A 72,089-nucleotide genomic window follows, 5' to 3' on the forward strand; every position below is an offset into this window, starting at 1 on the left:
CCTAACTGGGTTTTATACAATTCATGTTAAGGAAACACATATTATGTAGTATCCAGTTGGAGATGCTTACTTGCTCAATCTTCCACTGTTTATTTTGACCTTTGTTGCAGGTTGGCTTCTTTTATCCTCTCTCCTGGATATTCCGACACAGATTCACTCCTTTCATACATGGTCAATAATTGGCTCCTGAGACCAATGAGACTGATGTCTTCACACATTATTGTATCTTTTGCTTGATTAGCTCATCTACTCTCTAGCACATCCAGATGTTCTGGGAAACCTGAGAGGCAACATATAGCAGCTGGCTAATGCTGGGAATTGAAGAACATGAACATATTCACAGCTGTAAGTGTCACTTCCTTTGGTGATATTTCCCAAATCTGATGTTGAATGTCGAGAATGTGCTATTCCTGCAGCTCAGGGACATATCTCTCAATGATCACTTGCATAATCACATCTGCTGGATTCAAGTTGCTGGGCTGTTGGTCAACAGGTCCTTTGCAGTGGAGATTGTCTTGCTGGTCCCGTGGCAATGCCCTGTAAACGTGTTGTGTTAGTTTCTAACAGCACTGTAAAAATGTTGATACCTTTCATAATCCATTCTCTCTCTTTTCTCAAACAATGATAACCCACTGAAACGTTAACAAACTTTGCAAATTTTCATGGCTTCTGCCAAGCTAGGCTCAGCACATGGCAGCAGTAAACAAATAAGCCCCAGGCCAATTGCTGCTGTATGTTTAGAATCAACGTCCTAGGAATAGACTCCCATCAGGCAATAAACTATATCAACATCCCTTTCTTTTCTGTAATCTTTCCATGATGCACACTGTTCTTCCTAATTATATATGGTGCGGAAGCCCTTAAGAGGCAGGTTCTGAAGCTATGTTTATTGTACGAGACAAGAGTGGTCACACTTGAAAAACATATCTTGCCTTTCTGGGTTACAAAGTGTCTTCTCCTCGTTCTGGTTGGACTCATTAGGAACCAAATGCTCTTAATGAAAATGATCCTAGGAATCTTTTAATTAACTAGAAATTATCAGCTTCTTTATCTGAGCTAATTTGAATAAGATGCAGGTGGGCTTTCATTGTGGCCTCCTCTATAATGGTGATACCAAGCATAGACGAAGAGACCGCTTTGCCAAACACTAGTGCTTTTTCCACTAGGGACTGATGGAACTCTTGGTTGCTAGCCATTTTAATTTCTCTCTCCATTGTGAGCTATCTGCCCTAGTCTCCTCCACTGTCAATGTGCAGCCACACACAAACTGGAAGAACAGCAATCTATATTCCTTTTGGGTAGCCTACACCCCAATGGCTTGATCAATCAATTCCCCAATTTCACATAACTCCCTCCTTGTCATTCACCCAGTCCATCCCGTCCCCGCCCCATCACCTAGTTCCTTTCCCCTCCAGCATCTGTTAATCTCCCACACTTTCATTTTCCCTTCCCCAAACCTGCCCCTTCCTCCATCTGCACCCTTTTGACTTCTTGATATCACCTCCAGCCTTGGTTACCATCTCCACCCATCTCTCCCCCACCTGGCTCATTTGCCAATCAACCCTTCCTAACCTGAATCCACCTATCACTTTTTAGTTTGTACCCCACTTTTTCCCCTCTCCTCTCTGCTAGCCATCTCCCTTCTACTCCATCCTTCTGAACAAAGATCCCAACCTCAAATGACACTTGTCCATTTCCCTCCACAAATGCTGCCTAACTCGCTGAGCTCCTCTAGCAGTGTCTTTTGCTCACGATTCCAGCACCAGCAGTCTCTATTGTATGCCTTCATTGTTTGCAATAGAAGTCTGCAACAGCATTGTTGGCTTGGTCTTGGTCTAGATGCTGCAGCTGAGTCAGATTGCTGAAATTCAAGGTTAATGACTGAAATGCATATCGTTATCAGGCCAAGATTTTTCCCTTGTCGCTTCTGCAAGATGGCGAGTTGATCAATTTGAAATGCCGCAGATTCCTCTCTTCAGGATAAAGGAAGTTGAGGTGAAGCCCTGAGGGCCACAGATCCATGGCAAAGAACCAATGTGCCTTTAGCACTGTCTATTTCCCATTCATTCTTTGGAAGATGAAGAGAATTTTTTGAATTTACTACCAATTTTTCAGGCCAATTAAGGCAGCTTCCAAGTTAGTGATGAAATTGAAAGAATTCCAATAAGCGCACCCTCTCTTATTACTTTCCCAGCACTGGACTCAATGTGCAATAGCTAAACCTCTTTCTTATAGCTAGATTATGTGAGTGATGTAACAACATCCCCAGAAACTGATGTAGAAAGCCCCTTTAATGGGATAACTGCAGAAGATTGTGATTTGCTGGTTTATTTTATTGCTCAAGTGGCATAGAAACATAGAAAATAGGTGCAGGAGACCATTTGGCCCTTCAAGCCAGCACCACCATTCATTGTGATCATGGCTGATCATCCACAATCAGTAACCGGTGGCCTGCCTTCTCCCCATACTCCTTGATTCCGTTAGCCCCTAGAGCTCTATCTAACTCTTTTAAATTCATCCAGTGAATTGGCCTCCACTGCCTTCTGTGGCAGAGAATTCCACAAATTCACAACTCTCTGGGTGAAAAAGTTTTTTCTCACCTGAGTTTTAAATGGCCTCTCCTTTATTCTTAGACCGTGGCCCCTGGTACTGGACTCCCCCAATATTAAGAACATTTTTCCTACATCTAGCTTGTCCAGTCCTTTTATAATTTTATATGTTTCCATAAGATCCCCTCTCATCCTTCTAAATTCCAGTGAATACAAGCCCAATCTTTCCTCATATGACAGTCCCACCATCCCGGGGATTAACCTCGTGATCCTACGTTGCACTGCCTCAATAGCATGGATGTGCTCCTCAAATTAGGAGACCAAAATTGCACACAATACTCCAGATTTGGTCTCACCAAGGACCTGTACAACTGCAGAAGGACCTCTTTAGTCCTATACTTAAATCCTCTCGTTATGAAGGCCAACATGCCATTAGCTTTCTTCACTGCCTGCTTTACCTGCATGTTTACTTTCAGTGACTGGTGTACAAGGACACCCAGGTCTCGTTGTACTTCCCTTTTTCCTAATCTGGCACCATTGAGATAATAATCTGCCTCCTTGTTCTTGCCGCCAAAGTGGATACTCACATTTATCTACATTAATCTGCCATGCATCTGCTCACTCAACCTGTCCAAGTCACCCTGCAACCTCCTAGCATCCTGTTCGCAGTTCACACTGCCACCCAGCTTTGTGTCATCAGCAAATTTGCCAGTGTTACTTTTAATTCCATCATCTAAATCATTAATATATATTGTAAATAGTTGCGGCCCCAGCACCGAGACTTGCGGCACCACTCGCCATTGCCTGCCATTCTGACAGGCACCCGTTTATTCCTACTCTCTGTTTCCTGCCTACCAACCAATTCTCTATCCATGTCAATACCCTACCCCTATACCATGTGCTTTAATTTTGCCCACTAATCTCCTATGTGGGTCCTAATCAAAGGCTTTCTGAAAGTCCAGATACACTACATCCACTGGCTCTCCTTCATCTATTTTACTTGTCACATCCTCAATAAATTCTAGAAGATTCGTCAAGCAGAATTTCCCCTTCATAAATCCATGCTGACTTGGACCAATCCTTTTCCTGCTATCCAAATGCGTCGTTATTACTTCTTTAATAATTGACTCCAGTATCCTCCGCACCACCGATGTCGGGCTACCTGGTCTATAATTCCCCGTTTTCTCTCTCGCTCCTTTCTTGAAAAGTGGGATAACATTAGCTACCCTCCAATCTAAGTGACTACAGGCCTAAGGTTGTTGATGCTTAATTTCCCTGGATTGGCTGATAAATGCTGGCCCTGCCATCAATGTCCGTAGCCTGCAATTGAATAAAGATAAAATAAATCCCTTTTTTTATACCTGGAGACTGACAGTAATCGGAGTTGATCTTCTGACCATAATCTTTTTTTGGTAAGGCAATTTTTTTTCAGAACTAGTGTTGTGCCAGTGGTTGATGTAAAACAGCATTAATATTTGTAATGATTAAACAGCATTAATTATAGCAAATATTAAACAGCAACAAAGTTCTCAGTTAGGCACTTCTCTGAAGTCAGAGGCTGTAGGTTCGTGTTCTGGTTCAAAGACTAAAGTTGTTGCTGCTACCTAATATTAAGGAAGTGCTGCATTGTCAGAGGTTCTACCTTGTGAGAGACATACAAAGCTGAGCCTGGTTATTTCTTGCATGGTTCCTACACAAACCACAGTGTTATTTTTAGTGCAATAACACTGCATCCTTTTAGCTGAGCTTTCTATTGTGCCTTTTGGTTATAATGCTTAGCTCAGTCCATTACTCAAGAGCACAAATTATTAAATGATTAACAAAATTGATTTGAATAATTAGGATCAAGACCTTATCCCTGGGCCACAATTTATGTGCAGCTATTTACATTTTTTCTGAGATCTCAATATCTAATTTCTCTCTGGCCACAAGATGGCAGTATTTCCCAGCTTACCAGCACCTTAACTTTGGATTGTTAAGGCACTATGTGATTAATAATAAATGTTTTATTGAGATAATTGTGAAAACATGATTAATCTCTGGGAATTAGTAGGTTCAAGAAATTCAATGGCACTTTAGATCACTTTGTGCCTAAGTATGTTGAGTACAATTTACTGTGATGCTATTTATTGTATCTTATTCAGCATCACCAGGTGAAATTGGATAACATTTTTCTGCTCTGGAAATATTGTTGATCAATCACAAGGAAAATATTTTTCATAGCACTCCATTCACTGTAGCTGTGTGACCTAAAGGAACACTCTCACATCTGACAGTTCTGCAGAATACTGCAGACATTCTGGAGGTTGGCTGGTGATTCAGGAAGCCATCACAATTTACCAGAGACAATGATCTTGTGCTTTCACAGCTCTGCCCAGAATGGACATGGTCACTATCTCTTTGAAGCTCCTAGATACCCTGGTCATTCCTGGAGATGGCTGACATATGCCACATTTTAGTTTGAGGAGTGCACTGATGGTCCCTAACTCAAGAAAGAGAGACTGTGTTTCCATTGTTTCAGCACAGATAATCAGATTGGGTGGGTATATAAATCTTTTAAGGACGATGGAATTCCCCAAGGCTCGGAGAGTGGTAGGCTTGTTGTGCTTCTGGCTCCCATTCAGAACTCAACACTCCTCCTGAATCACCAGGAGTTCCATGAGAAAAAACTCATCCTCAGCTAAGTGTTTCCAGAGAGTTCACAAGGCTTTGTCCTCAGGCAGTTCGTGTTCCTGCCATAACCTAGGTATGCTCAGCATGGAGAGCTGGATCTTGGAGAATAGAGGCTGTCCTCTCATTCCCGCCATTTAATTCTTCCCAGTATCATGCATGCAGTTGAACAATTGCTACCAGTAAGCGTGTCGTGAAAAATCCTCCAGATGTGATTCCAGTGTCTGCAGGGCTCAGGGACCACACCACAGTACTCTCCTGGAGGAGTCTGACATTGTTGTTCACTACCTGCTGATGCACCCCACGCAGATGTGGGCTGCCCTGACACCACTGCCTTTGCTATCCAATTGCCAAGTTTCACAGGGGAAGATTGCTGGAGGAATCCCATTCTGCATTTCATTTGCAGTGGACTTTACCTAAAATTGTTTATTAGTGCATTCTAAAGGGAAAGCTGAAAGAAACCTACAAATAATTGACCGGAACATCTCATCAGCTTCTACTGAGGGGCAGAGCATCCTGCGCACTGTGAACAAATCAATGGATATTTAATGACATTCTCTCACCTTCAAAAGGATCTGTACAGATAGCTTCACCATCAGCCGCTTAGCTCACGAGGGTTCCTCGGCAGACATAGAGAAATCGCTCCTTCCAATCAAATGCATTCATTTAGAAGCCATACATCAGTGTTGTGATTAAAGTCTGCACACTAGTGACTGCAATCATCCACATAATGGCCAGTCTTTATGTGATGGCTAAAAGGGGCTTTAAGTCTGTGACTTTTTTATTTATGAGTTCAAAGGGACTGGATATCACTGGCAATGCTCACATTTACTGCCCCATCCACCTCTGGCTCACGAACTCCCAAGATGGTTAAATCAACTATATTCTTGGGGCTGGAGTTACATGCAGGCCAGACTGGATGAGTAGGGTGGATTTTATTCTCTAGAGGGCATCCGTAAAAAACATGGGTGTTTAATAATAATAAAAAAATACTGAGACTATATTTAGCTTTAATTTCATACAGAGACAGTCCTCTGGATTATGTAGGAGTTCTGTTCATGAGAACTGTCCTAAGATTATGAGGTAATTAAAATAAAAATAAAAGTGAACTCTGAGAACAAATAAAACTCACTTGAGAAGCAGATATGCAAAAGATGGTAGCATAAATATATCACATTAAGGGTGAATAAGCCTCTTATTTCTCACCACCATCCTTAAGGAAAGGAGGTAAGAGAGAGTGAAGGTAAGATTACATTTAGAATGAGTAAAAATTGAACCATGGAAAGGAAGAGGTGAATGGGAAGCAAAATTAATAGTAATAGGAAAGAGTGGTGGTAAGGAATGTGTATGGAAGGAAAGAATATACTGTAATGAGAGCAAGGGAAGCATGTGACTTGAAGGTAATGAGAAAAAAGCTTGAACATCATAATTTTCCAGCTCCAGCAACATTGGCTCATTTCCCTGCTGCAGAAGAAAAAGGATAACCAGGTGTGGATATAAAAAGATGCAAACAGCAAGAAAAGGAGAAAAGCAACATTAAAAAGGATGCAAAAATGGTGGAATACAGAAATTTCAATTGAAAATAAAGTGATTATATTCTCCGATGTTCTTTGTGCACTGTCACAGTATGTAACTAGCATTCATTAAAATTATAGACAAAATGCTATTTCATTGTTTATTTGAAATTCAACAAATTTTAAAGCTGTAAAATAAAAATGATAAACTACAATACCCCTAACTAGAATGAAAATGGCATTTCTTAACTTTGCCTGAAGTTGACCTGAGAACTCTAATATGATCACAGGAAAACATTGATAAATTATTAAATGCATGGATTTAAAATAAAGGTATGGTTCAATCCAAAAGATTTAAAAATGTGATTGTCTTGCAAATAAAAGAATTTTCAGTCAAATTCATTCAATATTGCAGATACCTCTGGACTCCTTTATAAAACATGTCCACTAACACATCCATGCCATTCTTCTGCCCACTATTTTAAAGATAACACGACAAAATAACATGCTTCGACTTTTGTTAAAATGACTGACAGAGGAGCATTTGTCTTTATCACATTGTGAAAGTCCAGTCCAAATGAAGTTTGCAATATCAACATCTTTAAGCAGCATTTATCTCCTGCACGTTTAACTTTAAAACAGTAAGATTTCTAAATCTTTTATGTTACAAGTTTTCCTCTGTTATTCCGAGACAGCTTCTCAGGTGTGCTGCATTTTTTTCCATCTGTTGAATGTCCCAAGTCAACTGACGTTTGTTGGACTGAATTTTATTCAATTGACAATACAAACGCTTAAGTATGGCTTCACATCTTTTGTTTTGTACCTGCAGAAATAAAATGAATATTCATTCTCTTAATATATTCTAAAATTAACTTGATGCTCATCTACGTCATTGATAATCAGAAAAATGTGTCAGAAAACAATAACTAAAATTAAATTGATCACTAGGTGGAGAGCATTCCTATAAGTAGGGAATTTGTTGGCAGAGCATCAGGCTCAAGAGAAAGATAAGGATTCCTCATTTAATCATTACTAAAATTGATTGATTATGTGGACCAGCCTTTTCACTTAATGTTAACTACACAAATAAATTGTGCAAACCACATTATGAATAACTTACAACAATCAAGTGAGTTGGTTAGAAAGATGATTCTCTATTAAGAGCAGCTTGTTTGTCTCCACCCAATAATCCAAGTCCTGGATGTCAGCATCTTTCTGTCCTTCACCTCTTACACATTCAACAGAGAAGGGTTTTGAGGAGATAGGCATTAAGAACTCAACTACTTCTATACCTACATGTTGCACAACCATCTGACCTGGAGATTTATCACTAGTCTAAAACACAAAAGCCTTTTGCTGTGGATGCTGGAAATATGAAATAACAAAATGATTGCTGGAAATACTCATCAGGTCAACAGCATTTGTGTAGAGAGAAAGCTAACATTTTAGATCTATACTTTTACATCAGAACACGGGGAATCTTTGATTTAAAATATACTTTAGGAAGTACAGAGAGATTTACTACTAATCTTCAATTTCCCATATGACAAATATTGTGAGAGTATGGTCACCCTAATGTTAAAGTTCTTGACCTTGTAACAAATCTAGCAGCTCAAAGGACAGGCCCAGCACCACCACTTAAGGCAACAGGTGACGAGATATAAGTGGTCTCTATCAATATAATCCATGCTAAACTTGCAAACCTATTGAGCCTTTTGGTATAAGTCAGCATCTGCTATTCCTTCCTATACAACCTATTGAGCATGTCAGTCTAACCCCTCAATTTATAACAAGGAGTATCAAATAATAAGATTAACAGAGCATCACCTTGAACCGTTATTTTCCCTGTCCCACCCTGCACCTTCTAACATGCCTCTTGATATCTTAAAATTTCAACATCATTGTGGAGGGCGAGGAATGAGAATATAAGGATTCAGTCACTGCTAAATTTATGGCTATATGGAAGATTGTACCTTTTCCAGAGGTTATTGCATATCTGTGCAGTATCTATCTCAACCACTCTGCAATCCACTTTGCCTATGGGAACCAGGTGGCTACAGCACTTATATTTGTTGGCTCATCTGCAGTTGTAGAAATGAGTATGTAGACTTGTACACACATAAAGGTTCTCTGTCCTCTGCCAGAGCCAACAACACCATGTCTTCAAAAGTATGACAATGGGAAAGGACACAATTTTCTTTCCATTATAAGCTGTGGACATGTAGTCAATAGCAGCCTTTGTCAATAGTAAAGCTTTCTCTCAATTATTGTGCAATTGGTCTGTGATATTAAAAAATAATGCAGGTTTTTACTTTGGTTTATTTATTCTGTATCCCTTGGCAATTCAAGCACATAAACCAACCACTGGTACGGAAAACCCCCCATACACATCCAATCATGGTGTATGTCTCTAAGACAAACTCAAATCATGAGGATTAATATAAAACAATGCATTATTTTTGCTGACTGGACTATCATTGCCATACTTGTTCAGTAAAAACAGAGTCTTTTTGCTTAGTTTACCCGAGGATCAGCTACAGCTACATGTGGCTTTCATGAAAGCTCCTCTTATAGCTTTTGCAGTTTATCGTATTCCAACTAAACATGTGTGCTCAAGATGATGCTCATCTACGTCATTGATAATCAGAAAAATGTGTCAGAAAACAATACTTAAAGAAAAATAACCTAGTACCCATTTAAATAGCACTTCTCAAGGTTACAAGGTCAGTTTATTGTCACATGTACCAATTAAGGTACACTGAAATTTGAGTTACCATACAGCCAAACTAAGTGAAAAGCAACAAGACACACAACCACATAGAAGTTAACATAAACGTCCACCACAGTGGAATCCACATTCCTCACTCTGATGGAAGGTAATCAAGTTCAAACTCCTTCCTCTTTGTTCTCCCGCGGTCGGGGCAGTCAAACCATCCGCAGTCAGGGCGATCAAAGCCCCTGCAGCCGACGATCAAAGCTCCCGTCAGGGTGATCAAAACTCCTGCATCGGGGCGGTTGAAACTCTCTCCGCGGCATGGAGCTCCCGAGTCGGCCTCTTCTTACCAGAGACCGCAGGCTTCACGATGTTAAATTCCACAGGCCCTGCGGTTGGAGCTTCGATCTCCGGCAAAGGGATCGCAAGCTCCGTGATGTTAAAGTCCCGCAGACTCCTGCGGCTTGGAGTGCCTGTCAGTCTCCAGGAAAGGCCGCCAACTCCACGATGTTAGGCCGCAGTGGGGATGGAGAAACGATGTGGAAAAAAAATCGCATCTCTGTCGAGGTAAGAGATTGAAAAAAAAGTTCTCCCCAACCTCCTCCCCCCAACCCCCCACATAAAACAAACCAAGGATCACTAAAATATGCTTTTTAACACACACTAAAAATAACAATGAAGAAAGGGCAGACAAACTGTTGGCGAGGCAGCCACTTCTATTTGTAGATAGAAATTGTAAAACACTAATGACATTCCTAGCCACTTTCAGTGAATTATTTGCTGCTCTTAAAAAACCCTGTAAATAACACAGTTATTTATCATAGGTGAATGAGATGTGGATCTTTCAGAATGATTTTAATATTGCCACCATTGTACTTGCCTTGAACTGGGTGCATTAAATTGCCTTTGATATTCAGAATTAAAAGAGAAAAAAACATGCTTTCCATATCCTTGATAAAACGTTTAATTTCTTGAAGTTACTTTCAGGAAATTAGCATAAGGAATATGTGAGCTCTACATTATACGTTGAAAAAATGGACTCTCCAAAATAGATGCATTTTATATTTTAAATTTTACAACTTCCATGTCCCATTTATTTTATGCAGTTAGAAATCTGAGTTTTCTCTCTCTTTGAGTTCCACTTCCAACACATTCATTTCTTATTTCCCCTTACATGCCTCCCTCCATGTCAACACTATTTGCAAAGCAGATCGACTTGAGATTTTGCTGTGCTTTCACATGGAACTAACAGCTTTTTTCAGCTTAAATGCTGGTAACTTTTCACAGCACTGCATGGACACAGAAGTGCCAAACGCTTGGCTGAGCTCAATGTCCACTTGCAACCTAAATGTGACACGAGACCCACATCAATGTGATTGACGATTAAATGTCCTCTGAAATGGGCTAGCAAGCCTATGGGGGTAATGAGAGATGGACAAGAAATGGCTACGGTTAGCGAAAGTAGTTGAGACTTTATTCGCTAACCTTATTGAGTTAAGAAATCATTAACTGTGTCTGGAGGGACTCCAAGTCTTCAATGGGTCCAGAACACTTCTCTATTTCACTTCTACACCAGTGACACCAGTGCACAATAAGCGAGTTTGGTATTCCGAATGAGCATGCGCAGGTCATAGGTCGGGGGCATAGAATTGTCGCTAGCTCATCTGTTCCATGTAAACAAATCTTTGTTTCATTTTTTTCTCCAGTTTTTCTCCCTATAGGTAAGAAAATACTGTTTTCAAAACTGTTAATTTGGTGTACATATGGTTAATTAGTAAAAACTACGATAATTTTTTGTTTTTTTAAACTTTATTCGGCGAGTTCCCCTCAACTCTCCCCGACTCTTTAACTTGTCCCGGAGCCGTGGAACTGCGGCAGCAGCGGCGGGTACTGGAGGCAGAAGCTGCCGGAGAAGATTCATCGGAGAGCGGATCGCCACCGACCCAGAGCCGGGACAAGGTGAGAGATTGCAGCGCCCCCTCGCAAACAACAAACTCAAGGAAACTTCCCTCCAGCAGAAAATATATTTGCATTGATATTAAACAATAAAAGTTGTACAATAACACGCATATAAAACTATCAAGAGTTTGCAATGCATCTTTTTTCCAAGACAACCTCTGACCCTTTGTTAAATGAACAAAATTTTCATCACAGAACTGCAAATATGTTGAGCTTTATCCTTGCTCACTGAATATTTCATTCAACTTCATGCACTGTGTTTCCAAGTGAACATCCTTTCAACTGAAACATTTCCCATATATCCCAGAAATATATCCTATGTTAAGAAAGGGTACTAAAACTGAGTTCCTTGAGGAATCCAATACCGAGAAAATGTAGGCCAATAAATGGTATTGTATTGTATTGTAATTAATTTATTAGCCAAGTATGTAAAAACATGCAAGGAATTTGATTTGCCACACAGTCATACCAAAAAAGCAACAAGACACACAACTACATAAAAATTAACATAAACATCCACCACAGAGCACTGTGATGGAAGGCAATAACGTATTATCTTCTTCCCTCCTTTTCTCCTGCAACGGGGGCAGTCGAACCATCTGCAGTCGGGGCAATCGAAGCTCCCGCAGCCGGCGATGAAGCTCCCGCGATCGGGGCGGTCGGAGTTCCTGCAGTTGGCTCCCGAAGTCGGTCCCTAACCAACGGACCGCGAGCTCCACGATGTTAATTCTGCAGGTTCCCACGGTTGGAGCTCCCAAAGCAGATCCCAGTAAAGGGACCGCCAGCTCCACGATGTTAGACCGCAGTGCGGACGGAAATACGATACGGAAAAAGTCGCATCTCCATCAAGGAAAGAGATTTTTTTTTAAAAATCCCCCCCAACCCCCACATAAGACAAAACTAAAGATACACTAAAACATACATTTAACAACAGATTAAAAACAACAAAAGAAAAGGATGAGACAGACCGTTGGCAGGGCTGCCATCGTAGGGTGCCACCTGGCAAAAAGTCACTGGTTCGATGCGATCCTTCAAAGTTAAGTTAAAAGATCACAAGAGAAAAGCATCACAGCAACTACCGAAGAATCATGTGCACAGCTGAAGATTCACGCAGATTGGGTGGAAGCCCTTATCACTGATGAACACTCCAGGATGATCCATCTAATAAATGCCATTTTCTATAGTCCTTGCAGTCATAGGAATGCCGTTTTATGTTTCTGCAGTGGTTTATTTTGTATTGGAAGTTCTGAATAGTTAGATACTAGATCAACACTTCCTCCCACTAGAGATATGATGGGAGGATGTGTAGCCAAGATAACTGTGGGAATCAGTAAGTTTGTACGATGTGGCGATGATGGAGAATTTGAAAGTACCAACTTCCATGGTTACCTGGACGATACTTCCTCCCATCCTGCCTCTTGCAAATTATCTCTAACTGTCAATTTTGCAGTCTCTGCCAGGTCAGATCCCAAGATTAGGCTTTGTATTCTAGAACATCCAAGATGTCCTCGTTCTTTAGTAAACATGGTTTCCCACCTGCTGTCCTAGATGGATCCCTCACCCACTTCTCCTGTGTCCCGTACTTCTGCTCTCGCTCCCCTTCCCCTCAGATGGAACAATAGAGTTCCCCTCGTCCTCACCTTTCACCCAACAGCCTAGGCATCCTCTGACATTCCCATCACCTCCAATGTGATCCCATCACCAGTCACAACTTGCCAGCCCTTCCCCTGGTATATATATATAGGCATATACATACATACATACATATCCATACAGGCAGCACCCATAGTCAGAATTGGACCTGTGTCTCTGGCACTGTAAGGCAGCAACTCTACCGGTGCCCCATGGTGTTGCACTTTGGGAGGTCGAATTTTAAAGGGAAAGTACAGTTTCTGGCAAGACTCTTAACGGCTTTGATGTACTGAGGGAGGATGGAGTCCAAGTCCATAGCTTCCTGAAAGTGGTGATGCAAGTAGATAGAATGGTAAAGAAAGCCTATGGAATGCTTGACTTCATCGGCCGAGACATTGAGCACAAGAGAGTCACATTGTAGTTGTATTGGGCTTTGGCTATGCTGCATTTGGAGTATTATCGTCGCCCCATTACAGGAGGTATGCGGAGGCTTCGGAGAAGGTGCAGAAGGGGTTTACTAGAATGCTGCATGGATTAGAGCAAGGGTATCAAACTCATTTTAGGTCACGGGCCAGAATGGGCAAAATGCAGCTTCATGCGGGCCGGATCAGTTGTGCACGTGCGCGGCTCCCACAGCTTTCGTTGCCTTTGTTTTTTCAACCTGCGTTCATGTGCCTCAGTCTCTGCTATAACTGTTTTGATGATTGCTGTTTTTTCAGAGTTGCTTCGAGCTCGTTTACCTTTTGCGTTCTGAGTCATCCTGCGTACTTGTCATATTTTTCTCCGTGTGACGTCTCATCGTGTCGTTTGATATTGTACTCTTTTGCCACAGCCACTTGTTGCGAGCATATCAGACACACAGGTTTGCCGATGACCTCACAGAAGAAAAAAATATCTTTCCAATTATCGTTGAAAAACTGACCATTGATGTCAACTTTTTTTTTCTTGGAAAGCATTTTAAACCACATCAGCAAACAGTCTCAGCCTTGCTACTGGTGTTACTTACCTGAGAACTCTGTGTGTTTATACTGTGTCTGATGACGTAAGTGGGGCTCTAGTGGTTTTCAGTGCAGGGTGGTAGGTGCTTAAGCACAGCGGGTGGTTAACTGCCGCCTATTGTTTTCTAAGTGCACACATCAAGCTGCCGGCGCAGCAGGTGGCACAGACGGCAGTGGGGGAGAGAGCGGCGACGGAGAGAGAGAGAGCGGTGAGGGAGAGAGAGAGCGGCGAGGGAGAGAGAGAGAGCGGCGAGGGAGAGAAAGAGAGCGGCGAGGGGGAGAGAGAGAGCAGCGAGGGAGAGAGCGGCGAGGGAGAGAGCGGCGAGGGAGAGAGAGGGAACAGCGAGGGAGAGAGAGAGCGGCGAGGGAGAGAGAGAGAGCGGCAAGGGAGAGAAAGAAAGCGGCGAGGGAGAGAAAGAGAGCGGCGAGGGAGAGAAAGAGAGCGGCGAGGGGGAGAGAGAGAGCGGCGAGGGAGAGAGAGAGAGCGGCGAGGGAGAGAGCGGCGAGGGAGAGAGAGAACATCGAGGGAGAGAGAGCGGCGAGGGAGAGAGCGGCGAGGGAGAGAGAGAACAGCGAGGGAGAGAGAGCGGCGAGGGAGAGAGAGAACAGCGAGGGAGAGAAAGAGCGGCGAGGGAGAGAGAGAGCGGCGAGGGAGAGAAAGAGAGCGGCGAGGGAGAGATAGCGGCGAGGGAGAGAGAGAGCGGCGAGGGAGAGAAAGAGAGCGGCGAGGGAGAGAGAGAGCGGCGAGGGAGAGAGAGAGCGGCGAGGGAGAGAGAGAGCGGCGAGGGAGAGAGCGGCGAGGGGGAGAGAGCGGCGAGGGGGAGAGAGAGCGGCGAGGGGGAGAGAGAGCGGCGAGGGAGGGAGAGAGAGCGGCGAGGGGGAGAGAGAGAGCGGCGAGGGGGAGTGAGAGAGCGGCGAGGGAGGGAGAGAGAGCGGCGAGGGAGGGAGAGAGAGCGGCGAGGGAGAGAGAGCGGCGAGGGAGAGAGAGCGGCGAGGGAGAGAGAGCGGCGAGGGGGAGAGAGAGAGCGGTGAGGGGGAGAGAGAGAGCGGCGAGGGGGAGAGAGAGAGAGCGGTGAGGGGGAGAGAGAGCGGCGAGGGGGAGAGAGAGGGCGGCGAGGGGGAGAGAGAGAGCGGCGAGGGGGAGAGAGCGGTGAGGGAGAGAGAGAGCGGCGAGGGGGAGAGAGCGGCGAGGGAGAGAGAGAGAGCGGCGAGGGGGAGAGAGAGAGCGGCGAGGGGGAGAGAGAGAGCGGCGAGGGGGAGAGAGAGAGCGGCGAGGGGGAGAGAGCGGCGAGGGGGAGAGAGAGAGCGGCGAGGGGGAGAGAGAGAGCGGCGAGGGGGAGAGAGAGAGCGGCGAGAGGGAGAGAGAGAGCGGCAAGGGGGAGAGAGCGGCGAGGGAGAGAGAGAGAGAGCGGCGAGGGGGAGAGAGAGAGCGGCGAGGGGGAGAGAGCGGCGAGGGGGAGAGAGCGGCGAGGGGGAGAGAGCGGCGAGGGGGAGAGAGAGAGCGGCGAGGGGGAGAGAGAGAGAGCGGCGAGGGGGAGAGAGAGAGCGGCGAGGGGGGGAGAGAGAGCGGCGAGGGGGAGAGAGAGCGGCGAGGGGGAGAGAGAGAGCGGCGAGGGGGAGAGAGAGAGAGCGGCGAGGGGGAGAGAGCGGCGAGGGAGAGAGAGAGCGGCGAGGGGGAGAGAGACAGCGGCGAGGGGGAGAGAGAGAGCGGCGAGGGGGAGAGAGAGCGGTGAGGGAGGGATAGTGGCGAGGGGGAGAGAGCGGCGAGGGGGAGGGAGAGAGCGGCGAGGGGGAGAAAGTGGCAAGGGAGAGAGAGCTGCGAGGGGGGGAGAACGTCTGCCGTACAGATACATAATAAATGGTCATGAATATACTTTTTTCCCCCCAAATCATCCCGTAGGCCGGATTGAACCCCTTCATGGGCCGGTAGTTTGATACCCCTGGATTAGGGATTATTAGTTATAAGGAGAGTTTGGATAAACTTGCATTGTTTTTGTTGGAGCTTCAGAGGATGAGGGGAGATGGAAGTTGAGTAAATTACAAGAAGCATAGATAGAGGGTGGAAATTTCTAGGGTGGAAATTTCAATAGCTTTATGGTTATGTTTAAAGGAAATATGTGGGGCAAATCTTTTTTAAACAGATGGATGGGTGCTTGGAATGCATTGTCTGGCATGGTGGTGGAGGCAGATACGATAGTGGCATTTAAGAGGTTTTGGGATAGACACACGATTATGAGGGGATAGAGAGATATGGATCACCTGCAGGCAGAGGAGATTAGTTTAACTTAGTATCCTGTTTGGCACGGCCATTTTGAGCCGACAGGCCTGTTCCTGTGCTGTAATGTTCTACGTTCAATGCAAACAGGACATTCGCCCAACTCGACTACTCTGACCAGTGAACACCCTTTAGTTTTAACCCGCGACACTTCCTTCTATAACGAAAGGAAATCTTTTACCTTTATTTCCAGTATTTCAAATATAATAGGCTACTCTTCAAAAGTACACGATTGTACAAAATTAAAAATGTCCAAGCCCCTATATAACCCACCTTGCAGATGTACTGTTGAGATCAGGTTCTGGCCAGGTGATATAATCTGCCACTGCAAAACAAAACGCTGCAGGAGCATGGCAGACTGGCATTGCAGTTAACATTGTATGAGCCATTCCCAATGTAAACCTACCTATCAGTCTGGAAATTATTTTTAGTGCATCTTAACTTACCTCTATTTCTTTCTTAAGATGAATATGATGCTCCTGTTCCTTCTTTAATTGAACTGATTTTTCATTAATTGCAGCTTTTATTTCTGATCGTTTAGCCTCCAAGTCTGTAATTTCTCTCTGTTTAAATTTTTAAAAATATTTAAATTACACAAAAATATTGAATTTTGAAAATTCTAAAACATCAATATTTCCACAATTCTGCAGTGAAGATACAATTCACGTATAAACAAAAAATCTCAATCAACATTTATTGGGATTTATCTTAATTTTGTTTTAGAAAATAATTCAGCTTATTCAGCTATCAATATGTAAACATAGCTGAGAGTGTCCAAATTTGGAACTGAGAATCTTTGCATATTCTTGTAATTTCAAAGCACAGTCCTGCTGACATCATGCATTCAATTGTTCTCCAATCAACAAGCCATGAGCAGAAGAAATGTCAACTACCTGAAACAATTTCCTGACAATTTGCTGCGGTGTTAGCTTAGTGTGAAAAAATGATGTGTATTTAAATATCAATTCAGGAATAAACACAAAAATCTAGGTGGATATTCCAGTACATTACTGAGTGCAGCTGGACAATTGCAGAGTATTCCATGATATTATTTTACAGGAGAGCAAAGGAAATGTCCTTTGAGTCCTAGTTAAGATAAAACAACCAATGAACACTGAATCCTATTTCAGACCTCAACATCTGCCAATTGGCTGCTACTTACTGTGTTACAATGATGGATATACTGGGAAAGTTTCATTGGTTTTAAAACATTTTATAAAGTCATACAGTCATTTTAGGCATTGCATAAATAGAATTATTTTTTTAAATATTGCACTACAATTGCCAAACAAATACAAATCATCAATGCACAGAGGACCTGACAGCTACAGGGAAAATGCAGATTTAAAAAAAAGTGCAATAGCTGCAACAAAGTAGATTGGGAGTCGGGTCTACACCCTTAGCTTATGAGAAGTGTGTTCAATAGTCTGATAACAGCGGAAAATAAGCTGTTCCTGAATTTGGTGGCCTGTGCTTTCAAGCTTTTGTATCTTCTGACCAGAGGGTGTTGGGGGAAGGAAATGACCAGGTTATAAATGGTCCATGATTATATTAGCACCTTTACCTTTGCAATATGATGTGTAGATGGAATTGACAGAAGGGAGGATGCTTCCAGAATTCTCTGCAATTATAGGCATAATCATAGATGTAGGAGCCATTTGTGTTTGTACTGACAGCTGTTAGCATATTATATTATTTTGTCCAGATATATCTTGCCGTATTATTTGGACTCTTGGGGGCTGTCGTTAGATGAATACATATATGGGCGTAATGGACTGGGAGGAGCCAGAACAAGATGGTATATCTGTGGATTCAGGAACTGGGAGGAGTTAGATATGGGGAACCAAGAGAGGATACAGTTCTTAGCAGAACTGCAACGAGAGCTGTGAGCAGACGGGGGAACAGAGCAGCCAGCCATGACTTGTATGTGAAAGAGACAATAGACAATAGGTGCAGGAGTAGGCCATTCGGCCCTTCGAGCCAGCACCACCATTCAATGTGATCATGGCTGATCATTCTCAATCAGTACCCCGTCCCTGCCTTCTCCCCATACCCCCTGACCGCTATTCTTAAGAGCTCTATCTAGCTCTCTCTTGAAAGCATTCAGAGAATTTGCCTCCACGCCTTCTGACGCAGAGAATTCCACAGATTTACAACTCTCTGACTGAACGTTTTTCCTCATCTCCGTTCTAAATTGCCTACCCCTTATTCTTAAACTGTGGCCCCTGGTTCTGGACTCCCCCAACATGGGAACATGTTTCCTGCCTCTAACGTGTCCAATCCCTTAATAATCTTATGTTTCAATAAGATCTCCTCTCATCCTTCTAAATTCCAGTGTATACAAGCCTAGTCGCTCCAGTCTTTCAACATACGACAGTCCCGCCTTTCCGGGAATTAACCTAGTGAACCTAGGCTGCACGCCCTCAATAGCAAGAATATACTTCCTCAAATTTGGAGACCAAAACTGCACACAGTACTCCAGGTGGTCTCACTAGGGCCCTGTACAACTGGCGAAGGACCGCTTTGCTTGAAATAAGTACAGCCTGGTATGTTCATCTCCTTGTTTGTACAACTACTTCAATAACCCCCCCCCCCCACCCCCTGGACAGTATGATGGAAACCAAGATGATATCTATAACCCAATCCGGAAGCAAAATGATATCACTGTTCTTCTGGCTCAACAAAATCTTCTACTCTACCACCAAGAGACATTCCTGTTTATGATGGCGATCCTTTGCAGTATGAAATTTTCATCATGGCATTTGAGAGAGGAGTGGAAAGAAAGACTTAATGATAACAGTGACCGCTTACATTTTCTAGAGCAATATACAAGAGATCGAGCAAAAGACAGTCCGCAGCTGTCAACACACCTCAAGCCCAGGGCTATCCAAAGGCAAAGAAACTGCTTAAAGAGCATTTTAGTAATGAACATAAGATTGCCAAGGCATTGGCCTGGTCAGTGATCAGATCAGAAGATGTGAAAGCATTGCAAGCATTCTCACTGTTCCTTAGAGATTGTTGCAATGCAATGGAACATCTCACCAATATAGAGGAAATGAATGTCGCTTCCAATATGAAGACTATCCTTCTAAAACTGCCTTACAAGCTCAGAGGCAAGTGGAGGGATAAGGCATGTGAGCTACAAGGCAAGCTTGGATATCGAGCAAGATTTTCTGACCTGGTGGACTTCATAGAGAAACAAGTGAAGATACTATCTGATCCATTTTTTGGAAACATCCAGGAAGCCAAGCCAGTTGCAACTGTCTACTTTTGCTAAGGCAAGAGAAAGGCAGCAACTAAGAGGAAGCAGTTTTGCAACAACTGCAAAACCCGCAGAAGCACAGGTGCAAGAAAATCTGACAACAAAGGGAATGAAAAGCGACATATCTACCACCAAGCCACAAGGTTCTTGTATGTTCTGTAACAAAAGTGGTCACACATTGGGGCGGATTCACAGATCAAGAAGAAGGAGCACAAAGAAAGGCCAGACTTCTTAAAGGAGAAGGGAGTCTATTTTGGATGTTTGAAAATAGGTCACATGAGCAAAGCCTGCAAGAGTCATTTGGCTTGTGATGTGTGCAACCAAAATCATCCTGAAATACTTCACATTGAACAAAAGGCCAAAGAAAAAACCCCAAAACATACAGAACAGAATGAAAAGCCAATTGTGAATGATGATGTTCTCGCATCTCAAATGGGTGGGCATATTGGGGCCGATGATGAAACCTGCATCTTCTCCATTGTACCAGCACGTGAAACGTGAAGAGCCACAAAGGGAGCACAGTGTTGAAAACATACGCATTTTTGGATCATGGATGTTCATCTACCTTTTGCACAGAAAGCTTGATGAGAAGGCTGAGCATTGCAGGACCAAAGACCAAAATTCTCATGCACCATGAATCAAGTGAAGCCTATGACCAGTTGTCATATCTCAGGTTTGGAAATATCTAGTCTGGACAAAGATGATTTTATTCAACTATCTGATGTGTTCACACATAAGACCATGCCTGTTTCTCAGCTAAACATTCCCAGACAAGAAGACCTAAAACACTGGCCTTACTAGATGGATGTCAAGATTCCTGAAATAGACTCTGGCATCGACCTACTCATCGGGACAAATACTTCAAAGGTATTGGCACCTTGGGAGCTAGTCAACAGTCAAGGGGATGGACCATACGCTGTGAAAACCTTACTGGGGTGGATCATCTATGGTCCCCTGAGAAGAGACAACGACATCAGGCTGCCCTGCTGCTGCTGTCAATTGAATATTCATTGCAAACCTAGAGGAGCTACTGGTCAAGCAATACAATCACAACTTCAGTGAAAGAACCAGCAAGGAAACAGAAGAAATGTCCAGAGAAGGGCTAAAGTTCTTGGATATTATGAATCGCTCAGCAAGGATGACAAATGGACACTATTGTCTAGACTTATCTTTCCAGCAAGAAAACACCATCATGCCAAATAACCATTGCATTGCTGAGCAGCACATCCCGAGCCTGAAACGCAAGTTTGGCAAAAATGAGAAGTTTTACGATGAATATATCTTTCCTCACAGAAATGATTGACAATGGTAATGCTGAAAGGGTATCAGTGGACCAGCTGAATCGAAGTGATGGAGAACTCTGGTACATCCCTCATCACGGGGTGTATCACTCAAAGAAAGGAACTTTAAGGGTGGTCTTTGACTGTGGTACAGTCTTAATAATAATAATAATAATAATACATTACATTTATATAGCGCTTTTCTAACACTCAAAGACGCTTTACAAGGTTTACTAAGACATAAAAGAAAATAAGTAGATAAATGAGTTAACGAAGAGAAAAGGAAAAAGAAGGAGAGGTAACGGTCAGTGATTGAAGGCAGTGCTGAACAGATGAGACTTCAGTGATGTTTTGAATGTGGTGAGTGAGGAGGAGTCTCTGATGGTTTGGGGTAGTGAGTTCCAAAGGGTGGGAGCAGCGATGGAGAAAGCCCTGTCCCCCCAGGATCTGAGTTTGGTCCGGATGGGGGGGGACAGGAGGTTAGCAGCAGCAGAGCGGAGGGTACGGGTGGGAGTGTGTCTGTGGAGGAGGTCAGTCAGGTAGGATGGGTCAGGTTATGGAGGGCTTTGTATGTCATGAGGAGGATTTTGTACTGGATTCTCTGGGGGATGGGGAGCCAGTGGAGCTTGTAAAGGACAGGGGTGATATGGTCACGGATCGGGGAGTGGGTGAGTAGACGGGCAGCGGAGTTCTGGATGTGTTGGAGTTTGTTGGAGTGTGTTGGAGTCTTCAAAGGAACATCACTTAACTGCCAACTGTTGCAGGGTCCAGACCTAACCAACTCACTCATTGGATTTCTCATCAGATTCAGACAGGAACTGGTTGCTTTGATGGCAGACATCAAAGCAATGTTTCATCAGGGCAAGGTATCAGAAAAGCATATTGACTATCTACGATATCTGTGGTGGCCCAACGGTGATGTGCAGCAACATCTTGTTGAATACCGGATGAAGGTACATCTTTTTGGAGCCGTGTCGTCACCAAGTTGTGCAAACGTTGCATTAAGGAAAACTGCTGAGGACAACAAAGCTCACTTTCCAGCAGAGTTGACAACCAAAGTAAAGAACAACTTCTACGTAGATGATTGTTTAAAATCATCCTTCGGAACAGGAAGCAGTTCAGATGGTAAAAGACCTGACTGCAATCTGCCAAATGGGAGGATTCATGCTGTCAAAATGGATCAGCATCCATTCCTCAAGAAAGCAGAACCAAAGTGATGAAGGAATTGGACTTAGACAAAGACAATCTGCCAATGGAAAGAGTACTGTGATTGCGCTGGTGTGTTGAAACAGATGTGTTCAAGTTCAGAATTGCTGCATGGGAACGACCATACACTAGATGTGGCATCTTATCCGTGGTCTGCTCCATATACGACCCTTTAGGATTTCTAGCACCATTTACTCTGCCAGCCAAGCTGATTACGCAGGAACTCTGCAAGGAAAAACTTGGTTGGGATGAAAATATACCCCAAACCTTCTCTCAGTGATGGACAGGATGGCTAGCAGATCTCAACAAGATTGCAGAGTTTAAAGTGAACTGGTGCATGAAGCCCACAAGCTTTGGTCAAATCAGATATGTACAGCTGCACTTTTTGGACACCAACGAAAGTGGCTACGGTACTGTTTCATATCTAAGACTGGAAAATGATTGCAAAGAAGTGTATGTTGCATTCATAATGGGAAAATCCAAAGTGACACCATTAAACCAGATGACGATTCCCAGAATGAAGCTTACAGCTGCAGACCCAAAGTGCTGACTTCCTTTAGGCAGAAGCTACTCTGTGTGAGGCATTTAGTCAACTTGTCATCATACTACAAAGAGAATCACCTGAGAGCCAATCCATCTAAAACCCAAGTCTGCGCCTTCCAATTGAAGAACAAGTATGCAAATCGAAGGTTGAAGATCACAAGGAATGGAGTCAGATTGGAGCACTGTGACAATCCAGTCTATCTCGGTGTGACTCTTGATCGATCTCTGACTTACAAAACACATATAGAAAATCACCAATCTTAAAGGAAAAGTCAGTTCCAGAAATGGTCTTCTTAGCAAGCTGAGTACCTCAAAATGGGGAGCAAATTCTAAAACCATTCGATCAACAGCTCTGGCTCTCTGCTTCTCCACTGCCGAGTATGCCTGCGCAGTATAGGGGCGCTCAGCTCATGCAAGGAAGATTGATCCTGTGCTAAACACAAGCTGTCGCTGCATCAGTGGATGCATGAAACCTACCACGACTGACAACATCTACCTACTCTCTGGCATTGCACCTCTTGGAATCAGAAGAGCTGTAGCCAGTCAAAAAGAACGCCTCAGACAATCAGAGGATGAAAGACACCCCCTACATGACCATCCTTTGCTACCTCAGCGTTTGAAATCACGCAGAAGGTTCCTCTCTTCTGTCCATCCCCTGGACTGCAGTGCATCGTCCAGAAGGCTCAAACTCTGGGAAGAGAGACTAGAGAAATCTCCGGAAGACATTCAAAATGGCAATCGATCCCTCTGAGAAACTCCTACCAGGTTTCGACCAACCGTGGATAACCTGGCGCAGTCTCAACAGACTGCGGACAGGCATGGGGAGGAGCAAATCGAACACGCTGAAGTGGGGATATACTGAAGATGCGGCAGACTGCGATTGCGGACGGGGCCTCCAGACTATGGAACATCTCCTGAGCTGTGACATGCTACATGACACATGCACTGTAAAGGATCTTGCAGAGGCCAAAGACGTGGCTCGCTATTGGCAAACAGTTGTGTGATGACACAAAATAATAATAATAAGCTGCAGTGCTAGCTGTCAGAGTTGACACGATGCTACGAAAAGAATTACAGCTTCAACTGGACAAATCCATCTCCTGGACTGATAGCACAACAATGCTTAAGTACATCAACAACGAAACCAAACGCTTTCAAACATTTGTAGCAAACAGGATCTCTTTTGTAAGGGATCCTACTGATATATTACAATGGAGATATGTTAGCATAAAGGAAAATCCTGCAGATGAAACCTCTAGATAACTAACAGCAGACCGCTTCTTAAGCTGTAAAAGATGGATCAAAGGACCAGAATTTCTCTGTAAGCCAGACAGAGAATGGCCAAAACCTCACTTGGAATCTACAATCTCTGCTTATGATCCAGAAATCAAGCAAGACATTACAATGAACGTCATTGTCAAAAATCCATTGAACCCCACAAACTCTCTGATTACCTATTTCTCATCATGGAGGAATCTGAAGACTGCCATAGCGTGGCTTCTTAAAGTAAAGACAACATTCTTGCAGCTGATTCGAAGGAGAAAGAAAATTCAAACTGCTGTGAGTAGCCTTGAAAAGGATCCTGCAAAACTGAAAGAAAAGGTTGAAAAGAAGATGCAAGTCTTTAAAGCAACACTCCGCGGACAATCTTTATGTCCTGAAGATGTTTCCCAAGCAGAAATTGCAATCATCTCTTTCAGTCAAAGACAAAGATTCGAAGAAGAACTATCAGGACTAGAAGTTGGTAGTAATGGTGTCAAAAGAAGCAGTCATATGTACAAACTGGATCCGGTGCTGAATGATGGACTTCTGAGAGTAGGCAGTCGCCTGAATAGACTAGCGATGCCTGAAGAGGCCAAACATCCTATTATTCTCTCGAAGGACCTTCACATATCAACACTACTGTCACTACATATCCACGAACAGCTTGGCCTTAGATTCAGACTTGACACAAACTCCTGAATCAATGCATTACGAAGATTCATTTGTCGACGAGGTCAAGTTTCATCTTTAAGATCAGACAATGGCACAAATTTTATTGGAGCGGAAAGAGAATTAAGAGAAGCATTCAATGGCTTGAATCAGGACAAGATCCAGGATGCTATGTTTCATATCATCATATCATCATATCATATATATACAGCCGGAAACAGGCCTTTTCGGCCCTCCAAGTCCGTGCCGCCCAGCGATCCCCGTACATTAACACTATCCTACACCCACTAGGGACAATTTTTACATTTACCCAGCCAATTAACCTACATACCTGTACGTCTTTGGAGTGTGGGAGGAAACCGAAGATCTCGGAGAAAACCCACGCAGGTCACGGGGAGAACGTACAAACTCCTTACAGTGCAGCACCCGTAGTCAGGATCGAACCTGAGTCTCCGGCGCTGCATTCGCTGTAAAGCAGCAACTCTACCGCTGCGCTACCGTGCCGCCCGTTTCAGTAAGCGATAAGGAGGTACTTTAATCCTCCAGCAGGATCCCATCACGGCGGTGTTTGGGAAGATTGATCCGCATGGTTCAAAATATGCCACGCTCTGTTCTTAGCCAACAAGTTCTGGACGATGAAGGATTGCAAACTTGAATTTGTGAAGTTGATGCAATTTTAAATGATCGACCAAGTGTTTTGATGATCCAATGGACCTGAAAGCACTCACACCAAACCATCTTCTTCTATTGAAAGCCAAGCCAATACTACCACCTGAACTCTTTGTAAAGGAAGACATACATTAGATGCAGATAGAGACAGGTACAATATATGGCAGATCACTTTTGGAAACAGTGGGTAAGAGAATGCTTGCCTCTAATCTAAGAACGACAACAGTGGTCAAGGGTAAAAAAAAGCTTTGCCCCAGGTGACATTGTTGAGGTGGCTGATTCCACTGCACCACGAGGCTCCTGGCAAATGGGCAGAATATTGGAGACCATACCAGATGCACAAGGTCTTGTGCGCAAAGTTCGACTTCAGACTAAGAGCAACATCTTAACAAAGTAGACAGTGGTCAACTTCAGGAAGCAAAACAGTACACATACATTTTTGGTGCCGAAGTAGAGGTTCCTAGAAGTAAATATCACTGGCAACTTGTCCAGGACTAGCCATATCGAAACAATGGCCAAGAAAGCACACTAACGCCTCTCCTTCCTTAGAAGACGTGGGAAGTTTTTTTCTTTGATTCACCAAACACTAAGGACAAGGACACTTTTAACTGAATGGGCATGTCCCCAACAACTCTCACCAACTTCTACAGATGCATGGTAGAAAGCATTTTATCGGGATGCGTTACAGCATGATTTGGTGTAAATCATACTGTAATTTACACCAAATTACATAAATTAGGCCCATCTAAGACGGCAAGAAATAGCAAAGAATTGTGGAAGCATTCCACACCACCACACAAACCAACCTCCCTTCCATTGACTCCATCTATACTTCACACTGCATCAGTAGGACCACTAGCATAATCATGGACTAATCTCACCTTGGACACTCCCTCTTCTCCCCTCCCCGACCAGGGAAGAGATATAGAAGTATGAAAATGTATACCTCCCGATTCAAGGGCAGTTTCTTCCTAGCTGTTATCAGGCAACTGAACCATCCTTTCACCAACAAGAGAGAGGTTCTAAGCTACTATCTACCTCATTGGAGACTTTTGGAATATCGTTGATTGGATTTTACTGGACTTTATCTTGCACTAAATGTTATTCTCTTTATCTTGTATCTATACACTGTGGATGGCTCGATTGTAATCACGTGTACTCTTTCTGCTAACTGGACAGCACGTACCAAAAAGCTTTTCACTGTATCTTGGTACACATGACAATATACGAAATGAAACTAAACAAAACTATCTTTCAATTCCTCACAAATCCAGCCGTTCATCAAAATGAAGCAGTGTCAAAGTGGGCACAAACTTTCAACATGTTTGTTTCATCTTGGATGTCCTAACTCTTTCAAATTATACTTTTCCCTCTATCCTTTACAGAGTGGAGTGAGATTGAATGGTATAGTTTCACATCATGTGTACTTTGACTAATCATAATAACCAGAAAGAAATACTGACTATAAATATACTTCCACCAGCAATGCTTTCATGCTTCCTACAGTTCTTCCAAATAATATCTAGTCAGTTCAAAAAGCAACTGTGTTTGCCAAAAGAGGCAAAAGCTTTCTTAATTAGTCTTCTTTAAATACTCAATCACTTCTGCATTTGGCTAGCCTGTGTAGAATATTTGTGACTATTAAGCAGTCAGCCCTTAAAATACAAAGGCGCAATTAAATTTGATGATTTCTTTGAGATTCACCAAACACTAAGAAGGACAACATTCACTTTTAACTTAATGTTTTTAGCTATGGCTCAATAGATTATAGTGGAGGCCAATTCACTGAATGCATTCAAGAGAGAGTTAGATATAGCTCTTAGGGCTAATGGAATCAAAGGATATGCGGAGAAAGCAGGAACGGGGTACTGATTTTGGATGATCAACCATGATCATATTGAATGGCGGTGCTGGCTCGAAGGGCCGAATGGCCTACTCCTGCACCTATTTTCTATGTTTCTATGACTCTAAATAGTGGCAGGTCAGCTTCTGGCTTCAGGGATGTGCGACTTTGACAATTTTAATAGGATGCTCATCCAGTGTCTGTTTTGTTAGCAGGGAAGCTTTGTTATTAATCTGGAAAGATTGCAAAGAAGATTTACGAGGATGTTGCCAGACCTTGATATATTGAAAGAAATTGGCCAGGCAAGGACTTTATTTCTTGTTGTGCAGGAGGTTAAGGAGTGATCCTACAGAGGTGTATACAATCATGAGGGGAATTGATAAGGTGAATGCATGCAGTCTTTTTCGCTGGGTAGAGGGATCAAGACCAAGAGGACATAAGTTTAAAGTGAGAGGGGAAAGATTTAATAGGAACCTAAGAGGCAACTTTTACAATAAGAGAATAGTGGTAATATGAAATGAGCTACGAGAGGAGGTAGTTGAGGCAAGTACTATAACAACATATAAAAGACACTTGGATAGGTACATAGATAGGCAAAGTTTAGTGGGATATGGACAAAACGTGTGCGAATGGAACTAACTTAGATGGGCATCTTGGTGGGCAGGGACAAGTTGGGCCGAGGGCCCTATTTCCATGGCTCTATGACTCTATGACCACCCAATAATCTTTTTATGTTGTTTTTTTATTCAGGAACTTTGATGGAAGGGAAGTCTTACGTACAGGTTTTTTTTGGACATTTATGTGCTTGTTTATAGATTGTAAAATAAATATGTTCTGTTTAAAACATAAACCAAGACTGGTGTGTTGTTCTATTACTTTCAATGACTAGGGTTAGATTTTGAGAGGAATTTGTCCAGTTGCTAAAACTAATTATTAGATCACATTTACAGTTCAATTTCCAGTAAAGAAAGTTAGAACTCAAAGGAAGAACAGGCGCTTTTAAAGATATGGGCACCAGAGGCTCACCATAAAAGCAATAAATGAGAGCTGAAATAGTCGAGAATTGGAAACTGTAAATAACATAAAGGCATAACATGTTGTTTAATATTATGAAAAATGTTCCAAACCTGCACTTGTTTTATTGTATTCCCTTCAAGATTCATAAAATCAGTCGTTAGTTCTTCTTTCTTTGCTTTTAAATCTTTGACCATCAGTATTTTCTTTTCCAGCTGCATCATGATTGGAGTTCTATTTTCCAGCTGACTAGTCATTTCTTTGTGTGCCAACATTTTTTTATGATATTTATCATATACAGACAACAACTTAAGATATTTTTGTTCTTCTTCATGTATTGCAAACTTTAGTTGCAACTTGCTTGCATGAAGACTCCAAAGTTGAGCTTCCAGGTCAGCGCAACTTTGTCGCAGATTTTCTGATTCATTCTGTAAATGGTATGTTTGATTCTCGGATCCTCTGAATTCCTGAAGAACAGCTTTATTTTCTTTCTCTATTTCAAACAATTTTGCCTGTGAAACAAATTAACATGCGTTTATATCTGAATTGTCAGTGTTTATTGTATTTAGTTATCAACAAGGCAAACAGTACATTAGATGATAATGATATTATTTTGTGATATTATTATTACATTTATTTATTCAACAAAAAAGTAGCTGAATACCATTATGTTAATCAGTCTGATACATTAAATGTAACACTAGTTGTACAAGTTACAATCCATTCAACTTTATGGCTGATCTTCAACCTCAAAGACATTATCCTGCACAGTTCTTGGGCCCTTTTTATTGCCTTAATATCGAGAAATCCAGGGCCTTATGACGCAGAAAAATGTAAAGCCTTACCACCCTTTTTAATTAAGCATTTCCCCTCATCTCAATCCTAAATGGCATATCACTCATTCAGAAAATGTGGCCTTTGGTTCTAGACTCCTAAACCAGTGAAAATATCTTCCTCGTATTCAGCCTCTAAGAATCTTAAGTTTCAATCACATCATATTGATGGAAATTAGCAGCAAATGTAATGACATAAAGACATATTGTTGACAGTAAGAGTTAAAATAAACCATTTAGCGAAGTAATAAATTGGAGTTTGTGACTGAAGTTGAAATTAAGTCAACATTTAGGAATGTAGGAAAGAAGGCTAAGGGTGACATAAAGATTATAAAATTACAAGGGGCTTGGGTAGGATAGATAAACAGAATATCTTTATTCCCTAGGGCAGAGAGGTCTAGTACTAGAGGGAGAGAAAGAGAGAGAGAAAGTTAAAAGAGATTTGATGGGTAATGTTTTCCACATAGAGAGTGGTGAATATCTGGAATAACAGGTGGTGGAGGCAGAAACAATTACAACTTTTAAAAGGTGTTTGGACAAGTACTTGAATAGGAAAGGCACAGAGGGAAATGGGCCTACCTAGTCAAATGACATGTTCAAAGATAGACATCACAATTGGCATAGATGAAATGGGCTAAAAAGGCCTGTCCTATAATTCGGCAAAGATTGGATGTCTTAGGAATTAAATAGAGAACTCTTACTATGGTTTTCTGATTTCTCTGAGAGGTATATATGAAACACAGTCTCTGTATTTCAAACAATTATATTTGGTCAAAAATCACAAAAAAAGATTAAGCAGTTTCCATATTTATGTCAAAGCATCATCACGGTTCCATTTGTTTTTGAAACTTGTCAGTTAGAATCTAGAAGTGAAGGATTGATATTATTGAAGTTGTGTTTTCTAAGTTGTATTCTTTATAACAGTTTGCATGTTTTATTAAGATTGAAATGATCTTTGATTAAGAGTAGAATTACATAACTTTTAACTTGAGACACATTGTTTTAGATATGAATCAATGTTAAACAGCCAAATGATCAAAAATTCTTGTGTACCTACTATTAATACAGTGCTAAATGATTAAGGTTCAAGAAGATCCTGATTTGTGCACTGTACTTCATCAACACCAATCTAGCAAGAGGGTGAGGGTGAAGAATAAACAGAATAGACATTCTAACATTTCTCAGGGCTGGGTCAGGTCAAAGAAGATGGAAATCGGAGTCTTGGGGTATGGAGAGAGGGCAGGAACGGGGTACTGATTACGAATGATCAGCCATGATCACATTGAATGGCGGTGCTGGCTCGAAGGGCCGAATGGCCTACCCCTGCACCTATTGTCATCACCCCAGATTGTGGACCCTCTGTCCAGCATTTTGGTCTAAATGGTTTTTTACTTCCCCTGGTTTGTTACCCTTTCCAAATCTGTTTATTGCGATATGCCAAAACAATATTGACCAACTCAATCCCACTGTTCACTCAGGTCCAACCAACCCCAACATTGTCATCAAATCTGCTGTGAGACTTTTGCAGTTCAGCAAATTGGCACCTGTCTTGTGCAGGCTGATCGTCAGATCTCTCACCTCCTTTTAAACCTAATCATATCTCTGAACATCAAACTGTTATCTACCAATCACTGATCTCACTCTCTCTGGAAATCCGGAAACCCAGTTACCCAACTCCGCATATCTTGCTTCTATCTCCTCTCCAAAATCCACAATCCCGATAGTCTGAATAAACGTAATAAAAAGGAACTGCAGATTCCAGAATATAAATTTCAGACTGATTGTAGATAGGGGAGCTGTAATCAGTCTGAGGAAGGGTCCCAACCCGAAATGTCACGGATCCATTTTCTCTAGAGATTCTGCCTGACTCGCTGAGTTACTCCAGCATTTTGTGTTTATTTTGTGTCCAATGGGTCTAGTATTTCTCTACCCTGACATTATTCTTCCTTCCACTGTTCTGCTCCTCCTATTCAAATCCCTAACATCCTTAATGCCTTCCACCAAATTGGCAATCACTGGTTTCCTGGTCAAAACTGGCTCACCTGCTCCATGTACATCCAATCTTCTACACTCCATTTCCAGATGAGGATGGTCTGTGGGCTCTTCGTTCTTTAGTTCTACCTTTGACAAAGATCTAATCACTTCATTCATCTGGGCGAATTTGTTCTTTTTTTGGACAACCTCTTTTAATTCCATTCATTTTTCCAGATGAAAAGAGCACCTAAGTGAATTTGTATATGTTCAGATCCTTGTTTTAATTCTAATTAAAGCCTCATCCTAATTTCCTTTTCCAGCACTCGTACTGAACACAAAAATCCTAATACTTTAGTGGCCAATTTCCACTCTGCTCTCACTTCCATATGGTCCATATAGGATTCTTCCCTTCCTTTTCTTAACTTCTGTCTCCACCTCAGGGTAGGTTAATGCCAATATGCATTATGTTCAGACTCCCTCAATTATGCCTGATCCTCCTCCTACCCTGCTTTTTGTAAGGATTCCAGTCAATTTGCCTCCACTTTCCATCTCCAATGTATCTGTTCCAACGATGAGACTTTCCACACCAGTTTTTTTGTGATGTCTTTATTCTTCCCTATCCTTGGCTTCCCCTCTACCATAGTTACCAAACCTCTTTACTCTGTATTATGCTCTCATCCTGTTTCTTTCCAGATAGAGCAAGATTAATGTCTTACTTGACCTCACTTCCTAAGCCTCCACATTCAACAGGTCTCCTAAAACTTCAAACACTTTCAATTAGATTTTATTCCTTTCCCTCTCATAGCAATTTTTCTGATTATGATTCAATGTTAGGAATGTAAATACTGTACTACAAGCTGTGCTCTATATTCAGTGTGAACTTCTGACTTTTTAATTTTAATCAATAATCCTGATCTCTCAATGCAAAATAAACTAATTTACCTGCAAGTGACCAAGAATGTTCTTATTTTTTTCTGCTTCAATTGTTTGTTGTTGCTGTTGTTGTGCGACTTCTTTAACTATCTCTGAAAGAGAAAGTTGTGTGTTTTGGACAGCCATACCTTAAAAAGGGAAATAAATAACTTACATTCATTGTTAAGTGACAATTAACATGGTTGAACTAAATTAATCATAAATAAGAATCTTACTGAGTTGCTAAGTGAGGTTTGATTTCTCACAATTTTCTGTACATTAGCGGTGCTTAAATGAAATAGGAAAATTGCACGGTGATGAATTTCACATGGGAAACTGCACCTCTTTGCCTCTAAAATGCTCCTTCCTTACAATCCCTTTGGTTTTTGAGCTTTTCTGTGAATGCTTACTGCAGTTTAATTTGCACTCTGTTAAATGGTATAACACCTACAGGTTTTCTATACTTGCATTCTGAATAATTTAGATTAAGATTTGACACTCAAGTATCACTCAATATGGGTGAAAATGTATGTTACAGAAAACAGTGATTTTGAATACATATTCCTACTGCTCCAAAATACGTCTGGGGGTTTATTTTTACGATCTAAACAGTAATTCTCAGTAATAGGTCTTCTCAGAGTCTGTCTATTAACAATCACTAACTTCCATGGTGTAGGCAGCATTCATGGCAAGAGGCATCACAACACATCTATATACCAAAATTCTCGTTTGTTTGTTTGTTCCTGAACTACAGCCAAAACGGTACACGATAGCGCGACAATTTTATCCCCACTTTACTCACCGTTGTCCCTTTGGTGCTAATGGAAGAAGTTTCATTGAAATCGGTGCTATATATTTTTTAAGTTATTCACATTTTAAAGTTTAAATCTATCTCCTAGGGAGGGAGGGGGGAGGGAAGGAAGAGGGGGAGGGGGTAGGGGGTGGGAGGGGAGGAGGAGAGGGTTCTACACCAATGCAGGAGGGGTTTGGGCACAATGGGTCCACTTGGTCTAGTCAGCACTAAAATCTTCTTTACAATGGAATCCATTTCTGATGTGCAGCCTTACATCTTTCACTCTTTACTTTCAAATAAATTAATATTGCTTCAAACAATTTGACCTTACTTGAAGCATCATTCATGCCGTCCCATGGCTCTTGTGACCTGGGTCCAATCCTATAAGTGGTCATAAATGATAGGAGTAGAAATAGGCTATTTGCCCCATTAAGTCTACTCCGCCATTCAATCATGGCTGATCTATCTCTCCCTCCTCACCCCGTTCTGCCTTCTCCCCATAACATCTGATACCTGTACTAATCAAGAATCTATCCATCTCTGCCTTAAAAATATCCACTGAACCTCAGGTGCTGTCAATGTGGAATCTGCTTATTCTCCTTGAGACTACGTGGGTTTTGCCAAGGTGTCTCCCATATCCATAAAAAGTTGCTTAAATATGGGTGTGGCAAACTTTTCAAAGGGTAATTGATGAGCATATGAAAGAGGATAAGTTGTAGAGTGATAAAGAAAGTAGGACCGAAGAGATTGCTCTGCTGGAAGACAGGATGGATCTAATGGAATGAATGGGATACTTCTGTGCCGTATTAAGCACATTTTCCAGATCCTTGACAAGGTTAAAACATCAGCACCACATATTTGCACCATTTCCTTGATGTTCCAATCTCTGACATATCAGTGCACATTCAATCAACCAGTCTTTAACTGTTCCACAGTTGTGTTTTTTAAAATAACACAAAAAAGAACATTAAAAAAGGCAGTATTATAGCAAATTGTTGCTCATTCATTCTAAAGAGTTCAAGGGATTAAAATAACCTGTGTTATTGCAACTTATTTCTCGCAGGAAAGTATTGTTGGTTAGTTTTCTCAAACGGACTCCTGATTAACAGATTTTGCCTGCCATTTTTACTGGTGTTATCTTCTGAGAATGAAAGGAGCCCAGCATGTATCACTATCATCAAAGAGGACAATAAAGGACAGATTGATTGCAGTTCATAGGGAATCAGATTGTTGAAGATTCATTTCAGGATGGGCTCATAGTGGTGCAGCGAGTAGAGCCACCGGTTTACACCCAGATATCTGGGTATAATCCTAACATTAGCCACTATCTATGAGGAGTTTATACATTCTCCCAATGACTTTGTGAGTTTCCTCCTACGTCCCTAAGACATTTTAATTGGTAAGATAAGTGTCTGCTGTAAATTACCTCGTGTGTAGGTGAGCAGTAGAATCCGCAGGAAGTTGATAAAAATGTGGTGTGAATAAACAAAAAAGTGGAATTAGCGCAGGAATAGTGGAAATGGCCAGTTGATAATTGGTGCATACTCACTAAGCTGATGGGCCTGTTTACATACTGTAATTCTCTGTGACATAGGATCTGATTTTATTGGCCATATCTGGTGAGAAGATGGTGGTATTTTATTCTTTTTGATTTGCTGCAGTCAGTGTGATGGTGCTCCTACAACACAATACGAAACGATAGAACTTTATTTATCCCATGAGGGAAATTGATCTGCCAACAGTCATAAAACATAAAATGCATGAAATATGAAATTAAAGTGGTGAGTGGAAAGGATTGGGGATATGCAAAGATTTGGGGGGGGGGGGGGGGAAGAGGGGAGTCAGTCTACTCCACAACAGAAGGGGGAGTTGTACAGTTTGATAGCCACAGGGAAGAAGAATCTCCTGTCGCGCTCTCACTGCATCTTAGTGGAACCAGTCTGTTGCTGAAGGTACTCCTCAGGTTGACCAGTGTGTCATGGAGGGGTTGAGCTGTGTTCTATAAGATGCTCAGCAGGTTGAGGAGCATCCTCCCTTCCAAGACCACCTCCCATGAATACAACTCCGCCCCCAAGACGGAGCCAGCTTTCTTGATGAGTTTGTTAATCCTATTGGCGTCCACGGCCTTCACCCTGCTGCCCCAGCACATGACAGAAAAGTAGATGGCACTGGATACCACCGAATGGTAGAACAGCTACAGCATCTTACTGCAGATGTTAAAGGAGCGGAGCCTTCTCAAAAAGTACAGCCGGCGCTGTCCCTTCTTGTACAAGACCTCAGCGTTCCTGGACCAGTCCAGTGTACTGTCCAGGTACACTCCATGGTATTTGTACTCCCTGGTAAACTGCACATACACACCATTGATGGAAACAGGGGACAGGGGTGGTCTTCTCCTTCTAAATTCCACCACTAACTCCTTAGTCTTGTTGGTGTTAAGTTGCAGGTGATTCAGCCCACACCACTCAACAAAGTCGTTGACTACACTTCTAATAATCAGCTTCCCTACCCTCACTGATGCAGCACACAATTGCAGAGTCATCAGAGAACGTCTGCAGGTGGCAGGTGTCCGATTTATATCTGAAGTCCGAGGTGTAGATGGTGAACAGGAAGGGAGAGACGACCGTCACCTGTGGGGCCCCTGTGTTCCTCAGTACCATGTCCGAGACACAGTTCTGTAGCCTGACATATTGTGGTCGTTCGGTCAGGTAATTGACCGCATCTTCGTCAATTTCCTCCCTCGCAGTGCAGGTCGGATGGTGTTAAAAGCACTGGAGTAGTAAAAAAACATGACTCTCACAGTGCTTCCCAGCTTATCCAGGTGAGCATAGGAACAAAGGAGCAGGTGGGTGAGGCATCCTCAACCCACATCTTTGTTTGGTAAGCGAACTGCAAGGCGTCCAAGTAGGGTTTAACCAGTGGTCGCAGGTGAGTGAGCACCAGCCTCTCCAGGAACTTCATGATGTGTGAAGTCAGCGCCTGGTCTGTAGTCATTGGAGGAGCTGGGGGATGTTCTCTTTGGTACAGCAACCAGGCAGGATGTCTTCCACATCCCGGGAACCCTCTTCAGGCTCAGACTGAAGATATGCTAGAGTACTTCGCACAACTGGCTGGCACCATCGGGACCCGTGGCTTTGCCTGGGCGGAGTCTGCTCAGCTCTTCCCTCACCTGCTCAGCCTTGATGGTCAGGTACAACAAAGAAAGGGCAGAGGAAGTGGACCAGGGGGATTGAGGGGGAGAGTCGGTCGGGGAGCAGGGGCGAGGGTGGACAGGGGCCCCACCATCAAATCTATTAAAGAACAGGTTTAGCTTGTTGGCCCAGTCCTGATTGCCACTGGTTCTCTTTTAGCCTGTAATGCTCTTCATACTGCTCCACACATCCCTCATGTTGTTCTACTGAAGTTTCAGCTCCAGCTTCCTCCTGTAGTCATCTTTGCCCTGTCTCAGTCTCCCCTATAGATCTTTCTGCACCTGTTTCACCTTCTCCCTGTCACCATTCCTGAAGGCACTCTTCTTCTGGTTGAGAAGGGCTTTTACGTCACTGGTGACCCAGGGCTTGTTGTTGGGGAAACAGTGTACAGTCTCCTCAGGGACAACGTTATCCACACAGAACTTTTCTGGTAACACAGTCCTTGTAGCTGGTAACACAGTCCTTGGCAGAGTTCCAGCACCTAGAGCCAATTACGATTTAAAAAAGCAATATATTTCCAAGTCAGGATGATGTGTAATTGGAAAGATCTTATAGGTAGCAATAGTTAAGCGATGTAAAGTTACTTTGCTGAAGTAAATTTTCATGTGTTTCTCCACTCCATTTTATCAATGGCACATGTTACAGCGGCGTCATGCTGATGGTGGAAGGGATGAATGGTAATGGCGAAGTAATTAGTCATACAGCGTGGAAACAGGCCCTGAGACGCAATTTTCCCACACCTACCAACATGTCCCATCTACACTCGTCCTACTTGCCTGCGTTTGGCCCATATCCCTCTAAACCTGCCCTATCCATGTAACTACTTAATTGTTCCTTAAATGTTGCGATAGTCCCGGCCTCAACTACCTTCTCTGGCAGCTCAATCCATAAACCCACCACTCTTTGTGTGAAAAAGCCACTCCTCAGTTTCCTTTTACATCTTTTCCCCTTCACCTTACACCTATGTCCTCTGGTTCTAGATTCACCTACTCTGGACAAGAGACTCTACGCTTCTACCCTATCTATTCCACCCAAGTATTGTGGGTCAATCAGGCAAACTGCTTTCTGCAATAGTTAATGGAGTAGACGTTTATCGTTGTTAGTTACAGTTTTCCAAACGGGAATTTTGCATGGCACTCCTGTTTTGTTCCTTAGAAAAGATTTGGGAAGTCTTGATGAGTCATTGGAGTTATCTCAAATGATCAACCAGGTGTCTGGTCTAATGGCACCTATATCTTAAAACCCTGAAGGGTTCCACAAAATCGGCTGGGACAGCTGATTTAGTAGAGCTCTTCTGTGGTTTGGTGCCATATGGCCCGGTGTAGACACTGACAACGTAAATAACACTATTACTAGAAAAAAATAGCATTAAACAGTTAACAGATCTCAGAAACAAACTAATGGCACTAGGAACATAACATCAAATTAAAAATGCTACAAAAACCCAAAAGATCAGGCAGCATCTGCAGAGAATGAAACGGAATTAACAGGCTAACGTTAACTGTACAAAAATTAACCCTAATTGAATAGTGTAGACTCGATGGGCCGAATGGCCTAATTCTGTTTTTATGACATGAATACATGGGGTAAGGGAAGCTGGCCGCGCAGTTTTCCAATGCAAAGTGTTTCACCAGAATATGGGAACTTTGGTCAGAATCCACCGTGGCTTCCAGTCAACTTGACCTCCTTTAATTAATGGCTCCGGTATGGAACAGTTGATTTGACGTCTGAAAATGTAAAGTTGAAAAGCTCCTGCGAACCCTTAGTTTACCTCAAAACTCCAGCACGCCGCTGGTTCTTGACTAGGCCGCGGGAAGGCCGCTCCTCTGGGTTGGCGGCTGGCAGTTGGCGCGGGGCTGCCGGCTGGCAGTTGGCGCGGGGCTGCCGGGAGGTCCCGCTCGAGCCGGGGCCGGGATGTCGGAGGAGGACAACTTCATCTGGCGCCTGACACCGCCTGTCCACCGAACAAAAACCACCCCACACGGCGGGGGTGAGGTGAAGCTGGTTGGCAGTGCGAGGGATACGGAAGGTAGGGACGTGGTGAGGCCTGGATTGGAGAGAGATCAAGCACAGGAAGGGAGTGGGGGAGAGAATGGGGGGACGGAGATGGATGGGGACGAGCGTCCATGCTTTTCTCCTCTCTCTCTCTCTTCTCCTTCCCCCCATCGCTCTCCAAATTAATTAGAGCTAATTTTTGGGATGCAACTGGATATACATAAAACTAGTGGATAATCAAATAACAATTGATCAGTCTGAAGAAGGGTCTCGACCCGAAACGTCGCCCATTCCTTGATCAGTCTGAAGAAGGGTCTCGACCTGAAACGTCACCCATTCCTTCTCTCCCGAGATGCTGCCTGACCTGCTGAGTTACTCCAGCATTTTGTGAATAAAAAGATGGAAATTAAAGCTTTGTGCACAAGATTAGTACTCATGATGATATTGAAAATAATAAATGAGCACAAATAGATTAAAATAACAAAGTTAGCAAGGATACCACAGGGATCAGAGCGGGGCCCTCAGCCATTTCCAATTAATAATACTGACAGATGATGAAAATGATTATATCTAAGGTGTGTATCATATCTAAGTTGACTGTGTAAAGATAAATGGGAAATTGTGAAGACTAAATATGTGCAGATATTGGCAGGCAAAGTTTTTTAAAAAGCGGATGGACATCATATAGGGAAATGTGAAGATAATCACTTTGGGAGAAAGAATAATGATGCAGGATATTATTTAAATTGTGAGAAAATAATAAATCTGTTTTGAGCAATCTCAAAGATCTCATACAAGACGCATTAAACATTTCAGGTCATCAAGCAATTAGGAAGTTAAATGGAATGAAAATAAAAACTGAAGAAGCTGGAAATCTGAAACAAAATTAAACATATTAATAACACTGACAGTTCAAATAGTTATCTATGGAAGAAGAAACGGTTAATGTTTCGGTTCAATGGTATGTCAGATCTGAGAATGGGATAAGAGAATTTTATGTTGCAGATGGTGATGGAAGAGGCGAAGGGGAATATTTGATAGAGTGAGACAAGAATAAATGAGGTTGGAGGGTAGTTAAGCTTTGAGAATTTTATGTATTACTGATAGATGGGTTGTGGACCATGCCAGCAGAAACATGCATCAACATCCCTATCGCCATTTAACCACTCGTGTCCTCATCAGATCCCAGATATTTTATCCTGTCTTTCCTATTCGATCTGTCTATAAAATTATTTAATTTCTTAATCTTTTCAAATTCTGATGAAAGTTGTCAGGTTTGCGATATCTGTTTCTCCATGGGTGCTAATGAAAGCACGATTAGTATTATTTGAGATTCTTAGTATCCAGAATATTTTATTTTGTTTTTTTGTTTCTTAATTTGTCATGAATCATCAAATGTAAACATGCTATTTAACGACAGCTGTGACACGTCTCATGGAGAGACACTGATATATTATATATCTCGTCTCCCTCCAATTCTAATTCATCATGCTGCTCATCTGATGTACAGTATTTTATGAGGCGAACTATGCTCTGACAGAATACTGGGAAGTTTTTGCTTCAAACACCATTCATTCTTCTTGGTAACTATTGCAACTGCACCTGGTGATCACAATCTTGCTATCATTCTTAACTCTCAAGATCAGTTTCTGTTTTTCTTTGTTTCTGTAACAGGACTGTTTCCTTTTGCAAGTCATTTCTATCTGAACAATCCATTGACATGAGGCTCACTGACGTACGAGTTCTTGGATTATACCTTCTTAAACAAAGGAAAACATTGGCTACCCTCCAGTCCTTCTGGCTTTGCATGTGTCCAGGGAAGGTACAGAGATCTTCAAGGCCCCTGCAATCTCTCTTGCCTCTCTCAAAAACCTGGGATAGATCCTATTGGGCTCTGGGGATTTATCCACCTTAATGCTTTTTAAGAAACCTAGCACCACCTTCAAACTAATTTGATATACCCTACACTTGTCTCACTATCCTCCATGTCCTTCTTGTTGAATACAGATGAAGAGCATGTCTTTAATACCTCTGACTCCAAGCATAAATGCCCTCCTTTCTCCTTGAGTAGTTCTATCTTCTCCCGAGTTACCCTCTTATTTTGAATGTACATATAAAAAAGCTTGGTATTTCCGTTAATCCGACTTGCCAATGACATTTCATGGGAAACTGATACCACAAGGGAACCTTGTCATTGTAATGCTCAAACTGAACTAAAGTTTGCCCTGGATCTGGAAGGAAATAACAAAGATGTGGTCTCGTAAATAGTTTTGAAAGTCTCAAATAGAGCAGGTAATTATGTTTTTAAAAAAAATGAACCTTGAAAGTCAAAAATAATTACTTAAAATTGGAACATTCAATTTTCATACGGTTAGGTTATAAACTACCCAAGCGGAATATGAAGTGCTGTTCCTCCAGTTTGCCTGTGGCCTCACTCAGGCAATGCAGTAATTTGTGGGATGACTATGGGAGTCTCTCTGCCCTCTTCCCTCACTGCCCCCCCTCCCCATGCCACCTATTTTAATGTCATCTGCAGATTTGCTAATCATTCCACCTACATTTGCATCCAAATTGTTTATATACTGTAAATTAAGAGAACAGTGAACCTAACATCCATCCCTGTGGTCCACCACTTGTTACAGGCCTCCAATATGAAATATAACTCTCCACCATCACCATCGATTTCCTTTCAGATAAATAATTCTTATTATATGCCATTTATAGACAGGTCCAGGTTTTTCCCAATCCTTGGACCTTAAATAAACTGCATTTAATGAATGACCAACATTGTTATCCAAATCAATTAACGATCAGATAAGTTTAGAAATGCTTTCTCATTGTAGAAATATTTCAAAAGGAATTAGGGTACTGAAGTTCAAGTTGTCAAAATATATGTATTATGGATGTGAAATTTTTTCACATAAAAGAGTAACTTCTGGAAATAATCATTTCAGGGAATGAAAAAATAAGTAATGCCTTGGATTTTCCTGAAATACGAGCTATTCTACTTCATTGACATAAGGTTCAGGACATTCTTGCAACATGTATGAATCTGGGAATCCAACTTTCTGAAGGCTTCTTACTATGGTTTCTAATGCACATTCACTGAGGAACATATATTGAATCTTTGCTTGGAACAGGGTGAGTGTCCTTCGTGCCAATGAAGGGAGAGAGTATTAAGTAATTTACATATCCCTGTAATTAATTGAGTTTACTTCGATGTTGTGATTTTAACAACTTAAGTTTGAATGTTTCTGAATCTCAACAAACTATTAAGTACATTTTTTTGTCAGGTTTTAATTTTCTGTGTGTATAAGTGTTTCTGGCCAGAAAATGGGATTTCTGTGGGTGGGGCTCCTGCCCATAATTCAATTTCCACCAAGAAGTTTTGAGACAGTTTCTGCAAGGATATTCTTAACTGGGAAACCAGGCAACATGACGTTAGGCAGAGAGAGTCACTGATTTGTCTTTGTCGGAGATTTCTGGGCCATGTTTCAGGTCGAGGACCATCAATCAAAGTTGTAAATATTTAAAGATTTAATTTTATTTTCCTAGATGTATACAGGCAGGCAAAGGATGGATCGATAGAACAAAACGAACCATTTCTGCTGGGGCTGTTGGGAAATAATTTGATTAGATGACTCGTGGATTGATGATCACACAAGGTTTACTGGACTGGGAGGAAAAACTTGAGTTATCTGAGAGCAAAGAATCAGTTAACATTCTCAATTTATTGCAATAGTTGAGTAAACTACAAGATTTCTGTTTAGGATATCAAAGCAATTTTCTTTAATCATAGCAAATGCACTTCTATTTTAAAAATTAAAAAACAACAGACGTTGAAAACCTGAACTTTGGCAACATTTATGAAGAGGAAAAAAGTTATTTTTTTTATCTCAATGACCTTTCATAAGAACTTAAAAAAAAAAGAGAAAATTAATGAGCATTAAAATTCAAAGAGGAGGAGAATTTCTATGATGGTGACCGAGAGATTGTAAGTCGGTCAAATACTATTGGTGCCTTCGAAGAGACGGTTGTGAATACTCGTTAATCACAGTTCATCTGTCAGGATTAAAAGAGGAACACAAATAAGCACAGAAGTTGTGGAGAGAAAAACAATGCCAGAAGTTTCTTTTTTTTTCTTGCAGAGATAGTTAATTCACATGCATGAAATACCATTATTTAATGCAATAAGCCAGATAAATAGGACAAACAGCTGTAGTAACAGCAAATGAATGATGACTTCCTACAAATTAACAAAACTAGAATACATTGACAGCTTACATTTAAACCAATAAAAAGGCTTGGAAAATGACAAATGACATAGAATCAGCAATATATCTGTAGCCCCCCCATTTGGAACATGTGGAATGGAGGTGACTGATCTATTCTTCATTTACCATAATGTGTACTTCATCAACAGTGAAATTACAGTCATACGTCCCTGCCAGTTTTAGACTGTAAGTTAATATTGATGTATCTTTGTGCAGTCATTTGTTGTTCCAAAACATGCAGCTTGTAGCAAATAGGGCCGTAATAACTGTCTGCAAAACTGCTGACAAATGTGATTTTGTGTAAAAAGAAATGAAACCTTGTTTTTACGTGACATAATTTCTGATCTTAACATTGTACAGCAATAATGAATGACCCTTGTAATGTAAGGGGAAAAAGCCACTAATTTGTGTACAGTATCTTCTCATAAACAACACTGAGATCTATGACCAAGTAGAGTTTATTCAGAAAACCATTTGCACAGCATAAATAATGAAAACTTCAATATCCAGCTGTTAAGTTGTTCCAAATAATTCAGCAGCAAATTACTGAAATTCCTTTGCAGACTGAAATAGAGGAAAAAGCAAAAAATGTTATGAGGGAGGTGAATAATATGGAACTCATAAGTAGCATTATGTCATGGATGAGATGACTTATCGACCATGTATTGTAAGCAATGAGACAGATCTGAATAAAATTTCACAGCTGGAACTTTAAGAAAAACATCAAGAAAAGGCAAGAAGTAGGAACAGGGCAGATATGTAGATGAAATTATTGTTGTAGATCATTAGTTCTGACTGAAAAAAACTACACTTGTCACAGATAACAGTGACCACCAGTAGAAATAAGTCAATATTTTTATCCTATATTCTCTTGCTTATATCTCCTACCATTTTATCTATACTGGCAGAAATCTTATGATAATATTTTTGTCTTTTTTTAAAAAGTTTTTGCTTGTAGCTTGTGATACCATCCATTTCTGTAGTAAAGCAAATGTATAATTCAGGAAAAAACAGAATTATGTGTGAAGGGGAAAGGCCACGTTGAAATGTCATTTTGGAACTGAAACTAATTTCAGATAACAAAGTATTCAGCAGTAGGAGTGACATTTTCTTTTTTAAGAGTTTTTATTTCAAACAGAAGAAGGAGACATTTTTTTTCAAAGAGAGAATCAAACACCAGAGAGGAAAATTGCCAGTATGAATGAGGTAAACAGATGGAACAATTGAAGAGTAAACACATTTTTTTTAAACTGCCAATGCTGAAAATTAAAACGAAAACAGTACATACTGGAAACACTCAACATCTGTAGAAAGAGAAACACTACAATTTCTTTTCTAGGACCTTTCATCCAAACTGGGAAGGAGAGAAATTAAGTCTGAAGAAGGGTCTCAACCCGAAACGTCACCTATCCATGTTCTCAGAAATGCGGTATGACCTGCTGAGTTACGCCAACACTTTGTGTCCTTTTGTGCATTAACCATCTGTAGTTCTTTGTTTCCACAGAGAAATTAAGTTAGTGTCAGTAGCATAGAATGGGGGGCAGGATAAAGGGAACATCTCTGATACCAAATAATCTAACGTAGTGAGTAGCAGATATTGTCATCCATAGTATTTATTGCTTCTGATTATGCTGTGGATCCTGCCCAGCAGGACAGTTAATACAAAGTGAAAACAGAAAAATTGAGCCAAATGAAATCAGGCAGAAATGGCCAATTCTAATACAGAAAGAAAAAGCAAGTTGGAGAATTTTACATTCCCCAGATTAAATGTTATTCCTCAAGCTTGCATTGGGTTTTGTTGTAATGGTTCAGGAGCCCAGAGGCAGAAAAATCGGAGTGGAAAGGGGTGGTGAATTTAAGTGGCAAGCGACTGGAAGCTCAGGATCTTGGGACTGAACATGACTAAACTTTTTTCTTTCTCAGGTCTGATGTTCACATTTCACAGATGACAGATGTCGCCTGAGCTGCTTAATGTTTCCAGGGAGAATGCTGAAATGCTGAAATCACATCAGAAATGCAAATGTGACTCATGGTTGGACCTATTTAGTTGAGTTTCCAGAATGACACATAATGATGTGAAAAGGTGCATTTTGAATTGTACAACAGCATTGTAACAATTCTGTTTAAAATGTTTATTGTTTAAACTGACTGTAGCTAAATTAAGTGAAGCCTGATTCAAAAGTTCTCATTATTGAGAAGAATGCAAGCATAAGTAATTCTCTTTGGACCAATTTGATTAGGTGCCTTCTATGTTTGTAGGGCTCTTTGAGTGGTCATCCAGATAAGTTACTTTATTGGTAGTTTTCTAAATCGTTTTCTTGCATCTCATCCCATGCCGATTTAGGCCAATTCCAATTTAATAGTTTCAATTGATGCAGTTCACAATTTGTCTGAGTAAAATGGTGACGTGTGACAGGATGTGATGTGTTTCAGTGAATAAAACATAACACAAATAATCCATCATCTGGTTTGCATGGAAAATACCGGCTTTTTATAATGTTTAGGAATTAACATCTGTAAACTAGGTTTCACCAGTTGTTCTGATGTTTTTAGCGAATACTATGTATAGCAATAATGCCCCTTCGGAGAATAAAAGGTAAATGTCACCAATTAATTAAATTGTTTGGATGTTTGCATCTTTATCCCTATTTGTAAAAATGCTAATGCTTGCACATTTCCCAACAGCAGCAAAATGTAGAGTTTGTATTCCCACACATTGTTCCTGAACTAACCACTGAGAAGCAAATTTGCACCTTAGAACATTCTCCATGGCAGCCACAGAATGTCTGACATGGAGGTGAGGGAAAATGGGAACGGAGGGAAGGCTACGTAACGTTTTGCCACATGCCCTGTTGTGATCTTGCCTAATCAAAATCCATGCTGCAATTAGTTCAAGCCACAAAGCCAATAGTTCAGGTAGAGATCACAGCATTGATTTCCACAATGCAAAACCCCAATCAATGCAGTGACACACCACACCACACCACACACCATCTCCTGATCAAGCAGTGCAATAAACAGTCAGGCAGGCACATATATATATGTGTGTATATATGTATATGTGTGCGTATATATATATATATATATATATATGTACACATGTGTGTACTTGTGGGTAAGCATACATACACACTGAACTTTTTTTTCCTCTCGTTTATTATATTGTTTACAGTGTACTATGTTTACATATTCTGTTGTGCTGCAGCAAGTGAGAATTTCATTGTTCTATCTGGGACACATAACAATAAAACACTCTTGACTCTTGACAATCAAGGAGCAAAGTTCCTGCACCTTCCCTCTCTCTTCCATGCAAGAACCCCAGTAGCTCTACCAGATGAGACCGAAGTGCACATGCATTTGTTCTAACTTCATCCACTTAATTCCAACCACTTTAAAACCCATACTGACCTTTCTGTCCTGGGCCTCGTCCATTGCTAGAGCGAAGCCACATTCAAACTGGACGAACAGCACCTCATATGCTGCTTGGGTAGCTTACAATACTACAGTATGAGCATTGAATTCTCCATTTTCAAGTACTACCCCTCTGTCCCCTTTTTATGCTGCCCACTGGTGCACACCCATTTTTCCTACCATCTCCCACCACCCCAGTTATCCTGCTTCTTTTTTTCCTCTACAATTCCCTGATCTGATTTTTCCCTTTATCCCCACTTTTCCCTCCCCCTGTCTCCTTCCACTCATCTCTCCCTCTAGATTTACATTTCATTCCTCCAGTTCCTTATCTGACAACCTTTTGTCTCATTCTCGCCTCTAGCATTCTTCACGATCTCCACCCACCTGCCTATGGTATTGGTTTATTATTGTCAGGTGGACAGAGGTACAATGAAAATATTTTGTTTGTGTGCTTTCCAATTGAATCAGAGTATATGATACATAAATACAATCAAGTAAGCAAGTATAACACAGTTGTTGGAAACATGTCGACCATCCTTTGTCTCCTGAAGAATTAGACATATTGGAGTGCATTTTTTTTGCCCTAACTTTAATGTGGTTAATCTAGGACAGATTGTTGGTGATATTTATGCCAAGGAACTTGAAGCACTCGATCATTTTGATTTCGGCACCATTGATGCTGATTGGGACATGTACTTCACGCTAGTCAATAACTAGCTCTTTTATCTAGCTGACATAGAGGGAGAGGTTGTTGTCTTGACACCATGTTACTAAGCTTTTTATCTCCTTCCTGTATTCTCTCTCGTTATTGTTTGAGGTCCAGCCCTCTACAATGTCATCTGCAAAATTGCAGATGAAATTAGAGGTGAATTTGGCTGTGTAGTCATGATTGTATAGGAAGTATTGTAAGAACGCATCCTTGCAGGACACTGATGTGGTATTATTATCACTGGCCAGACTTTCTCCCACTCTCACCACTGTTTTCTTGCTTCGCTACCCCCCACCCCCCCAGCCCCCTCCAGCTCATCAGACTGAAGAACGTTCCTGAACCAAAACACCATCTGTCCATTCCCTCCACTGATGCTGCCTAATCCTTTGAGTTCCACCAGCATTTTATTTTTCACTCAAGATTCCAGCACCTACAGTTTCCTGTGCTCTCCAGCAATGCATCCATGTTGTGGTGGAGAAACTTTAATTCAAAAATGGCATGCACCGTGTTTTTTTGTTTAGTTTAGTTAAGTTTAGAGATACAGTGCAGAAACAGGCCCTTCGGCCCACTGAGTCCGCGCCGACCAGCAATCCCCACACACAATATCCTACACACTAGGGACAATTTACAATTTTACCAAATCCAATTAGCCTACAAACCTGTACATATTTGGAGTATGGGAGGAAACAGGAGCTCTCGGAGAAAACCCACGTAAGTCACGGGGAGAATGAACAAACTCCGTGCAGACAGGACCCATAGTCAGGATCAAACCTGGGTCTTTGGCTCTGAAAGGCAGCAACCCTTCCGCTGCGCCACCATGCCGCCCTTTCACACTTTTGTGAGTGTGAAATCATAGGTTATGCTTTGGTTCAATTTCTGTCACTTGGTTGAAATTATGTGGCACACATTGATATTGTCACCACGTGTACGAAAAATGATGAGGAATGAAGGCTCTGCTGTGCTGAATCACTCCCAGAAATTATCAGTTCAACTCCTTAATCAGCACAATAAAATGTGTTAAAATGTGTTTTCCTTAAAATTAGATCTATTTGCATCTGTAATTATGAGGGAGCTTTCAAATCTCCAGATTGACAGAATATCTGCAGTAGTCTTCTTCCAGGCTGATAAATCAATGCGAAATTGTTTGTGCCTTGCCGCAAAACAAATTCTACTAAATATTACACCGCTCAACTAATAAGCGTACCCTAGAGTTGATGCATAGAATCTGAATGCCTATTTGGTGAGACTGTCCAACATTGTTACCAATGTCATCAAAATCATTGGTGCTGAACAGAAGGACAAAATGAATTGTTTAAACAATGTATTGAATGTCCTTCTGTGCTACTCTGAAAAGGATGGAGTAGCTGCAAGGAGAAATAACCAATTGTCAGTTTGATAAATCAAAGCCTGAGTGCAAATTATGGATAGGGCAGGTATTGTATCAACTGTTTCTGAAACTGTCACAGCAAACTCATTTTTCTCCCACAATGATAAAATTAGAGCACGTGGTATTGGAGGTAGGGTACTGACATGGATAGAAAATTGGTTGACAGGAAACAAAGATTAACGGGTTTCTTGCAGAATGGCAGGCAGTGACTAGTGGGGTTCCGCAAGGCTCGGTGCTGGGACCGCAGCTATTTACAATATACATTAACGACTTAGATGAAGGGATTAAAAGTAATATTAGCAAATTGGCAGATGACACAAAGCTGGGTGGCAGTGTGAACTGTGAGGAGGATGCTATGAGGATGCAGGGTGACTTGGACAGGCTGTGTGAGTGGGCAGATGCATGGCAGATGCAGTTTAATGTGGATAAATGTGAGGTTATCCACTTTGGTGGCAAGAACAGGAAGGCAGATTATTATCTGAATGGTGTCAAGTTAGGAAAAGGGGAAGTACAACGAGATCTGGGTGTCCTTGTTTATCAGTCACTGAAAGTATGCATGCAGGTACAGCAGGCAGTGAAGAAAGCTAATGGCATGTTGGCCTTCATAACAAGAGGAAATTAGTATAGGAGCAAAGAGGTCCTTCTGCAGTTGTACAGGGCCGTAGTGAGACCACACATGAAGTATTGTGTGCAGTTTTGGTCTCCAAATTTGAGGAAGGACATTCTTGCTATTGAGGGAGTGCAGCGTAGGTTCACGACTGGGCTTGTATACACTGGAATTTAGAAGGATGAGAGGGGATCTTATTCGAACATGTAAGATTATTAAGGGATTGGACACGCTAGAGTCAGGAAACATGTTCCTGATGTTGGGGGTGTCCAGAACCAGGAGTCACAGTTTAAGAATAAGGGGTAGGCCATTTAGAACGGAGACGAGGAAAACCTTTTTCACTCAGAGTTGTGAATCTGTGGAATTCTGTGCCTCAGAAGGCAGTGGAAGCCAATTCTCTGGATGCTTTCAAGAGAGAGTTAGATAGAGCTCTTAAAGAAAGCAGAGTCAAGGGATATGGGGAGAAGGCAGGAACGGGGTACTGATTGTGGATGATCAGCCATGATCACAGTGAATGTTGGTGCTGGCTCGACGAGCTGAATGACCTACTCCTGCACCTATTGTCTATGTCAGAAGAGAAGGCTGAAAAAGTTCGTTTGAGTCTTCAACTTAAAATCTGCACAGTATAACAATGATCAGCATATTAGTCCATAAGGAGATGTGTAATTTATTTTAAAATTAAACTTACATAGGCCTCAGGCTCCACTTTCCCTTTGACTTTAGGAGGTTGCATTGCTCAAATGATCGTTAGCCAATTTGTAGAGTAAGTAGACCGTGTAAAATAAATACTTGCAAAATAAATCTGTCTGCTGTAGCACATTTGGTGATAGCGTCTGCCCGTGACTGAAGGTTTCGGCTTAAGTTCATACCAGAGATTAGTGCACAAAGGTCTTAGCCAGAAATACAAATTAAAGCCCACAGGCATGTGCTAGATCTTGACCTACGGAGAAGAAGCATTCCCAGAGTCATACTATTGCCCCATCTACGCTAGTCCCACCTGCCTGCGTTTGGCCTTCATCCCTCTAAATCTTTCTTTTCCATGTACCTGTTCAAATGTCTTTTAAATGTTGTTATAGTACCTGTCTCAACTCCCTCCTCTGGCAGCTTGTTCCATATTCCCCGCTCACCTTAAACCTTTGTCCTCTGATTCCTGATTCTACTCTGGGTAAAAGACCTTGTGCATTCATCCTTTCTATTCTCCTTTTGATTTTATACACCTCTTTTAGATCACCCCTCAGCCTCCTGTGTTCTAGGAATAAAGTCCTAGCTTGCCCAAGTTCTCCCTTTAGCTCAGGCCCTCACGTCATGGCAACATGCCCATAAATCTTCTCTGCATTCGTTCCAGTTTAACAACATCCTACCTATCGCAAGGTAACCAAAACTGAACACAGTACTTCAAATGCGGCCTCACCAATGTCTTATACAACTGTAACATAAAATCTCAATTTCTATACTCAATACCTTGACTGATGAAGGCCAATATACTGAAAGTCACCTTGACCATCCTATTTACCTGTGACGGCATTTTCAAGGAACTATGTACCTGCACTCAGAGATCCCTCTGCTCCACAACACTCCTGATGGCCATGGCATTCACTGTGTAGGTCCTGTCCTGTTTTGATTTCCCAAGATGCACCAACTCATATCTACCGGCTATAACTCATACCTATCAGCCCAACTGATCAATTTTGGGTATAATACAATTTACTCTTTGTCAATTTGAGAAGGTCTTTACATTCAGTATTAGGGGACATAAACGCACATATTAGTAGTAAATCAGAATCGACATCCTCGGCAGAGTTGTGTCAAGGAACATTATTATTTAGTAGACTAACAATTGCACTGAAATAGAGTTCTGTTTGCAAAGACCATTAACATTAATTTCTATTGATACAAACAGAAATAATAATCATCAGAGATTTCATCTACCCCAGCACCAAAAGGAAAAAACGAGAAGGGAATGGCACACCAATAATGCATGCAGAAATTCTTTCTAATCTAATATGTAAAACACCTAAAATGGAAGGATTTGCTGTTGAATCTAGTAATGGGGAAAGACTCGAACAGACATGAGAATTAACATTGGGAAAGCATATGGCACCCTTCAGAATGATAATATGGGGGGACATATTAAATATAAAATCCAAGTTCTTAAATTGGTGAGAAGCAGATTTTGTGTGTCTGAGTATAAAACGGGAAGGTAAAATGGGCACCTTTATTAGAAAATTGAGAGATATAACAGCAGTGGAACTATTCCAGTGTATGGGGAAATATTTTCTGAAAAAAATTAAACGCTCATGCACAAATAAAGATACAAAAGTACAATTCAACTTCTGGAAATAATTGTACATTAAGTACATAGGCAGGAGAGGACTTCATAATAAGAGAGAAGAAGGGGGTCAGAAAAAGTTTTAAAAAAAAGCACAGGGAGATGAAAGAAACCAAACTTAAATTATCAATGATCATTAAATAATAAATAAATAAATGTCAACATATGGATAATAAGAGAAAATTGAGATGGGAATATGGCCATTAACAGATAGATGGGATGATAGAAATGAACCTGGAAGAAATGTAATAATTCATGAGAAAAATTATCAGGATAGAGCTGGTGACACGATGGACGTGACAAGTGTAGAGCAAGGCCTTTAGAAGAGGGACCAGGGTATGGCCTACGATGCTCTAACGGTCGACTGCGGGAGGCACCCTCGGGGCACAAATGTAGATGAGCGAGGAGAGGTATGTTGGTTTGCTGGATGATGCAGACGTTCAAGGAAGGTGATTTTTAAATTCTAGCCGCCCTCAATGAAGCTTTTCAATTTGTACATTGCAATGTAAATTGATTTCTAAAAGGAGAATAAACACATTTTGAGTCTTTGATAAGTTCACGATGAGCTAAATGGCTACAAATTCAATTAAATTGTTTTAAGCTTTAGATGCATTTTTAATGTCGGAATGATTGAGTGTGACTACTTTGTTCATGCACAGAAAGTTCATGGATAGAAACAGGAAAGCTCTAGAAATTTAAGGGGATGGGCAGGAAATTTGATGACGGCTTCAGTTCTGTATAGTCTGTTTGACTAACTGCATATTTTAGATATTTGGACATTCCTCGCATGCTGAGCAGTATTGTGATGTTGATGTGGAATCAGATACGCCATTATTCTTGTAACCTGTTTCTCCCCTTCGCTAGCAGAAGCTTCAGATGAGTGCTTAATGGCTTATGTTTAAAACTGCACTCATAACTTTTAATCATCTTGATAAAGTGTCAGTCAGTCTTGCCTTTATTTTATTGCCAACTTTGAGAACAATACAGCAACTGTTAATCAAATCATGCTCAAAATCATAACAGAGCATAATATAAATGTTTCAATGACAGTCTCAGCTCCATGCTCGAACACTTCGTTACCCTAATATTTTCTGTCCCAAGAGTGAAAACAGGCTGTCCGTTACGTGCTGGGTCATGCCTCATAAATTTGACAATTTAAGCTTAATTCCCTCAGACCTCGCAGGAAGTGGTTCATATCAAGCATATTGGAGTTGATCTTCCTTGGATCTGCTCCATGGAGTTAGTGGTAATTACATTGCTCAATGATGTACAATTGCAATGCACTCCGATTACCAATTGGATTCTTATTTAATCCAAGAGAAAGTAAATGACTATGCAGGACCACTCCGTGACAAAGCAAGCTTTGCAGGGATACTGGAAACAGTTCACCCTATATAACCTGTGAGGCCACAATCTTGGATATCCTAGCCACACTCAAAGACTAAATTTACTTGTTTCTGCTTAAGGACCTGGATGTTTAACTATCCAGCCCATTGGACATCTAGAGTGATCGAAATTCAGATGCAACATTCATTTTGCCAGCTTTATCTCCTTGTAATGTCACAGGTTTTTATGCGCTGGATAGAACCTTGATCAGCCATGATCACATTGAATGGCGGTGCTGGCTCGAAGGGCCGAATGGCCTACTCCTGGGTCTATTGTCTATTGTCTATAACCTCTACTCATTACAGAAATCAATGGAAATTCACTTTGAGCTTCCAAGGAGTTTAGACACGTTTTTTAACATCCTGTTAATTGCAGTCCTTGTCTATTTCTCAATCTGGAACAAAGCTCATATTCCAAAATCAATTTGTGTTGCGATTTTTATCCTTGTTTTTTTTAAATCACAATAATCCCTTTATAAAAGATTGCAAGGGTAATTTTCAGATTAGTTTGCAAAATGTGAAGATATTTGCTGTGAGCATTTTCCAACTGGCAGCAACCTAACTGTCCTTTACATTGTTCTTTTAGTTCTAGATTGCTAGGAACAAGAATAAGTTAATTTACATTTTTTATTAGTTGAGCTTGTTGAATCTAATTGTTTTAAATTAAGAACAATTTTTTTTTTTTAAACATTTTGTTCATAATGTTTTAGAATTTTTTTTTTTAACGTTTGACATTTGTCAAAGCTTGGGAATTTAGTTTAGTTAAACTAAACAAACTTCTCCTGGACTGCAACCTTGACGTGGGGGAGAGGCTTGCATACTCCAGTGATCCTATGAGCTATGCCGTATGGGGTTTTATATCCCTGGCAGGTTCAACCAAACCGGACAGGCCATGGGTGAGGAGGCAGACGAAGCAGCCCCTGGTTCTCAACGTTGGGGGTTGGGCGTGGGTTTAACTACCCCACCGTGGAAAAAAGTGTGAGTTACCGAAACTTGGACGAATCAAAACCAAATTACACACCTGGTTGAAGAAGATGCCCCAACGACGGGGAACATGACGCTTTCCAGCCAAACCCGCAAGGGCACTGGGAAGCTGACACACCTTCTGATGTCAAAGAAATCCATCCTTGTGAGGACATAGAACATCCGAACCATGTTCCAGGTTGGCAAGGCTGCCACTGTTGCCAATGAAATGATGCGCTACAATCTCTCAGTCCTGAGCTTGGCAGAAACAAGATGGACACAGTCAGGGGAGATCAAATTGGCCAGTGGGCAGTCCATTATCGACTCCGGAACGGAAGATGAGGGAGCGAAACATCGAAGGAAAAAATGTTGGATTGGACACACCCTCAGAAAACCTGCCACAAACATCACCCGGCAAGCCCTGAAATGGAACCCACAAGGATAAAGGAAACGAGGTCGCCCCAGGAACAGCTGGTGAAGAGGTGTCCAGGCAGAAATGTCTGGGCATGGGCTCAACTGGGAAGATCTCGAAAGAACCGCCAACAACCGAGTGTGGTGGAGGACATTTGTCAATGGTCTATGCTCCCTAGAGGAGCAAAGGGCTTAAGAAGAAGAAGAAACTAAACAAAATTCCCAGGCTTTGAGAAATGTTTATAGATACAGCATGGAAACAGGCCCTTTGGCCCACCGAATCCACACCGACCAATAATCCCTGCACATTAACACACACGACGGGCAATTTACACTTATACCAAGTCAATTAACCTACAAACCTGCATGTCTTTGGAATGTGGGAGGAAACCAAAGATCTCAGAGAAAACCCACACAGGTAATGGGGAGAGCGTACAAACATCGTACAGACAGCATCCCATAGTCGGGATCGAACCCGGGTCTCTGGCGCTGCAAATGCTCTAAGGCAGCAACTCTACCGCTGTGCCATAGTGACACCCTATTTGACACAACCAGTTGCTAATATCTTTCTCACTTGTTTAACTGCAAGGGGTTATTCGCACCACTTGCCCCTCCCACAATATGGAACAGCAATACGTTGTGCAAGAAGATGCTTGCTGTTTATTATTGGGATCTGCAAAAGATAAGAATGTCTACCACATAGGTCAGCTGAGAACATTGATTACTTTGGGATAATATAATTATATTCTGTACACTGACAGTAACTGCAGCCAAGCATGTGTAAGGCTGCTTTCAATTTGGCTCAGACTGGATGGCCATGATGGATGATAACGAACAGTCTGGGTAAACGAGCTAGCAGCTAAAGTAAGTAGGGCTGAGGGGCACAAGCGAGGGCATTAACATGAGAATGAGAGATGGCGGAAGAATTGTTGAAATCCTGAGAGAGGATTGTACTCTTATCATATAAGAGCTCCAAGGACTATAAGAAAATGGTAAGTGATTTCAGTGTGGAACAAACTATGCAGCTGCTGTCAAAGCATTCAGACCTACGTATACCCATACAGACTAGCTGCTCCTAAATGGCAGCAGTCTAGTCCTTTATGACAGCATTAGTGCTCCCAGTTATCAGTTCTCTGCTCTAACAGCACATCAGTCCAGCCTTGTATAATTAGAAGCAGGACTCTGTAATGGTATGAAACTTCATAAAGCGGCAAAGTGTTTAGATGACATCTGCCTGTGTCACAATGGTCATAGAAACCTGTTTAATCACCTGCTGCCCCATATGAGTTGATATGTTACCTGGTGCTGACATGTGCATTCTTTCCAAACTGTAAATAGTCTGAAGCATCTGAAACATTACCTATCCATGTTCTCAAGACCTGACCCACTGAGTTACTATAGCCCTTCGTGTTCTATGCAAGATTCCAACATATGCAGTTACCTGTGTCTGTAAATAGTGTTCCCCTCTCATTACTTAAAGCTCTGTGAGGATTTGGAGGGATTCCCCTATGCTTCTTGTATTTTATCAGTCGGCTTTCAAAATGCAAGTATTTTGATGTGCATTTGCATCACCCATTATATACAGTAAATGCTTTTTTATGCAGTATGTAAGAGAAAGGTAATTTTATTGCTCGTGGTAGAACCAGTGACCTAAGACATATTAGTGATTCTACTAGTAATGTGAACTATAGATAAAGTCTCATGAGGTCACAATGTTAACCTGGAAAGGACATTATAATATGGCACCATCATAACATTTTGAGAGCTACAAGTTTGACAGATACAACAGGAAGCAGGGGAAAACAGGTGACATACTCAGGTAAAAGACACAACACCCAGACTTCTTTTAGATCAGGAGTTACATGATCACTTTGGTGTACAGATTGATGGATAAGACAATTTAGTCAAAACTATGTAATAAGATAGATTTAACATTTGAAGTAGAATGTAAAATAGACACTAATACACACATGTGTAGGATAGAACTGCAGATGCTGATTTAAATCGAAGGTAGACAGAATGCTGGGGTAACTCAGTGGGACAGTCTGAAGAAGGGTCTCGACCCGAAACATCACCCATTCCTTCTCTCCAGAGATGCTGCCCGTCCAACTGAGTTACACCAGCATTTTGTGTCTACCACCAATACACACATTCGCCACCCACCCCTCAAACTGTCTCCTACCAACTACTGTATATCCCTCCCTCTAGCTTTACATTTCACTCTTCTCCTCTCCTCACACCCTTTCATCTCCATTTCATCTCAAGACGTTGCATATTCCTCCAGCTGAGTAACAAACCCCCCCTCACCTGTATCCACCGATCACGTGCTAGACTGTCCTGCCCCTACCTCTTGTCCAGCTCTCTCCTCCCTGCTACATGCTCAGTCTGAAAAAGGGTCATGACCTGAAACGTTGCATATCCATTCCCTCCACAGATGCTGCCTGACCTGCTGAGTTTCTCCAGGATTTTTTATTTTAAAACATGCAGTTGTGATCAATATCCCCAAAAAGCTCTTTCACTGAAACAACCGTTTCCCAAAACCAGGTCCAGCAGGTGGTCCGTTCTTGAAATGGACTATCAACAAACGGTTTTAGGAAACCTCTTGGATACATTTCACAAATTCTGCCTTTTGCATTACGTCTCAGTCGATATTGGGGAAGTTAAAGTAGTCACCCACAACAACAACCCTGTTGCGTTTGCATCTTTCTATAATCTGTGTACATATCTAATCCTCTATTTCCAGCTAGCTATTGGGAGGCCTATAGTATAATCCCATGAGAGTGATCACATTTTTCTTATTTTTGAGTTCTACCCATATTGTCTTACTAGACCATCCTCCCAGTAGATTCTCTCTGTTGGCCATTTTTCTTTCAACTTGCATGCAGCAATGTGGGGCGTTTGCAAAATTATAGTATTTATAACAGATTTCCCAATTCAAACCTCACCTTGGAGGTTCTTTAACAAACCTTTCATTGCACCTTGGTACATGTGACAATAATAAACCTAAACCAAGTGCTTGTAAAACCATGCAAATGTGTATTTTTTCATTTTAAAAGGTTCATGTATGACCACTAGGAGGCAGTAATGATTAAATTTAGCGAATGTTTACAATCTTCTGCTGTGGTGCTTTTTAATGTAATTTGAAACTTGAATAATCTAAGTCAAATTTAGTTTATCAGCTTAGGCAGAATCTATAGAGGGAAACGGGTTGATGAACTTTCATAAGAACAGGAAAAAGTAAAATATAATTAAGGTTTGAATTTTTTGTTTCTATTTTAATTCAATTCAAAGTGTTTTCTCAGGTATTATTAATATTCAGCAAAATTATATTTTTGTGGTTATTAAAGGACAGTTCATTCAAGATGAACGCTTGTTTGGTCTTGATAAAAGTGCAACTAAAATGACCAGTCATAACAAAAATTCCTGTCGAGTTCAGATTTAATTATTTCCTAGATGAAATCTTGATTTTTATTCATATCATTGCAAACACTCTTTAATCTTTGCCCAATTTCACCTCTCCTTATAATCTTCTGACCTTTTCACATCTGTAAGGCCAATGACTAATATAATCTACACACAGATCAGTTTGTCCAGAACCTTGTTTGTGAATTTAGGAAGCAACATGAATTAAAGTGTAATTTCTGAATGGTTGACCTAGGTGGCTGGTGACTTTTTTTGGTACAGGCAGCACAGTGACGTAGTGGTAAAGCTACTGCCTTACAGTGCCAGAGTTATCTCCGAGATCTTCGGTTTCCTCCCATACTCCAAAGACGAACAGGTTTGTAAATTAATTGGCTTGATATAAAATGTAACAATGTTCCTATGTGTGTAGGATAGTGTTAATGTGCAGAGATCGCTGGTCGGTGCGAACTCGATGGGCCAAAGGGCCTGTTTCTGCGCTATATCTCTAAACTAAAAAACTAAAACTAAACTAAAATAATATATTTATCAGGCATGTATTTCAGGGATGGCTTTTTACAATTTTTGCACAATTAAACAAAACAAAATCCAAGGTTTGATAATAAAAAAAGTTTTGAAATGCAAAGAAGGACTGGAGGAGAGAGCAAGATGAAAGAAAAAAGACAGAACTTATAAAGTAACAAAATGAAAGAGGCGGCAATTGAAATATTGCTAATGGAATAGGGGAAAAATGGTGGGTCAAGAGAAACTGGAATATACATCTGAAATTACCAGAAGAATAAACTGAATGGTGCAAGGGTGAAATTAATCCATTGGAAATGATGAGTATCTGAACTCAATGTTGGGTATGGAAGGCTGTATGTTTGTACTCAGAAGATGAGAAGCTATTCCTGATCTTTCTTTTGAGCTTTGTTAGAAAAATGTAGTGTATCAAGGACAATTAGGTCAGAGCTGCGCAGGAAATTAAAATGGCATGCAACTGGGAAGGTTGGGTGTCATATTTGCAATCAAAATGGTGCTGTTCGTGATAGTCATCAGTCAAGCTACATTAGATCATCCCCAGTATTGAGGAGATCAAATTGTGAACAGAGAATACAGTGTACTAAATTGACAGATATGCAAATAAATCACCACTTCACCAATAAAATGGTTTTCTGCGTGACTGCCATTCTAACCCCTCCTTTCCTGTCATCTAGAGCTGCAAATTCGTTTTTAATGATGGCCTAACATATTTAGATTACCTTGGGTCGGTGAAGAAAATGGGTTGTATGGTTGTTGGTATAATAGCACACTTAAGGTGAACCAAAGGATCCACTTAATTAGGTTTATACTTTGTATAATGAAAATAATAATAAAATAACTTAATCAGGAATATAAAATACATTTGGGGCGTAATTCATTCCGTGCAAAATATAGGCTTGAGAAGCCTGAGCAAATTGGTGGTTATACATCATTTGATAATCTGAAGAAGGGTCTCTACCTGAAACATCACCCATTCCTTGTCTCCAGAGATGCTGCCTGTCCCGCTGAGTTACTCCAGCTATTTATGTCTCTCTTTGGTTTAAACCAGCATCTGCAGTTCCTTCTTACACATCATTTGATTATGGCTGGTTAGCTGTCAGTAAAATTGATACTAGTTATTAGTCTACTGAAGGCAAAGGAAATTGTGTTTCTGTAACGTCATTTAAAAGCTGCCTCCAGTGTCTTAGAGTGGAGGTGGATTTTGGCTTCTTTCAGTTACAGCCTTATTATTCCTGTGAAGTGGTGATGATTTGAGAAATGCTAATGGTTTCTGATTTATAGACACCTCTTTGGAGCTATTAATGGAGGAGATCACCATATGAAGGGAGCTGCTCTTTCCAGTGAATGGTTAAAGAACGTCAAGGCAAATAGCCCAATGACAGTGGTTGGATGTAACACATCAGGTTATTTTGTCCCAACACCTCTCTGCAATCTGAGCTGCTCGGGTAAAACTCCTATTCACGTCTTATTTTTCGCTGCTGAACAATATTACATACAAAGCCAGGAAGCACATGGAGGCAAGAAAACATGGAATTGCAGCACAGTGAGAAGACAAGACTTGCAGCAAAATTTGCAGCAAATGTTATTATTTATTTTTAAGATATGAACATTGTTGGCAAGGCTAAGACTAAATACCTTTCCTGCTACTACTTTTGATAGTAGTTTGTCTACTTAAATTGCTGTAGTACTTTAGAGGATGATACTAGAGATCATAGCTTTAAGGTGAGAATGGCAAAGTTTAATGGGGATGTGAGGGGCAAGTTTTTTTACACAGATGGTGGTGAATGTCTGAAAAGCTCTGCCGGGGGTGGCAGTTAAGGCAGATATAATAGTGGCATTTCAGAGACTTTTGGATATGCGGGGAATAGAGAGATATGGATTATGTAAAGGCAGTTAAAAGTTGGTCTTGGCATCATGTTTGGCGCAGACATTGTTGGCCGAAGGGCCTCTTCTTGTGTTGTACTGTTGTATGTTCTAAGATATGTTAATAGGTGAGTAGGAAGAGAGTTTCAGGGTTTAGATTCATGCAGGAATGGTAGTATATTTCCTTTGAGAATGGGGAAAGATTAGGAGTGGGACCTCCAGTTGATGGTGCTTCCAAATGCGGCTAATCTTGCTCTTGGTTGTAAAATAGACAATAGGAGCAGGAGTAGGCCATTTGGCCCTTCAAGCCAGCACCACCATTCAATATGATCATGGCTGATCATTCTCAATCAGTACACCGTTCCTGCCTTCTCCCCATACCCCCTGACTCCGCTATCTAGCTCTCTCTTGAATGCATTCAGAGAATTGGCCTCCACTGCCTTCTGAGTCAGAGAATTCCACAGATTTACAACTCTCTGACTGAAAAGGTTTTTCCTCATCTCCGTTCTAAATGGCCTACCCCTTATTCTTAAACTGTGGCCCCTAGTTCTGGACTCCTCCAACATTGGGAACATGTTTCCTGCCTCTAACGTGTCCAACCCCTTAATAATCTTATATGTTTCGATAAGATCCCCTCTTATCCTTCTAAATTCCAGTGTCTACAAGCCTAGTCGCTCCAGTCTTTCAACATATGACAGTCCCGCCATTCCGGGAATTAACCTAGTAAACCTATGCTGCACTCTCTCAATAGCAAGAATATCCTTCCTCAAATTTGGAGATCAAAACTGCACACAGTACTCCAGGTGCGGTCTCACTAGGGCCCTGTACAACTGCAGAAGGACCTCTTTGCTCCTATACTCAACTCCTCTTGTTATGCGGTAGAAAAGATGCGGTATGGTATGCGGTGTCGTCACAAAAGTTAGGTCGTTGCATGTAGACTTTATTTTCTGTTTTGTTTTCTGAGGAATTTCAATTGGAACCTAACATGATGCAAACCATGTAAATATCTCACCATTTTTGATAGGAAACATTTTCCCCACATCCTCTGTCTAGCACATTTAGAATTTTGTACATTTCAATGAGATCTTCTTCTTGTTCCAAATTCTGATGAATACTGCTCAATCAAACCAATCTCTCGTAATGCAACGGTCTTGCTGTTTCAGGAATCAGCCCAATGACCCTTCGTTACACTCCCTCGCTATGCTAGAAATTGTTATCCTTCCTTCGGTAAGGAGGCCAAAAGTGCACTGGATGTTGTCTCACTGAGACCCAGTATAATTGTCACTCACGTATAATTATTTGCTCTTTCTGTCAAAACCTCTTGCAGTGAAGACCAGCATACCATTTGCTGCTGCCTTGCTGAACCTTCATGCTTGCTTTCAGTGTCCAGTGCACAAGGACACCTAGATTCCTCTGTGTAACAATGTTTCCCAATCTATTAACATTTTATTCGGTCTGTTTTTCTAACTGAAGTGGATATTTACATTAGTTCAAGTTTATGCTGTATCTCTCATGGATTTGTCTACTCACTCAACTTCTCCAAATTATCTTTACATCTTCCTCACAACTTAAAATCCTACTCAGTTTCATGTCATTTAGACAAATTTAGAAATATTACATTTAATTTGTTTGGAATGTTATGTTAAAGCTCACCAATGTGGAGAACAGGGGAACATTCCTGCTTCTCAAAGCTTCACATTACAACCGACGTTGCTTACCAATGTTTGAATGATGCTGATTCCATCCCCAACTCTGATCTCACCAGAATCAAAATGTCATCCCACTGTACTTGCATTTCAAATCTATTTCATAGCAGGGATTTCATAGCTTGTCCAGATTTCAAGTCTGTATTGGGGCACAGTGGCAGAGTTACTGGATCTCACAGCTTCAGTGATCCAGGTTTAATCCGGACCTGTGATGCTGACTATGTGAATTTATGCATTTTCCGCGTACACACACAAGCTTCTTCCAGGTGTTCCGGTTTCTTTCCACATCCCAAAGAAGTACAGGTTGGTAGGTGGTAGAATCAGGGATAAATTGATGAGAATGTTGGGAGAATAAAATGGGATTAATATAAATGGCTACTATTTGGTTGGCATGGACTTAGTTGGCTAAAGGGCCTCATTCCATGCTGTACAAGGTCAAACAGATTGAAATTTAGCAACCAAAACCAAAACTTTTTGAAACTTTTTCTTGAATTCCTAATAGTTCATATATTGTGGGTGAAGCAGGTTCTATTAAGTATGAATACAAAGCATTAACAAGGTTTTAGCTGTTCTTTCAGAACATGCATGTTCATCATTCTCCCATCTAATGAGATGAATTGGCCTATTGTAAAATTAACTAAAGAAACCTCCATTCTCCGAATGGCCCCATGAGTACATTTAACAGTGGCCAAAAAACAAAGCAATTTGTTATTTGCATTCCACATAGTTGGTTAGAACATTGCTATTGAGGGCGTGCAGCGTAGGTTCACTAGGTTAATTCCCGGAATGGTGGGACTGTCGTATGTTGAAAGGCTGGAGCAATTAGGCTTGTATACACTGGAATTTAGAAGGATGAGGGGGGATCTTATTGAAACATATAAGATAATTAGGGGATTGGACACATTAGAGGCAGGAAACATGTTCCCAATGTTGGGGGAGTCCAGAACAAGGGGCCACAGTTTAAGAATAAGGGGTAGGCCATTTAGAACAGAGATGAGGAAGAACTTTTTCAGTCAGAGAGTGGTGAAGGTGTGGAATTCTCTGCCTCAGAAGGCAGTGGAGGCCAGTTCGTTGGATGCTTTCAAGAGAGAGCTGGATAGAGCTCTTAAGGATAGCGGAGTGAGGGGGTATGGGGAGAAGGCAGGAACGGGGTACTGATTGAGAGTGATCAGCCATGATCGCATTGAATGGCGGTGCTGGCTCGAAGGGCTGAATGGCCTACTCCTGCACCTATTGTCTATTGTCTATTGGGGCATGTTTTATGATAAACATCTTGTGCTTTGATTAGGTTCATCAACTAGTGTAGGGATAAACTTTAAAAGCAATTGTGGTAAATTGGTGCTAGCATCCACGTTAAAGTGAATTACATTCTTGGCAGTAATTTTATCAAAGATTTGTATGCACATTTCTCTTTTTTTTCTGAAATGTGTAAAAAATCATAATTTAATAAGTTGCCAATGGCAATATTAATTTTGGCAGAGTAAATTGCATTTCTTTATCAGAGGGAATTTTGATTATATTTCAGCTGATTATCCGGTTTGTTTTATTGAATAATTGGAGCAATGAACTGCTTGAGAGTCAGGAGATGTACCATTCATCACAGACCCAGCCTCTGACCTTTTTTTTAAATAGCAAGAGCATTTGTGTGGCTCTGAATATTAATTGTTGGTTTGTTTAATGACGTTGAATGGCAAGGGTAAGTAGCCACATCCTGTTAGACATGGTCATAGTCCAGAACTTGTTCACTGCAACTGTTACCTGCATCTTATTAATTCATATTAGAATGGTATCAAGCATTTTTTTTCCCAGTTATATATTTATTTTCCTAGGAATTGCAATTGGAATTATTATTGGTTTATTTTCTGATGAATTGCAAAATATACAGATGCTGGAAATCCAAAACAAAATTGCATCTGAGAGCGGGGGAGTAATTGATGTTTCTGGTCAATGAACCTTCACTCGAAATACTAGAGTAAGTAAACAAAGGTGTCTTCAGGTGCTGGAGGTTGGTGGTGGAGGTGCAGGTGGTGAAGCAAGGTGAATGAGTGGAGAGAATTAAAAGAATGTTTGTGATGGGGATTACACCAACGTTGTCAAGATAAGATTAAATTAATAATTGTTGGTTTGAGACAGATGGGCAAAAAATAAACAAACTGAAACTAAAGCCACATCAGTGGAGAGAGACAAGAAAGAAAGGTTGGCCACCTGAAGTTGTTCAGTTCAATATTAAATCCCGAGGGCTGCAACATGTCCAGGTGGAAGATGAGATGCTATTGTTTGATCTAATATCCACTCTTTTTCTATCTACAGATAAGGCTGTACCTTTCAGTCTCAATTCTGTCTGTAACTGGTGATTCCAAAAGTAATTGTTGCCTTGATGACTTTGGTCTGCACGCTATCATGAACATTCCTTCCACTATCTCCACCCCTCTCACTCACTGTGACTTGAACACACACTCATTTTTCATTTCTTGCAGTTCTGATGAAGGATCCTCAACTTGAAACATCAGCCATTTCTCTTTCATGGATTTGCTTGACCTGCTCAGTGCTTTCAACATTGTCTCTTTTTGTTTTAGTAGCTCATTGGTTACAGAATGTTTGCTTTTCACCATTCCTAAACAGCTTGGAATTGGCCATTTACTGATTTTAATCATTTAGAGAGCAGCACAGAAATTCAATTGTTCCATGCATTATTTTGCCACAAATTGTTGACCTAAAGATATAGAAGTGTAAAAACGCTCACCTGCAGATTCAGGGACAGTTTCTTCCCAGCTGTTATCAGGCAACTAAACCATTCCACTAACAACTAGAGAGCAGTCCTGAGCTACTATCTAACCTATTGAAGACCCTCGGACTATATCCTCCTTTAACCAGCATATTTGAAGAGTGCTTCCTGCTGCCAGCAATGCATTTTATCCCTCCTGGGAAAAATGTGAATTTATCTTGTGAAAAATGTTACTCCCTGTATCATATATCTATCCACTGTGGGTGGCATGGTTCTAATCATGCATTGTCTTTCCGCTGACTTGTTAGCATGCAACAAAAGCTTTTCGCTGTACTGCGGTACACATGACACTAAACTAAAATAAACAAAAAAAACTAAACTGAGCATGTGCTCATGTCCAAGTTGAAGTTAGAAATGCACTTCATAATAATAATAATATATTCCTTTATTCGTCCCACACCGGGGAAATTTACAGTGTTACAGCAGCAAAGTGGATAGCAAGATATTATAAATAAAAGTAAAGACAAGGATAAATTGTCATCAGTTTTCTGTGTGTTCTTAACTGTTACTGTTGACTTGTCTGCTGGGAGCAGTGCTGGTTGTGCAGTCTCACAGCAGCGGGAAGGAAGGACCTCCTATATTTCTCCTTCACGCACTTGGGGTGAAGGTGTCTGTCGCTGAAGGAGCTACTCAGTGCTGTGACAGTGTCCTGCATGGGGTGGGAGTCATTGTCCAGCAGCGATGTTAACTTTGCCATCATCCTCCTCTCTCCCACCACCTGCACTGAGTCGAGGGGGCAACCCAGGACAGAGCTGGCTCTTCCACCACCAGCTTGTCGAGTCTCTTCCCTTCCGCCGCTGAGATGCTGCTGCTCCAGCAGACCACTCCATAGAAAATGGCTGATGCAACCACCGTGTTGTAGAAGGACCTTAGGAGTGCCCCCTGCACTCCAAAGGACCTGAATCTCCTTAGCAGATAAAGTTTGCTCTGGCCCTTTCTGTATAACGCATCGGTGTTTTCAGTCCAATCCAATTTATTATTGAGATAGACACCCATGTACTTATAAGAACCCACCCTCTCGATGTCCAATCCCTGGATCTTCATCGGTGTCGGGGGGACCTGGCTGCGCCTGCGGAAATCTACCACCATCTCCCTGGTTTTCCCCGCGTTGATCTGGAGGCAATTCCGCTGGCACCAGTCCACAAAATCCTTGATCCAATCATCTCTTATTGGATGGAACTGCATCATAGGCATCCAGGATGCAGGCCAAAAGTATCAAGATTTCCATTAGGATTTTAAAATAAAGACCCAATGTTTGTAGAACACCTTTTCTGATATTTGACCATCCAGTGCCTCATGATGAACCTGTTCAGCAAAATGCATTGCTGGCAGCAGAAAGCACTCTTCAAATATGCTGGTTAAAGACTTCTTCCACTAAATCAATAAGCTGAAGGTTTGTCACTTGAGGTTGCCGGATTCCCTTCCAATTATATTTTGACCATTATTTTGATTCTGACTTTCAAATTTGTTTGCAGATACATTTCCAGGTATACATACTACTCCAAATAATTAAGTACATTTGTGAAATTTTACATACAAGCATTCACAGATTAATAGAATATGTAGCACGTGTAACTATGTAAGATTAAGAGAAAGTATATATGCAATTGGATTTCAGGTAATTCTTGCAATTGCACATAATAATTGTGCAGTTCAGGATTTCTGAACATTGAATTCAAGCTGATTAAATACTTTAAATTCAAATTCCTATTATAATTTCCAGATTTATGAGCTGACTGACAGATTCATTAATCATGGAGGCAAGAGACTTAAAAACTTGATTGTATCTTCCTGTCTCTGTCTACAACAACTTTAATTGGTGAAAGTGCCTCACTCTCTTGAATTGATTGATTCCTGCTTTCTCTTGCTGTCATCTCCAATTACCATAAAAATAATGACCTGTCACTTTAATGTATCAGTTACTTCCCCCTTTTCAAGTTCTCGGAAAACATCTTGGACATAAACCACATTTAACTTTTACTCCCGTAACTTCTCAGTTAATAATGAAATATAGTTGTGTCTTGAAATCCTTTCATACCACTAATAGGCTTTTACAGTTTCATTGCTTCATGTTGTTTGGTTAAATATGAAACTATAAACATCAATAGTGCTATGAAAAGGAAATGTCAGATTCTACAAAGCATGCTTGTATTAAACAAGCATAATAGTGTATATAATTGTTAAGCTGAGATTCTACTTTAGATCTCAAGTTACTATCCCCACAGGTTAGTACCACTATTAAGGTCACTAGTCATAATTATTTCCTCCATGCTGAAGAATTCAGAGCATCTCCTTTGAGCATTAATCTGCTCTTCAATTCTCAGATAGTATTTCTGTTCTTGGAGTTCTGAGGTGGCTGATACCAATGCAAAGTTTGCAGACTTGGTGGGGCAAGATGAATGTTGGACTGACCTTTGCTTAATCTGTTCTTTTGCCACCATTAGCCCAGCTCCACAACAACAGCAGCACCCAAGAAACGGAGGCCAAGGAGTGTTCATAGTAACTGGAATGCCCTTTATTTTAACTTTACATGCAAAGGAAGAGTATTTGAAAATCAGGATGACAAACTAATTGCAAAGTTTATTGGGTAGCAGTAACCTCTGCCCTTCTGTATGCTTCTGAGACATGGGCTACTATCAGCAGGATTCTCAAGGTGCTGCAAGGATGCAGCCAGTCCTGCCCTTTAAATTCCCTTTCACTGGCTAGGTAAGCAAAACAATGTCCGTATTCTTTCTGAGAACAAGAACTCCAACACTGAGGTTCTGATTATATTCTGTAAACTCCAATGGGCATGTCATGTCATTCACATGACCAATACAGGCAGTTGCAAAACAACTCCCTAAATAGGCACTCTTCTTTGCCATATCAAAGCTCAAAATAATTACCAGGAGCATAGAGGAAATATGAAGTATGCTTTCAAAGCCTTCTTCACGTTACCTACATTGTGTGCAAAATTAATGACTGAGGGATAGAGGTTATTCTAATTGGAATCCTTCTGGAGCAAACAGGTCATGGCCTAACAGCTGTCGTAACTAGTCCAAGAGATAAAAGTCCCCAGTGCTCCATAGTAGATCTGGGCCTCTACATTTACCTGGCAGCAGGAGAAAGCTCCCACTCCCATGTTAGAGAGTCCTGTTGGGCATTGATTTTTTTTCTTTATGCCTCCTGCAGCACAACAGCAGCAAAACAAGTAACTGTAGAATGGATTCAAAGAATGACCATGTTTGAAGATAGTTCAATGTGCAAGTGCAGGAATTGAGGAAAGAAAACCAAGATACCAAAGATATGGGATTTTGAATCTTTTTGGGGTGGAGCTTATTTTCCATTTGCTTTTCGAGGGTCCTGTGAAACAGGGAGGTGCAGAATGAAGGGAATATTTTCTCATCGGGGCTATAATTTTGGCATTTATAGGAAGTTGAGATTTAAATGTCAGTTCAAAAATAAAAATAGCATGTCAGAATTTAGTCTTGGTAGCAGATGTGTGGAGGGAAACATCAGTAATGCCTGTGTCTGTCAGCTTTCATGAGAGATTTTATTGAATAAGGTTTCCAAAATAATTACCAAACGGGAAGCTTTTTAATAGGGAGGAGGACCAAGAACATTTAAAGACACAAGAGGATGACAAATACATCCCTTGTAATGAGGCAGATAATACACATGTCACAAAATAAATGATGAGTTGAGGTAAGGCATAGCAGCCAACTGAATCACAGCTAATGTACTACTGTTATCTGAGGAAAGCAGCAGTAGTTATGAACTGTTTAATATTATGCCCAGGGATCTTAAAGTGATCAATTAAAGGATGAATACTGTAACAAGACCTTTATTGTAATTGTATATGAACAAAAGAGTTTAGAGTGGGAATGGAGTGGAGAATTAAGGCTGTAATCAATAATTATCTTTGCCTCAAGCTTTTGGGTGCCATGAGATAAAAATGAGGACAAATGACTAGAGGATAGCAAACGTGGTACTTTCTATTCAGTAGGATAAAAATCATTTGCTCAGTCCGCCTTAACCAACCTGATCTCCCGGTGGCTCAGCACTTCAACTCCCACTCCCAGTCTGACCTTTCTGTCATGGGCCTCCTCCATTGTCATAGTGAGGCCCACCGCAGATTGGAGGAACAGCATCTCATATTTCGCTTTGGCAGCTTACACCCCTGCGGTATGTACATTGATTTCTCTAACTTTAGATAGCTCCTCTGTCCCTCTCTTTCCCCTCCCCCTTCCCAGTTCTCCCACTGTCTTCGTCTCCAACTACATCCTTTCTTTGTCCCACCCCCTCCCCTGACATCAGTCTGAAGAAGGGTCTCGACCCAAAATGTCACCCATTCCTTCTCTCCCGAGATGCTGCCTGACCCGCTGAGTTACTCCAGCATTTTGTGATACCTAAGATAAATCAGACAATCGCATAAAATCATCATCAGAATGATAAATCTAACATCAATGGTAGAAAATTATTGGAAACATTTCTGAGGAACTGGATAATCTGCATTTAGAAAGGCAGGGTTTATTCAAGGAATCATAAAGTCATACAACGTGGAAACAGGCCCTATTAGCCTTCAACGGAGGCATAACATAAAGTTTCTGCATTGTTCTTCAACACCTTCAGGATCCGTGGATGAGTCCTGTCACTTTGTCTCCTATAATTTTGCATTATATTATTGCTCCCATTCTCAATTCATGTTTCAGTTCCTCCCCGTATCTTTCTCTTTAGTAATCAACACTATTTGATGCCCGCTGATATATGAATTGGGTGTCTCCTGAGGCTGAAACGAAGGAAAACAGTAAATAGAAACTGAAATTTCTGGCTGCTGCTTGTACAAAATTTGCAGTGGTTTGGAAAGATATTGTTATGCCAGGACTCAACTAACCGGTTACCATCCTGCCAGCCATCTGTAACATGTAAATTATTCTGGGTCAAGTAGCAGGTTAGCCTTACCTTTTATGTATTCCATGATGTGATTTTAGCAATGCAAAATGACTAAGAAGATTTAAGGGGTACAGACAATCCCCAGGTTACCTAAGTGTTCCGTTCTCATAGCTGTTCATAAGCTGATTTCTCCTTAAGTCAGAAATGTCAATTTTCTATAGCTACCTATATTGTGCAGGTTGAACATTGATTTTCCACCCACCTGTATAATCCGGACAAAATTACGAGAGCTCAGTTGAAATTCCCTGAGCGGCCACAGATGGCATTGCGAGTGGCGAGCGCTCTTTCCGGTCATGTCCCTCAGTCGTGAAAGAATCAACTATGCTCTCAATCTTCTCTCCTAATTGTTTTGCAAAGACAATACAGTAAACCTTCTTTTTGACAACCGCCTGAAAACAGATGCCAAATATAGCGGGCAGACCTGCCGACTCATCCCCAGCTCCCACATTCTCCCCGGCCGTTTAGAACCCCAGCTTCCGACCCCCCTCCCGACTCGCAAGGTGCACCAGCGAGCCCTTCTTCACTCACCTAAAGGAAACAAGGTGCTGGAGTAATTCAGCAGGTCAGGATCTCTGGAGAATATGGATAGATGACATTGTGTTATGCTCTGGGGCGCACAGGAACTGGACTCAAACGCACGACTCACACACAAGAGTCAATTTGGAGAAAATAAAGGCGTTCTTTAATTTTCACATTAAAGAACACTGCGATTCGAACCAAAAACTCTAAACTTACTCAGCTACAAAAACATTAGTTACAAAAATTACTTACTAGCTATACTACGACCGAGAGCACATGAATCACAATACGAACTGGCACAGGACAAAGGGAGGCGTGGACTATATATACATGAGGTAAGGGCACACAGGTGGAAACAATCAAGGCGGGGCTGACAATTACAATGGCAGGAAGTCAAGGGACCTGAAATGAGAATCTAAACACAGAACATGACACAAGACTAACAGATCTGACGGGACATTACTGTACCCCCCCCCTTTAGGACCGACTCCTGACGGTCCAGGCTGGTCAGGATGAGTCTTGTCCAAAATGAAGCTGGCAGGAATCCAGCACCTCTCCTCAGGACCGTAGCCTTCCCAGTCAACCAGAAACTGGCGACCGCGACCTCTCTTGCGGACTGCAAGAAGTGCCTTAACTGTGTAGACCGGACCACCGTCGACGAGCCGGGGGGGTGGAGGGGGCTTGGAGGCGGGCACGAGTGCACTTTCCTTGACCGGTTTTATTTTGCTGACGTGGAATGTAGGGTGAACCCTTAATGACCTGGGGAGTTGTAGACGGACCGAAACAGGGTTAATGACTTTCGAAATGGGAAATGGACCCATGAACCTTGGAGCCAGCTTTCTGGCGTGGACGTGAAGTGGCAAGTCCTTTGTAGACAGCCATACCTTCTGGCCTGGGCGATAATGCGGAGCGGATCTGCGGTGGCGGTCGGCTGCCGCTTTCATCCGGGACTGACCCCGGAGTAGAACCCTCCGAGCTCCGTCCCAGATTCGGCGACAGCGTCGGATCATGGCGTGGGCAGAAGGCACCGTCACCTCGCCCTCATAAGCCGAGAACAAGGGGGGCTGGTAGCCGTAGGCACACTGGAAGGGTGTGAGTCCCGTGGCAGCCGTAGGAAGCGTGTTGCGTGCGTACTCGACCCAGATGAGATGGTCGTTCCAGGTGGCCTGGTTCTGCGCGATCAGACAGCGCAAGCAGGTCTCGAGCTCCTGGTTCATCCGCTCAGTCTGGCCATTGGATTGCGGATGGTAACCAGAAGACAGGCTGACGGTGGCACCTATGAGGGAACAAAACTCACTCCAAAACTTGGACACAAACTGAGGACCTCGGTCCGAGACAATGTCTGTAGGGAAACCATGGATACGGAAAACGTGAGACATCATTACCTCTGCCGTCTCTTTGGCAGAGGGGAGTTTGGCCACAGCGATAAAATGTACCATCTTTGAAAATCGGTCTACCACCGTCAGGACAGTTGTGTTACCTTTGGAGGCCGGCAACCCAGTAACAAAGTCAATGGAGATGTGGGACCAGGGCCTCTGAGGGACTGAAAGTGGGTGCAGCAGGCCCGCTTGGGCTTGTCTGGAGGGCTTGCTCCTTGCACAGACAGGGCAGGCGGCCACATATTCAGCTACATCCTTCTCAAGTGAAGGCCACCAAAAAACGCTGTTTAACCACAAAAACAGTTCTCTTGGCACCTGGATGGCATGTGAGCAGGGACGTGTGAGCCCAGTGGATTACCTGGGGGCGCAATGTCACAGGAACAAACAAACAGTTAGTAGTATAGCCACTCGGTGCTGGAGTCTCATCATTAGCCTGCTTCACATCTGTTTCGATCTGCCAAGACACCGCTCCTACCACACGGTTAAGTGGCAGGATGGGTTCGGGTTCTCTGGTATCAGGTTCAGGGTCATAAAGTCGGGACAGGGCGTCTGGTTTTGTGTTCTGGGAACCGGGCCTGTAAGACAGAGAAAAGTTGAACCTACTAAAAAACAGAGTCCATCTGGCCTGACGTGAGTTGAGTCTCTTGGCTTTACGGATGTATTCCAGGTTCTTGTGATCTGTCCATACCAGAAAAGGCTGCTCGGCCCCCTCCAGCCAGTGCCTCCACTCCCCCAATGCGGCTCTGACCGCCAGCAGTTCTTTGTTTCCGACATCGTAAATTTTTTCTGCGGGGGTCAACTTACGTGACAGGTAGGCGCAGGGATGAATCCGGTTGTCCTTCTCCGCTCTCTGGGAAAGTACCGCCCCAATCCCCTCGTTGGAGGCATCCACCTCCACAATGAACTGTCTCTGGGGATCTGGGATGGTCAGAACAGAGCGTTGGTGAACAATGTTTTGAGGCGCTGGAAGGCGGCTTCGGCCTGAGGATTCCACTGGAACTGGGTCTTGGAAGACGTGAGAGAGTGCAGAGGAGCAGCAACAGCACTGAAGTCTCTAATAAAACGTCTGTAAAAGTTTGCAAATCCAAGAAACTGTTGCACCTTCTTTCTGTTAGTGGGGGTGGGCCAATCGGCCACCGTACTGACCTTACCAGGGTCCATCTGGATGTGGTCGGCCGATATAATGTAGCCCAGAAAGGACATTGTGTCTGCGTGGAAGTCGCACTTCTCGGCCTTCACATACAGACGGTTAGCTAAGAGCTTCTGCAACACACACTTGACATGACGCTCATGAGACTGTATGTCTGGAGAGAAGATAAGAATGTCATCAAGGTAGATAAAAACACACTCATTGAGAAATTCGCTGAGGACCTCGTTCATAAAAGCTTGGAAGACTGCCGGGGCATTGGTTAACCCGAACGGCATCACCAAATACTCGTAGTGCCCGTTAGGGGTGTTAAACCCAGTTTTCCACTCATCCCCCTCTCTGATTCTCACTAGATGGTATGCATTCCTTAAGTCTAGTTTAGTGAATACTTTGGCTTTGTGCAACAGTTCAAAAGCAGAAGACATCAAAGGAAGTGGGTAACGATTCTTGATCGTAATCTCGTTTAGGAAGCTGTAATCTATGCAGGGACGAAGTGACCCATCTTTCTTGCCCACAAAGAAAAACCCCGCGCCTGCTGCCGAGGAGGACGGGCGAATAATGCCCGTCCTCAGGGAGGACTCAATGT

At 41.8% G+C, this 72,089-nt stretch overlaps 1 protein-coding gene across 1 annotated transcript; it reads right to left on the minus strand.

Annotated features, from left to right (window-relative positions):
* Positions 1-7,397: 7,397 nt before the first annotated feature.
* Positions 7,398-37,662, minus strand: ccdc122 (coiled-coil domain containing 122). Its single transcript, XM_078408722.1, has 5 exons — positions 37,531-37,662; positions 31,809-31,927; positions 28,173-28,571; positions 16,757-16,873; positions 7,398-7,556 (listed from the first exon to the last, which is right to left on the minus strand). Exons 2-5 carry the CDS (start codon positions 31,923-31,925, stop codon positions 7,398-7,400), a joined length of 792 nt encoding a protein of 263 aa, XP_078264848.1. The 5' UTR covers positions 31,926-31,927; positions 37,531-37,662.
* Between the last annotated feature and the right edge of the window lie 34,427 nt (positions 37,663-72,089).

The sequence above is a fragment of the Rhinoraja longicauda genome, chromosome 12 (genome assembly GCF_053455715.1).
Source record: "Rhinoraja longicauda isolate Sanriku21f chromosome 12, sRhiLon1.1, whole genome shotgun sequence".
NCBI lineage: Eukaryota > Metazoa > Chordata > Chondrichthyes > Rajiformes > Arhynchobatidae > Rhinoraja > Rhinoraja longicauda.

Bases quoted from the DNA above. Each gene is read 5' to 3' on its own strand.
- ccdc122 (XM_078408722.1), bottom strand. From the start codon at position 31,925: ATGGCTGTCCAAAACACACAACTTTCTCTTTCAGAGATAGTTAAAGAA. The intron at 16,874-28,172 runs GTTTGGAACATT...AAATTTAAACAG, and splicing joins ATACAATAAAACAAGTGCAG to AGAGAAATTACAGACTTGGA. The intron at 7,557-16,756 runs GTAAGTTAAGAT...TTATTTCTGCAG, and splicing joins ATCTTAAGAAAGAAATAGAG to GTACAAAACAAAAGATGTGA.